We start from the raw sequence: 72,089 nt of genomic DNA on the forward strand, positions 1-72,089 counted from the left end.
CTCAACAATACATGATCAGCTTAAGTTTTTTTTTTTGTTCATCTAGTGGACGCAGTGCGAGGGTCTAGATCATTATGCATTTCTAAAAATTTGTTCATACCCATCAAGATCATCTCAGAACATTGGTTGAAATATACATTCTTATGATCTACCGGGCTTCAAGATTTGAGCTATCACATTTGAATTTTGGACATGAGCAAGCAATATGAAAATACCACCTGCTTTATCCGCATTCAGCATACCTTATTTATATATTCGTCTACTTCATGCTCATCCACTTATGTTGTCTATATATCATATGTAATGTATACATATATATATATATATATATATATATATATATATATATATATATATATATATATATACATATATATGTGTATATATTTTAAGTACACATATGCCACTTCTCATATTATGAATCATAAAATTCATGGCATAGAAGCATCTCAATTTTGCATCTTCGAAATCAAGATAGGTATATAAGTGTTCCATAATTCATATCTTTGAAATCAACAGGATATATGCAAATTCTCCCATGTTTGTTTGTGCTAACTATGTGTTTTGTAGGGAATATGTGAAAAATATCCCTACTCAGAGTTGTAAAAATTTTTGTTTTCATGTATTGTAATAGTTAGATTCTAAATGAGAATTTACATTTCCTGTTTTAGGTAGAATGAATGAGCATTGTAAACATCATGAATCACTTGTTCTCATATTTTCTCCTTTATTTTCAAAAATTCACAATGGTAAAACACGAATGACACGTGCACCATCTCGTAAGAGGTAAATTAATCCTAAGTTGATGATCCACATCAATGGCCATAGTCAGGGTGTGGACAAAACTTAGTATTTTTATCTTTTACGAAATAACACTGGATCCACACTGGATCCGTTTTTCAAAATTCATCATATTTCCTTAAATATTTTCCTCTTTTATCAGAATTTAATTTAAAATTAATTCAAAATATATACCAATGGCCATAGTCAGGGTATATTGAGAGTTAATTTCATTTTAAATTCTATAAAAGCACCAAATGTGTTTCATTCTTCGTCTGAATTTAAATATAGATTATTATATAATACATTCAATGACCATAGTCAAGGATGTATTGTATCTTCAATCTTATTTTAATTCATTTAAAGAATGAAATAGCTTTTCAAATCCAATTTCAAATTCTTTAAATTCATTCATCATTTAGGATAGAACTGCATCATATTTTCAAAAATTCATTTTTCAAAAACTCCAAGTAAATATCTTTCTTCAAATCTATCTTCAATCCTTATCAAGTCCAATTCATTCTTTCAATTTTCAAAATTCTATTTCATTTTAAATCTCAAAATTCAATCTAACTCTGAGATTTCAAATTCATTTTATATTCAAATCAGATTTCAAAGTTCAAATTTGACATTGAAATTCCAAATTCATTTATATTCAAATACTTCAAATCAAATCCAAAGTTCAATTTAACTTTGAGATTCTCTTCCTCTTCTAAATTTCAAAAATTCAAACTTCAAATTCAAGGTCTAAATTGACTTTGAAATTCATTTGTATATTCAAGATTCAATTCCTGAATTTCATTTTCCAAATTCAAATTCAATATTGGAAATATGGATTCATCTTCTAAATTCCAGATTCAAGCTTCGAAGTCCAATTTGACTTTGGAATTCATTTGCATATTCAAAATTCAAATTCTCAAATCAATTTTGGAAATTCCAAATCCGAAATTGGATCAACTTGGGTCCAGTTTTCTAAAAACATTTCTACATTGGATCTCCGACTTCAGATCCAATTCCTCTTTAGGATCCAGAGTCCAATTCCACTTTTGGATCTCAGACTTCAGATCCAATTCTCCTTTAGGATCCAGACTCCAATTTCACTTTGGATCTCAGAACACAGATCCAAATCCATGTTAGGATCCAAAATCCAATTCTATATTTGGATCTCAGACTTCAGATCCAAATCCATCTTAGGATCCGGAACCCAATTCTACTTCGGTTCTTAGACTTCAGATCCAGTTTCAGGATCCAGAATTCAATCACATGTTGGATCTTAGACTTTTGATCCAAATCCATCTTAGGATCCGGAACCCAATTCTACTTCGGATCTTAGACTTCAGATCCAGTTCCAGGATCTAGAATTCAATCACATGTTGGATCTTAGACTTTTGATCCAAATCCATCTTAGGATCCAGAACCCAATTTTATCTCAGATCTCAGATCTCAGATCTTAAATCCATCTTAGGTCCAATTCCCTTTCATTTTCAGATTTCAAATCTAAATCCACTTACAGATCATATCTGGAATTCATTCCTACACCATTTAGATTTCTCAGATCCATTCTAAATTTAAGATTTCCAATTTCAAAATCTAGATTCAATTCCATCTCAATTATTCATTTACTTTCCTAAATTCCGAGTTCAAATTCAAAGTCCATTTCTGACTTTGAAACTTCATTTCCTTTCATTTTTCAAAGCTTCAAGTCATTCTTTCTCATTTATTCTCCTAACTCTGATTTACTTCAAAGACTTAGAACTTCTCTGATTTATCTCAAGTTCTAAGTTAGATTCAAACATTTCTTCAATCCCTTACCAAATTCATCTCAGACATACTTGGAAATTTCTAAATCAATTTTCAAAAGAGCATACATCTTTGCATTGCACAAGCATGATTCTTTGTGCATTTAGATCTTTTAGGATAAATTTTTAGATTATATTTAGGCAAAGCAAAAGGCATAGATTCGATCCTTGGTTCGATTACCCCTGGTAAAGGCGCCAGGAACGGTCGAACCTCGTACCGACGAGCGAATCCCGTCTCCCCTTTTCCCGCAAATATTCTCAAAACGGAGGCGAGTTAAATTTCTAAATTCTTTTCAAATCAAGGTCAAGTGAAAGCCGCGCAAAATAGTTCATCTTCTCTCTTTCTTTCCTTCTTTTCTCTTCTCTCCTTTCTGTCTTTTATTCTTCTCCCTTCAAAAAGGAGGAAAATAGAGGTTGGAAAGGGAAAAGAGAAGAAAGAGAGAGAAACCAATGAGAGAATAGGAAAAATTTTGCGATGATCACAGTTTTGGCGACCGAGATGGGACACGTCTTCGTCCGGTTGAATTTATGCCTTTGCTTTGCTTTTATATAATCTAAGTCTTTATTCTAACATATGTCAGCTACATTTCCATGCAAACCTTAGGAGCCTAAATTTTATCCTAAGCTGACATCATTGCATATATGATCTAAGTATGGTTTGGTAGGACCATATTGAGGAGATTATATCCATGTTCACATTAGACTTAGGTCTTAAATACAACTCTCCTCAATTTTAGGGATTGAATGCAAAACAATGTATGCAAGTGTATGCTTCTCTTTATTTAAATCTATCTCTTTAGGACTTGCATTAGAGCCTTCTGATTTTATTGCATGTTGATCATATTTTGAAAACATCCCTACCTACATTGTCCCGGTCTTCACGTTGCTGGGCTGTCTCACTGAACCATAGTTCGGGAGAGAGCCTCACAACTGGACCACTTATTTGGGTTCGCGCCCCCTACCACGTACCTAAGGGCCATAGTCCGAGGTATATCGGTAGGTGCTCAAGGATGTTGGGAAGCCCTTACCTTAGAACCGGAGAAATATCTTCTATGCCACATACTTCGAGCTTCGGCTTGAGTATATCAGCATACCTTGATTGAAATCAGATGATCTGAACCATAGAGTTAGGATTAAGGTCCTACAAGCTATTTCAAATATTGCATATAGAGTCAGCCTTTAGGGAGTGCTGTGTGCACACCTTTGTTTGTGCAGCTATGATTATGCGATGTTTTCCTTGTGTTCTCCTATATATATCAACCTCTTTTAAAACCCTGGGTGTACTCTTCAAAACTTCCTCTATTTTCAAAAACCCCGGGTGTATGTTTTCTCCTTTACCTACGTCCTTCTCTCTTTTGTTGTCAATCTTTCTTTAAAAAACCCTGGAAATTCTTTCTTTAAAAAGTCCCTTGATTTTTTACAAAATTTCCAGGAAATTATGTTTGTTCCTCCTCTCATCAAAGGTCTATCCGTAAGTCCTGCATTCTATCTGACTCTTTCCTCTTTTTGCCTCAGTATCACTCCAATGGCATCCGAATCTCCCGATGTTATCTTTCCTTGGGATCATGTCTTCTATCAAATAAGGGATGGAACCCCAGATCATCGGGTCATCCAGTCTCGTACCTTCTTCCCTCGGTGGTACTATTCTTGGTTCACCGCCTTCTCGCGTATGTTTCCAGACCACTTGGATGATTGTGGATTGGAGATGGCATCGGCAGTTGGCAAGCAAACCATCAACGGCAGTCTGATTCAAGCTATGGCAGAGTGTTGGAATCCGTGTACCTGCACGTTTTGGTTTCCGTGGGGAGAGATGACTTTGCTAATGGATGAGTTCAGTGATATCATGGGATTGCCAGAACCAGCTGGTCAGCCAGATGATCCAGTCGAGCAGCAATTCTTGATCAATGTCAAAGAGGTAGATGTTCGAGAAGCATTGGCCAGAGCTACAGGGAGCAGATCCTGGCCTCTCACAGAGATCAACAGAAGTCAGTACATCGATCTGTTCGAACTCTACAACAAGTATGGAGCCTATGAAGAAGTCAATACCTTGTCTCGAGCAGCGAAAGAAAGAATTCAGCATGCCATGGTCCTATGCACAGTAGGATTAGCATTCTTTCAGGATGGTCAGAATTTTGTCGATATCAGAGTCGCCCAACTTTTTCGAAGATGGGGAAGCAAGCAGACCCGTCAGCTTTCAGTATCCATGGCAGCTCTAGCCTTTCTCTACAGAGGTTTAGCTCGCTTCGCCCTCGGAGAAACCATTTTGGTAGAAGGATGCACGTATGCCTTGCAGTCATGGTTCCTGCGACATGTACCGTCAAAAGCCAGTTCTTTCAGATTCAGCAACAAACAGCCGAAGTCAGCCATTCAGTGCCGAACTTTGATCGAGAAGCTGCATCAGGAGGAAATCGTTTGGGATTTCTTCGACAGAAGAGAGACCATTCCTCGGTACACCTATGCTCGTGACAAGCGCTACAAACTGCTCAGCCCTTTCTTCTGCGTAGACTATCAGCCAGAGAGGTGTCTTCGACAGTTTTCGCAGCGGCAGGTTCGTGTCAACACTCGCTTCCCAACGAGCCGTATGCCAGAGTTCGATCTACGATCGGATCAGTGGTCTGGAGCATACCATGTCGCCAAATACACTTGGGACTCTTTCATTCCTTTGTCTATATTTCCCGGTCCTAATGTATCATCAGAGTATCGAGCATGGTGGCAAACTATCTGCCCACCTCCCCTTTGTATTTAAATTTCGTCATTAATAAAAATGCAAACTTTTATTCTGATAAAAAGTTTTTGTGGCCAAAAATCTTATTTTGTTTCATATAGTTACGAATTCATCCTCAGTGATGAGACCCATTTTTTTGTATATTCTTTCTTCGATTATCTCTCGTCATGATAGACGACCTCACCTAGGTCATAAGGCGCATTTTGTTGCCACAAAAGGTGACACAATCATTGCAAAAATTTGTGGTAACCCAATCCCTGGTGATGGGATAACTTATCTAAATTGTCTATCAATTCCTTCTTTCATGTCTTTTCCTAAAAAAATCGCATTTTCAAAAATTTTCTTCAAACCCTAACCATTCCTTTCGCCTTCACAGGAAATCACTGGCATTGGCAATATGGTTGTAACAAGGGCAGGAAAAGAAACAGTTCCTCAACACGGCGACAGTGAGGCCGAAGGGATGGATTCCCCCAAATCAGTCAGGGGACCGAATCAAGCAGATGATATAGATCCTGTCATGTATAACATGTTCAAAAGAATGATGACCAAAATGATGTCCGAGCAGGCCAAGGCCAGTCAGAAAGAAGTTGCTCCAAAAAGCAAGCCAAAGAAAAAGGCTGTAAAGAAACCAGTCAGGATTGTTAGAAAGAAAGTACAGCCTGACACCACTTCTGAAGAAACAGAATCAGCTGAAGAATCGGAAGAGGAAGAGCAGTATGTTTATCATCAGAATCCTCCACCACAGTTGGTAAAAACCACTGCAGAGCCCGAATCAATCAACAAGCCCGTTCCGACTAATGACCCAATGCAAGAGCAGATGAAAGAAATGAATCGGGCCATCAAGGATATCCAGGCCAAGAGCAAGGGAAAACAAACCTATTCTGGTGAAGATTTTTATAATGGCCTGGACGGGGATGACAATCTCGAGAATCTCCCTCGGAAGTTCCTTAAATTTGATAGAACCAGCAACCCCAAGGCTCATTTGGCCACCTTTTATGCCGAATGTGGCCGTTTCAGGAAAGACAATCGGGCGTTGTTCATATGCTTTCCTCGCAGCCTAGAAGGGGTAGCGGCCAGGTGGTATGCAGACCACATTAATCCTATCGAACTACGAGAGTTCGATAAGGTCGTGAACTTGTTCATTGAGCGCTTCATGTTTAATGTCGAAGCCTCACCAACCCTCAATCATCTGTACAATCTTAAACAGATGGAGAGTGAGAAAGCCTGCGAATTTATCCACAGGTGGAGAAGCACCTGTAACAGAATGAAAGTTCCCATACCAGAGGAGCACGCCCTGCAGATTATTCTGAACAACTTTGCCCAGCCTCTAAGGAACCTCATTTCTACTTCGCCAGCCAAATCATTCATCAAACTGATTGAGAGAGCCGAGTGGCTCGAGACCGGCCTGGATAATGGCCTATATGAGGGTTACCCTTTCGTCCGAGGAAACCCTGAGCAGAAGAAAAAGGCTCATGCTGCTTATTCCACGGATTTTTCAAACAACAGCGGTAGTTCTGGCAAAAAGAAAAGCAAGAAGAATCGCAGCAAGAACTCAGGGCATCCCAGGGCCGAAAGGACAAACTCGGCAGCCCAGAAAGGGAAATTTGTTAAGCCACAGCCTGTTCAGTCAACGCCTCAGCCTGAAGCAAAGCAGTCAGAGAAACCGAAGCACGAAGGGTGGAGTTATGATCGGGAGTTTTCAGCTTTAGAGCAGTCCCGCGAAGACATCTTGGAATATATGATGTCGAAAGGAATGATCAAACTTCCCAAGGTAGCAGATCCTCCCGTTGCTATGGGAAAATGGACTGACAAGTTCTGCAAGTTTCACCGGACTGTGGGACATGACACCGAGCATTGCTTTGTTCTTAAGAACATCATCCAGGATTGCATTGACAAGAACCTGTTGAATGAGGATGAAGAAGAACAACCGGAAATTCTATCCAAGCCATTTCCCAAGCACTCAGCTTCGGTCATCACGGAGCAGGCATTTTCTCTGCAAAGTAGCATTCGACCATGTTCCGGACAGGACATTCAGGATCAACATCAGGTCCTAGTCCTTCGCCAAGCACAGTCTTCCGCCAAGAGGGCAGATGCCACTGCATCTTCCAGCAAACCAACAAAGGCAACGATGGAAATTGCCAAGATGGTCCCCAGAATCCCGAAGCGCTTTATCAAGGCAGCTTCAAAGAAAGAAGAAGCCTCCGAGTCAGTTCAGAAGCCGATTACTGCTTTATCCAACATCTCTATCTTGGACCTGACCCACGCTTCATCTGAGCACCAGCAAGTGCTAGAAGATCTTCTCAGAAAGATCAAGGTCAAGCCTAGCACCACTCCGCAAGACATGGCTCAAATCGTCAATCAGGCCATGACGAATGCGCCAATCACCTTTTCGGATGAGGATCTGCCAAAACCTCATTCTTTTCATAACAACTCACTTTACATAGTGGTGCGAACCAAGGGCATGACAGTCCCTCATGTGCTCGTTGATGGAGGCAGCAGCCTCAATATCTGTCCTGAGATGACGGCCAAGGCATTGGGCCTAAAAGAAGAGGAATATACCCCAGATCCGATCACGATCTATGGTTTTGACAACCATGGGCAGACAGCCAAGGGGAAGATATTTCTCGAGATCTTCATCAATTATTCGGTGCATACTGTACTCTTCCATGTGGTCAATGTACCGCCAACATACAATCTGTTGCTGGGGCGCACCTGGATCCACAACGCCAATGTTGTCCCATCAACTTTGCACCAGTGTATCAAGTGGTCGAAGGGAGGCATGATCACTACGGTCCTAGGAGAGGATCCGGAAGAACGACTCTCGCAGCCGATGATTCCCCGTCCCACTTTCACTGCCGACATCCCGAGCATCCGGGAAGCCGAAGAAATTGATCTAAGTGAAAGTCTGGATATGCTAAATTTGAAAGAAATCCAGCCAACAGAAAATGTCACCGCAGTTGTTCAGTGGCAGGGACCTCGCTTCTTCAAGCTAGGAGGACGCCTCAATTGCATTTCATTTGAAGATCACCCTCTGTTTCCTCAATTCTCCAAAGCTAAGAAAGGGTTTGATCTTCTAATGAAGCACGGTTATCAGCCCTTCAGGGGCCTGGGCAAAGATGAAGACGGCATTCTGGAGCCGATCGTCCCCAATCAACATGTCACCGGTGCAGGCTTGGGTTTCACAGGTCAGTCATTCGGCAAAAAGACCACCTTCGTCAAGGGAGCCTAGTAAAGAAGACAATGCCAGTGTTTTCTGTCTTCTTTCCCTTCTGTCATCTTGTAAGGGCAAGATCCGCCCCAGTCTCTTTTTTTTCTTCTTCTTCAACAATCGTTTGTAAATATCAAAGTTTATTCAATCAATGAAAAGTTTATTTGCTCTATTCATCTTGGTGTACACGAATTCTTTGCTTATATTCTTGTCTATGTTGTCATTCTCCGTTTATGTACAAAAGGCTATTTTTCGAACATTTTACCCTTTTCTCAAAAGGCCTTCTTTTCACTGACAGGATTGTGTTATCGTCGCAAAATTTTTCCCATCTTCCCTTCCTTGCGGAAGAGAGAGGGAAATGCTTTCGCGATTCAAACTTGACTGGATTTTGGAAATTGTTTTGAAATACTCGCCTCCATTTTGAAAATTGCGGGAAAATCCATGGGATGGGGCTCGACCTGTCGGTACGAGGTTCGACCATTCCTGCCGCCTTTAACAGGGGTAATCGAACCAAGGACCAAAATTGTGCTTGACTTAGTGAGATTACCGAAATCGTGTTCTATCCTAAATGCACATAGAATTCAGGCATGTGCTATGAGAATTTTGGAAAATGTAATTTGGAAAATATGATGTATGATTAGAAACATTTGAAGTTGAAAAGCATTTCTCAGGAAAAGATGGAAATCAATTTCTCAGAAAAACTCAGACGAAGAAGGTTTGAAATCTCAAGAAAGTTTATAAAGATTTGGAAAATCTTGAAGAAGGGAGAATCTCGAGAAAATCTTGAGAAAGTTTATAAAGTCTTTGGAAAACCATGAAGAAATGAGAATCTTAAGAAAATTTTGAGAAAGTTTAGAAAGACTTGGAAAACCATGAGGAAATAAGAATCTCAGGAAAATCTTAAGAAAGCTTAGAAAGACTTGAAAAACCATGAGGAAATAAGAATCTCAGGAAAATCTTAAGAAAGCTTAGAAAGACTTGAAAAACCGTGAGGAAATAAGAATCTCAGAAAAATTTTGAGAAAGCTTAGAAAGACTTGAAAAACCATGAGGAAATAAGAATCTCAGGAAAATTTTAAGAAAGCTTAGAAAGACTTGAAAAACCGTGAGGAAATAAGAATCTCAGGAAAATTTTGAGAAAGTTTATAAAACTTAGAAAACCCTGAAGAAGTGAGAATCTCAGGAAAAATGGAAGGAATTCTTGAGAAAGGATGAATATTTGAAAAGGAAAGCACTTGTCAGGAAAAACTCGGATTTTGAGAGTTTTCTTAGGAAAATGATAGAAAATTTTGTAGGAAAACTCATTGGAGAAGGAAATTCAAAATTCAGGAAATTGAATTCCTGAGAATCTGGTTTTTTGAAATATCTGAAAATCAACTTGGATTCTTGAGAAAATGAGAAATTCCTTTTGAAAAGAATCTTAAGGAAATAACTTTTTAAGGAAAATCACAGGAAAACATTTGATTTGGGAAATCCAACTCCGAATATCATCATAGTTTCTTGAGAAAATCGATTCCATGAAGTGAAAATCTTTTGAGAAAATCATGAGAAAAACAAATGATGCAGATGATGTGAATGAATGAATGCACTTTTGAAAAGATTTCTGAAAATTTTATTGGAAAATTGTGGATTAAGCCAAAGTAAATCCTTCATATATTCTGACTGTGGCCATGAATATATTCAGGGTTTATTTGAGTTAATTCACAATATTTTGAAAACATTGGAAATATGAGGTGCATTTTCAAGATAGGCTAAGAGTGTAGGCTCAATGTGACTGGTAGAGAGATGATGGATCTGGGTCTCGTCCATATTCCGACTAGGGCCGTAAATATGGACTCAACCGAGTTCATCAACTCTCTAAGAGTTGGTGCACGTGCCATTCGTATTCATCCACGGTGAATTTGGAAAATTGAGATATATGCATCATATAATCAGGATATTACTGAAATCAAACTATATGAGATGCAACCTAATCTAAGCAGTAAAAGTAAATCTTATTCCAAAGTTTACATTGGATTGTTACATTGCATAACATAAAGTAAAAGAAAATTGAAATGGAGCTAAGGAATCAGCCTCTTCTAGATTTTCCTGCAAAATGAGAGTTAGTACAAAATAAACAAGGAAATGGACATATATATATATATAATATATACAACGAAGAGACATATATATATATATCAAAATGCTAGAATAGGTGCTAAATGTCATGTAACGATGGAGGTGTAACTATATGAGAAAATATATGGATGTTCATACATGGAAATAAGAGCACATGAAGATATATATATGTATATATATATAAGTACATATCTATGTATATATATATACATATATACATACATATATACATATACATATAGATAAATATATATAGATATACATATATATATAGATATATATATACATATAATGAGAAAATATGCACATACTAATGGAAATTACGTATAATAGGTAAAACCAGAAATTACAGGTATATACAGTTTCTGTAGGTGATTTCACACAACCATACTTCTCAAATTATGATGCAATTTCCAATGAAAATGGGTATGGAGCCTTCCTATATATCCATAATGAAGCACGCCAAAGATGGTTGGGAAATCACGATTGGATATAGAGATATCCGTTCATGAATATGGCCAAATATCAAGACTGCACACTTGCAGCAGAAAATGAATATGTGCAGGAAATGGGTTGTGGAAGCATCATGGGCTATTTCAAGGATATCATGAAAAGGATATGAAAAGCTTGGTAAATAGGTGAAAATGTCGTGGAAAATGATGAAATAATATGTATAATTGGTGCTGTAAATGGGGTGATATAGCAAACAAGAATTTAGCACTAAGCTAAGCAAAATTTCATAAAACCAAGGGTGATGTTCCAGCCATAGCTTCATAAAACAGGGATTTTAACAGTAAGCTAGACAAAATCTCCTAAATCCAATGATGGTATTCCCAACATAACTTCATAAAACAGGAATTTGCATATCAATCTCATAAATCAAATGATGAAGTTTCAGTCATAACTTCATAAAACAGGAATTTGCATATCAAGCTCATGAATCAAATGATGATATTCCAGCCCATAGCTTCATAAAACAGAAATTGTAGCATCAAATGATGAAGTTCCAGCCATAACTTCATAAAACCAGAATTTTAAACATCAAGCTAAACAAAATTTTCATGAATCAAATGATGATGTATTTACAAGAGTAAGAGAAAAGAAAAATACATGTAATAGCAAATACTCATGAAGGGATATATATATATAAGTATATCTATACATATATATACATATATGTATCCATATATACATATACACGTATTCATATAGGTAGATATACAATAGATATACATATACATAGATATATATATACATATAATGAGAATATATATATGTTTAATGGAAATTCCATATAATGGGTAAAACCAGAAAATATATGTATATACAGTTTCTGTAAGGGATTTTACACAGTCATATTTCCCAAATTACAACATATTTTTCAACAAATTCGGGTATAGAGCTTCTCTATATATCAATAAAGAAGCGTGCAAAATATGGTTTATAGACAATGAATGGATATAAAAATATCCATCCGCGAACATGACCGATTATCAAGACTGCACATCTGCAGAAAAGTGAATGGGTAAATGCATAACATGCAAAATGTGCAGGAAATATGCTGCAATCACCCTTGATCCTTCTTCATGTTGCCTCAATATCCATTGGTACAGTTTCTCCTGATGAATATTTAACAAACATAAGCACAAAGATAAATGAAAATAATAACAAAAAAACAACCACATAATAGTGATGTCTCCCCATCGCAGAAATCAACCGACTTAAAAAGCATTTGTTGCATTCCTCAACTATTGTTCCACTCGCATGGGAAGATGAAGCCTCTTGCCATGAGACAATGTTCTTCTCTACATATGTTCCTCAGTGAAAAAGAATCAGATTTCTTTGTTTACTCGATAACATATACTCCAGCATGCCTAGTTTGTTGAAAACATAGGTCTGTAAATAAATTTTGCTTCCTGAAACTCCTATCTTTTTCTAAATATTATACAGATTGGTGATGGCAACCAAAGCATCGACTGGATACAGATAAACTAGGCTACATAATCCAGCTTTGCTAGTGTTTAGCTCTAGGGCCCTCGACTTTGATCCTTGAACAACTTAAGCTAAGTCGTCTAAGGCTACGCAACACACAAGATTACCATTGATTCCCTTTAAACATACACTCTGAACATAGCAATCAACATCTAAAATTCAGTTTATAGAAGAGACCCCAATTAAACAAATGATAGTACAGCCATCTCCATTGGCTTCTATCATCAGCACACAAAAGACTTAGAAGAAACCAATCCACACTCTGGAACTCCAAACTACACAGCTCGAGATAAACATAAATCGGGAATTTAAAATGCCCACAATCTACAAACAATAAATCTAGCACAAAACCCAAAAGAATAAGAACACATCCAGACAAACAAGCAAAACAACGTATAATCTCTTCAATAAATAAAAAAAAAAACGCAGAATATTGCTGTACCAAATGATGGGTAGATAGCAGTAAAAGAGTGATTCTTTGTTGCTGGGTTAAATGAAAATGGAGAAAGGAATCGGCTGGATCTCCTGTAACCAGCGATGAAGAGGTCTAATCCTCTTCTACTGGGCTGAAGGGAATGAGCAGCCGCCTGTTGGATCCTCTGCACCCTGCAGCATGCCACCCAACCCACCAAGAGTTTGAAGGATTGGAAACTTCTTTTTGCTGGATGGAGGAGACCTGCGATGGGCACCTTGTAGATCCCCTGTTCCAAAACCTGCAGAAGGCATATGAGGGTCGATTTTATATTGTTGGGCTGAAGGAAGATGGGCAGTTGTTGGAGGTCCTGCGGCTGAAGTGAGGATGGCAATCGGCTGGAGGTGTTTGATGGCTGGGCTGAAGGCAAAAGGGGCAGCAACCGTTGGGCTGTGGCTGAATGAAAGTGGAAAGCAACTAATGGAGTTCACGCTGGATGCAGGAATCGCCGGCTGGAGGTGTTTGATGGTTGGGCTGAAGGCAAAAGGGGCAGCAACCGTTGGGCTGTGGCTGAATGAAAGTGGAAAGCAACTGATGGAGTTCACGCTGGATGCAGGAATCGCCGGCTGGAGGTGTTTGATGGCTGGGCTGAAGGCAAAAGGGGCAGCAACCATTGGGCTGTGGCTGAATGAAAGTGGAAAGCAACTGATGGAGTTCACGCTGGATGCAGGAATCGCCGGCTGGAGGTGTTTGATGGTTGGGCTGAAGGCAAAAGGGGCAGCAATCGTTGGGCTGTGGCTGAATGAAAGTGGAAAGCAACTGATGGAGTTCACGCTGGATGCAGGAATCGCCGGCTGGAGGTGTTTGATGGCTGGGCTGAAGGCAAAAGGGGCAGCAACCGTGGGCCTCCTGTTGTGGCTGCTGCTTCCTTTGCTGCTGGAAAGAAATCTCCTGCCAAAACCCAACAAAACCCAAAAAAAATCACAAATTTTTCCTCCCCCTTCATCGGCCAGGCTCCCCCCCTTTAAAGATGTTCAGCCTCTTCCTTTTTTTCAAAAGATCGCAGCTTCCCTTTTTTGAAAATCCGTTACCTTCGTTGAAGATTTTGAAACTGAAACATTAAAGTAGCCGTTTTTCAAAAGGGCGCTGCTGTATTTTTTTCAAAAATGTGTTTCATTTACCTAAGTTTTGGGTAAAATGAAATTTTTTTGAAAATATGGCTGTGGCGCCGTTTGGGCCGTTTCCTTTTAAGATTTTAGGTAAGCAAATTAATGAAAAGAAGTAAAAGAAATAAAAATAAATAAATAAATAAATAAATAATGAATAATGACATAAATGAGAGGCTTTTATGGAAATGCCATCTCATTCTACTTTTAAAATCCTTTTGAAAATAAAGTTTTTGTTTTGTTTTTGCAAGTTTTTTTTTTATTTTCAATTGGTGTGCCACATGTGTGTGGGCCCACTAGCTAAAAATAAATAAATAAATATTGAGAAATGAAGAAAAATTTGCAAATTGGTATGAACTTCGGGTGGGTCCCGCTTGAGAATAAGAAGCTTACCTGGGAGTCTGAGTATGATGCTAGTTCAAAGGCGGGTTCCACTCCATTTATTTGAAAATACGAGATAAAACATTATTTATTTTCAAGAATTTGGAAAAATTGGGTTTTCAGGGCAAAAAATATGGATAAATGTAAAAAAAATTATAAAGAGATTTAAAATCTTTTGCAAAAAGCTTTGAGATAAAATCTTTAAAATCAATATCCAAATATCCAGATCGTTTTTCTTGAGAAAAATTTTGTAATTCAAAGTCCTGGGGGTAAAATGGGAAAGATTGGTAATTTTGAAATCCCAGGTTTTTTTTTTAAAAATCAATTTGAAAAAGTTTAAAAAATCAAATCTGGATGGACAATTTTGAAAATCAGGAGTTCTGGATCTCAAAATGACATGTTGTGCAGTGAAATGACGCAATGCTATGCAAAGACATGTTCTATGAAATGTCACTCCGAGCTCGGACTTGGAAATTTTAGCTTTTTGTCCAGAAAAAGGATTTTGAACCATTTGAAGATGTCTCTAAACCTAAATATAGAAATTTTGAGGCTCAAGAATGAAATTTTGGACTTTCTGCAAGGTTTAATCTCGGAAAATGACCATTGTGCCCTTCATTGCTTCCGGAGAACTGAAATGTGCCGATTGAGGGCGATGTCAAGAAGGTGAGTGAAAATTTGGGGTGTTTACAGATTGCCAGAATCATGGCTCCTAAATTGTTCAAAAGGCTCGTTATCAATACCAACCTTTTTCAAAATAAACCGGCCAGAGCATGCAAGGCGAAGGCAGGAACAGAAGTCAGCAAAGTGACAGGGCAGGTCAGAGAAATAGCAGAGTTCGATCCAGCAATTCAAGAATTGCCAGAATTTACCAGTGTTTAGAGGCAGGATGAACCATCGCCGATGGTTCGGGATCCGACAGAGGATGTCAATATTGGTTCGGAAGACGATCCAAGAATCCTCAAAATTGGTTTCAGTCTAAGTTTAGATGAGAAGGAAAGGCTCATCTACTTCCTCAAACAACATCAGGAAGTCTTTGCTTGGACTTATGAGGATATGCCAGGCTTAGACTCCAAATTAGTTGAACATCGCCTTGCGTTGAAGCCAGATTGCAAACCAATCAAGCAGAAACTAAGAAAAATGGATCCTCGGATGGCACCGCAAGTCAAAGAAGGACTTGAAGAATTGTTAAAGGCAGGATTCATTCGGACTATTGAGTACCCAGATTGGTTGGCGAACATCGTGGCGGTTCCCAAAAAGAATGGCAAAGTTCGAATCTGCATCGATTTCAGAGATCTGAACAAAGCAACCCCGAAAGATGATTATCCACTCCCCAACATCGATCTTCTGATCGATAGCACGGCAGGCCACGCCATGTTCTCCTTTATGGATGGATACTCAGGTTATAATCAGATCAAGTTGGCCACTCGTGACCAATCCAAAACTTCTTTTACTACACCTTGGGGGACATTTTGCTATACAGTCATGCCGTTTGGACTCAAGAATGCCGGGGCGACCTATCAGAGGGCTATGGCAGTGATCTTTCATGATCAGATGTACAAGAACATGGATGCCTATGTGTATGACATCCTGGTGTAAACACCCCAAATTTTCCTCCTCATTCAGTATTCATCGATTTCATGTGTCATTGCTTATCATTGCATGAATTCAGCATATCATTGCATGTCATTGCATAGCATTGCATGACATTGCATCTCATTTTCGAGATCCAGCACTCCTATTTCAAAACATTCAATCCAGATTTGAATTTTAAAGCTTTTATCAATTTCAAAACCTGGGTTTTTATTCAATACTCTGTCATTTTCCAACCCCAGAACTTTATATTTCGAAATATTTTCTCAAGGAAACAATCTGGATTCATTTCAAATTCAAATTTTAATCGATTTCAATTCACAGATGAGACCCATTGAGGTGGTGTCGCTTCTGAATTCCTCTATTCATCAAATTTCTCAAAATTTTGAAAGTTTCAGTCCGATCAGGACTCTGTCTCAGAGACCTGATCCGGTCAGGAGTCTGTTTTGAAGTCTGTTTTACTTCCATTTTTAATCTTTTTCGTTTGTTTTCGAAATTTAGGTCATTTTACAGAGTCCAGTTAGTTCAGGATTCTATTTTAGAGTTCGGTCGAGTTGAGAGTCTAACCCTGACTGTGTTTTCTGACTTATTTCATCATTTCTTGATAAAATCTTTTGAAAATTCTTTCATTTGGCTTTTAAAATCTAAAATCTCAGAGTCCTAAGGGTTCAGGACTCTAACCCGGAGTTCCAGTTCGCTTGAGACCCTATTTTCAAAGATCTTGAATTTCAAATGTCAATTTTAACCCTTTTTTAAAGCCATTTTCAGTGTTTATTTCAAAAATGTTCAAATCTCGATGTGGGCCCACTCAGTTGGCACCATATCCAGAGGAATTCTAACTCAGTTAGGACCTTATGCCATTTCAAAAATCCTAATTTTAAGTTTACTTTTGAAAATCTTTTGAAAACTCCTTCAATTTCAAGTTTTAAAATCACTTTTTGAAAAACTCAAGTAGGGCCCACTCGGGGTGGCGCCATATTCGAGTAAGTCAGGGCTAGACTAGGGTTAGTTGATGTCTTGGTTAGTGTTAGAGGTTTAGAAGAGTCAAAACCATTTTGAAAACTCATTTTGAAAATTAGTTTTTAAAACTAGTGTTTTTAAATGTTTTTAAAGGTGTTTTAAAAACCCAAATGTGAAAGATGCCAAGTGGCATCACATTTGGGGGTTTTCTAGGTTTAGTTAGGGGCTAATTAGGGATTAATTAGAGTCCCACCTAGGTTAGAAAACCACAAAAAATCGTTGCCTTTAGTGGATTTATTAGAAAGAGTCCTAAAAAATGAAAAACCTCTTAATTAACCCTAATTAAGTGACTTTTTGAAAAACTATAAAAAGGGACCTAAGGGGGGCCAAAAGGAGGGCTCTTTTCTCTCAAATTTTCGTGGCCTCTCTCTCCTCTTCAGCACCTTCACCTTCCTCCATTGCAGCTGCAAGCACCAAGGTAATATTTTTAATATTTTTTAGTTTTATTTAATACTTTTTCATGTTTTAAATCAATTTTAGCCATTGGTGTCATCCCCTTCATGGATTAAACCATGGATTCAACCTCAAGAACCATCAAGAATCAGCAAGAACACTCCAAGAAGGTGATCTAACCCTGTTTTGGATGATTTACAGAGATTTTAATCCATTAGATATGATTTTAACATGATTCTTTGCATTATTAACCAATAAAATATATGATTTACCCTTTTTAATGGGTTAAATCTATGTTTTAAAGGTGATATCAAATTCCAGCCATTGATTCCCTGTTTTTAATTTATTTTCATGGTTTATTCATGTTTGTTTTACGTTTTATAGCATAGAAATAAGTTTTATTTACTGTTTTATGGTTTATTTTATTTATTTACATTAGTTAATGCATGGTTTTTCAAGTTTCTTAAATTTCTGTGTGTTCTAGGTTTAGAACAGTAAAGATGATGTTATTTTGGATTGAATCACTCGTTGTTTATTTCTGATTTTTTTATATGTGATGCATGCATGAGTTATTGAGTTACTGTAGAAAAATCAGAGGTTTTGGATCTCGGGAACCCTGTCAAAAAAATCAGACATCAAATCGGGTTTTTAAAGCTTTAAAATCGTGGTTAAAATGAAGAAGGTAACTTGCTGTTATGATATTTCTCTCATCTTATATCCGATTTTAAATCTGTAAAGTGCTATGGATTCACATTGAGTAGATATGTCTTCTGTGAAATTTTCGGATTTTTTTATCATTGTTTAGTATTTTTCCCCTTTTAGAGAATCTGTTTTTAAATTTAAAGCTCGTTAGGGTTTACCAAAACCCTAATCAGACTTGTATTAGTCATAAATCCCAAACCAGAGATCCAATTTTAGATCTGTAAAAAGTGAGTATTGTTATTTTTATGTCTGCTGTTCACCACTAAAATTTCAAAAATTTTTGTTTAGGATTTCTATTTATTCCTGTATTTTCAATCTGTAATAGCTGTTTTAATCCCTGTTAAAAGTGATATATTTTAGCTCAGATTGCCGGAAGGGTTTCTCCCTAACCGGAGATGATTTTTCCGATCTGTAAATTGGGAAATCTTTGTTTTTCTTCCTAGTTAGTCTCTGTAAAATTTCATAAATTTTCATGGAGATTTGACCCCTGATTCAGGTCTTGGATTGAAACTGGTTGGTGAATTAGGTCAAAAATAGCATATTTTTAGGGTTTAATGCAATTTTCGGATTAATTTAATGTCAAAAAATTATTTTTATAATTCCAATTCGACATTAGGGTTATAAAAAGTGCAGGTACCAATTTTTATGGATTTTGGAATCCATTTGATGGCTGAATCACGCAAATTGCAAAACCGGGTTCCTGAAAGATCCAAAAACACTGCTAAAATCACAGTTTTTGTGATATTATTGGATTTTCGTGCATAAGCATATATTTTCAGGGTTTTATTATGTTCATAAGCATATTAGGATACTTTAGGTTTAATTTTGTGCTCATTTGATTTCATTTAGTGCATAAAACCTAAGTTTTTACCAAAATCTCTTTTTAAAAACCCTGATTTCAAGGCCATAGTCTTGCTATCGGGGGCAATTTGATCATTTGACCTAAATTTCGAAATCCCTAACCCTAATTTCATATTTTTAATCATGTCATAGCATATTTGGTTTGGGTTTATTCCATTCAAATTTCAAAATTTGCATTTTATCAAAATATCTTTCTAAAAACCCTAATTTCAAGGCCATAGTCTTGTTATTAGGGGTATTTTGGTCATTTTGACCCCAATTTCGAAATTCCATATCTTCTCTTTCATATTTATTCAATTTTATTTCATACTTTATCATTTTTATTTAAGAGAATCAAGGAAGAGGCTTATATCTAGCAAAATCCAACAATTTCCTGATATTGTTGGATAAATCTAGAAAAGCCAACATATATTCATTAACCAAGTTTTCTAGTTTTGCAGGTACATTGAAGACTTTATTTTTCATGTATTTAAATTTCAATAGTGATGTAATTTGTAATTAAACTTTGGAATAAGAATTTACATTTCCTGTTTAGCTTAGGTTGCATTGCATATAGTTTATTTTCTTTTGTAATGTTAATGTGTGCTGGATGATGATTCATGCATATTCAAACTCACTATGGTCTACACGAATGGCACATGCACTAGCTTCTATGAAGTTTATAAACTTGGTGGAATTCGTATTTATGGCCATAGTCAGAATATGAATGATACTCAGATTTATGATCTTCACATTAGCCACATTCAGCCTACACTCTTAGGCTAACTTCATAAATGCACTGCATTTCTCAAAAATACAAAAAGTATTTCTCAATTCCTCAAAATCATATTCATTCATTTCATGCATTTGCCAATTCCAATTCCAATCTTAATTCAAAGAAGTTCATTTTCTCAAAATCTCCTAAGTCTTATAGCAAAATCGATTTTCCCAAAGACATTGAATTTCAAAGGATATTTCAAGTATTTCCCAAGTTCCAAATTCAAATTTTCTAAGTTAGAATTTCAATTTCCAAGTTTGAATTAAGAGAAACCAAGTCTCTCAGAATCGATTTTCACCAAATGTCAAGGATTCCTCAAAATCGATTTTTATTTCTCTCAGAAGTATATTTCAAATCCCATTTCACGATTTCTCATGTGATATCATTTCCAAGATTTACATTTTCTAAATATTTCAATCATTCAAAGCAAACATCATGTTTTCAAATGTGCATTTTCTGAAAATTCATAGCACATGCCTAATTCTTTGTGCATTTAGAAATTAGAATATGATTTAGACAAGCTGAATAGAGTAGAGCATAACATTGATCCTTGGTTCAATTACCCCTGTTAAAGGTGGCAGGAACGGTTGAACCTCGTACCGACAGGCGAGTCCCATTCTACGGAATTTTCCTGCATTTTAAAACGGAGGCGAGTTATTTTCAAAAACTTTTTCAAAGGTCAGTTTGATTCGCAAAAGTAAAAATTTTGCGATTATAACAGGTTTGGCGACCGTGATGGGACCTGTCTTTGCCTGATCAATCTAATGCTCTACTTAGTTCAAATTGTCAAAATCGATTTCCATGGAATGTCAACTTTGCTTTATGATATCATGTGAACCTAGGAGCCTAGACTTGAACCCAGCTGACATGGAATGCATATAGACTAGGTATGGTTTGGTAGGACCATATTGAGGAGAATTATTCATGCTCACATAGACTTAGGTCTAATACAACACTCCTCAATTTAGGAATTGTATGAAAACAATGTTTGCTTTTTCAAATATTTCAAAATTCTATCTCTTTAGGACTTAGAGCCTTATGTTTGATTGCATGTGCTCATGTTTTTCAAAAACCACCCCCACCTATATTGTCCCGGTCTTCACGTTGCTGGGCTCTCTTCCAGAACCATAGTTCGGGACAGAGCCTCACAACTGGACCACCTATTTGGGTGAAAACCCCCCTGCCACATACCAAGGGCCATAGTCCAACGTATATCGGCAGGTGCTCAAGGATGTTGGAAAACTTGAACCTAGAACCGGAGAAATTGATTTTATGCTACGTACATTGAGCCTTGGCTTGAGTATATAGGCATAACTGGATTGGATACAGTTGATCTGAACCTTAGAGTTAGGATTAAGGTCCTACAGCCATTTCAAAATTTGTGCATCTAGAGTCAGCTTTTAGGGAATGCTGTATGTGCATGCTTGTTTATGCAGATTTTGATTGAATATGTTATTTCCTTTTATTTTCTATATTTTCCTCAATTTTCTAAAATACTGGACGATTTTCTCAAAATTCCCCAATCTATGTCCATGTACTGTCCATGTTTTAAACCTTGACGATTTTTCAAATACTTCATTTTCTATTTATTTCTTCATATTTCATCAAATCCTGGACGATTTTCCAAATTTCCCTTAATTTCCTTCAAAACTCCAGGTGATTTCCCATCTTTCCTGTCTTCTGGATCTCGAATTTCCTACTTTATTTTTATCCTGCCTGCATTTTCCTCAAATTTCCTGTATTTCCCCAAGTCTTATTCCAATCTTCCATGTTTTCCAGGCTGATGGCATCCAGTCAGCTTGATTCAGTCTTCCCTGAGGGTCACATCTCCTACGAGGTGCGACAACGTCTTCCCGAACATCGAGTCCTCAGCACCGGATCCTTCTTTCCCCGGTGGTATTATTCATGGTTCAAAAACTTCTCTCGTATGTTTCCGGACCATCTGGATGAGTGTGGATTGGAACTGGCGTCCGCAGTGGGAAAGCAGACAGTCAACGGCAGCTTGATCCATGCACTAGCAGAGCGGTGGAATCCGAGCACTTCTACCTTCTGGTTCCCGTGGGGCGAGATGACAGTACTGATGGATGAATTTTCAGAGATTATGGGATTGCCTGAGCCAGCCGGTCAGCCTGGAGATCCATTGGAGAAACAGTTTCTGATTAATGTTAAGGGTCTGGACCCTAAGGATGCATTAGCTCGCATGACAGGACGCAAGTCTTGGCCTCTGATTGAAGAAGATGGAAATGAATATGTGGATCTGCTCGAAATCTACAGACAGCATGGGGCATTTGTGGAAATCAGCTCGTTGTCCAGGACAGCTTGAGAGAGAATTCAGCACGCGATGGTTCTGTGCACTGTGGGATTGGCTTTCTTTCCCGACGGACGAAATTACATGGATATCAGAATAGTTCAGCTTCTAAGGAGATGGGGAAGTCGACAGACCAGCCGCCTCTCAATAGCCATGGCCGCACTCACCTTTCTATACCGAGGGTTGACTCATTTCGCACTCGGAGAATCCATTCTAGTCGAAGGGTGCACCTATGCCTTGCAGTCTTGGTTCCTCCGACATGTGCCAGTCCGAGCCAGTTCCTTCAGATACAATGGAGAGAAGCTTCTTCCAGTTGCGCGATACCGGTTCTTGATCGACAACCTTCAGGAGGAAGAAGTCGTATGGGACTACTTTGATCGTCAGGAATCACCTCCCAGATACACTTATACTTATGGCAAGCGATTCAGACTACTTGGCCCGTTCTTCTGCGCATACTATCATCCAGAGCGGTGTGTCAGGCAGTTCTCTCAGAGGCAGAAACGCGTAGAGATTCGTCCACTAGCCGGGGTTCTGCCAGAATTCGATCTCGCATCAGATCAGTGGTCCGGAGCATACCATTCTGCCAGACATGGCTGAGATTCCTTTGTCAGTCTTATTATTTTTCCTGGTCCTCGTGTGTCTTCTGATTTTGTAGAGTGGTGGAAAATTGTTCGCCCCCCTCCCCTCTGTCAAGTGTATTATTGATAAAATTATGTTTTTCCCCTCAATAAAATTCTTTTACATTTCACTTTGGTTTGACGACCTCGCCTAGGTAACAAGGCCTATTTTCAGTTGTTTATCTTGCAAAGAATAGCAACGCAATTATCGTAATCCCAGCGACGACTCAATCCCTAGTAATGGGATATTATTTCAATTGTCTACCAAAATTCTCAACAAATATTTTCCTCCAAACCAAATTTCCTTCAGAAGCCTAACCATCAGTTCTGCCCTGCAGAGAGCATCAGTAGATATCCAAGAGAACATTTGCAATACCCGATGGTCAATACAAGATCCAGAAAGAAAACCACATCAGTTGAAGGTGTCGCATATTCAGTAGCTTCAGAAGAAGAGATGGACTCACCTCGATCAATCCAGAGTCAGGGTCAGCAGGCGGATGATGGCATCGATCCCCAAATGTACGTCATGTTCAAAAAGATGATGACCAAGATGCTGGCAGAAAAAGCTGAAGCCAGTGCTGAACAGACTCAGACTAAACAGAAAGATAAGGGTCATGCCGTCAAGAATGTGAAGATCAGTAAAAGGCAGAATCGTCATGAGGAGATGTCTGATGAGTCAGAATCAGCAGATGATACTGACAAAGAGTATGAAAACAAGCAAGAATTCAAAAGGTCGACTCAGGGGCAGGGGTCGGCCTACAAATCCAAGAATCAGTCTGTTGACGACCCTATGCAGTCACAACTCAAAGATGTGATGAAAATAGTTAAGGATCTTCAAACTCGTGACAAGGGCAAAAGAGTCTTTACAAGTGAAGACTTCTATGATGGACTGGATGGGGATGATGATCTTGATAATCTCCCCAAGAAATTTACTAAGTTTGATGGTTCGGGTGACCCAAAAGCACATCTCGCCCTATTCTTCGCAGAATGTTCCAGGTTCAAGAGGAACAATCGTGCCTTATTTCTCTGCTTCCCTCGCAGCTTGGAGGGTATTGCGGCAAAGTGGTATTCAGAGCATATCAACCCGATAGAGCTGAAAGAGTTCGATAAAGTGGTCAATTTATTTATTGAGCGCTTTCTATTCAATGCTGAAGCACTCCCGACTCTCAGTCATCTTTGCGGCCTCAAGCAGAAAGAAAACGAGAAGGCCCGAGATTTTATCCGCCGATGGAGGTCAGCTTGCAATAAGATGAGAGACCCGATATCAGAAGGGCATGCATTGTCACTAATCTTGAATAATTTTTCACAACCCTTGAAAGGTCTCATTTCCACTGCACCGTCAAAAACCTTCATCGAACTGACAGAACGAGCCGAGTGGCTCGAGCTAAGCATGGAAAATGGAGTTTATGAAGGCTTCATCTTTACACAAGGTAACAATCAGAGTGAGCAGAAGAAGAAGGCTCACTTCACTCTTTCTGCCAATGATAGCAAAAGCAACAAGAAAAATTATGATCACTATTCAGAGGGATCCAAGGGCCAAAAAGGAAAGTTCTCCAACAATGATAGGCCTCTTCAATCTAGTCCTCAGCATAAAGAGAAAGATCAAGAAAAGCCAAAGCGCAAGGATTGGAGTACGGATCGAAAGTTCACCCCTCTGGACCAAACACTAGAGAGTGTTCTGGAATACATGCTTGCAAAAGATATGATCCGTTTACCTAAAGCAGCTGATCCCGCAACAATCATGGGTAGATTCAAAGAAAGATTTTGCAAATTTCATCGGGCAGTAGGGCATGACACTGAGAATTGTTTCGTCCTGAAAAATATCATTCAAGATTGCATCGACAAAAATATCCTTATTGAAAATGAGGAAAACACCAGTCGACCATCCTGAGCAAGTTTTCTAAAAATTGATAATGTCGAGACTATGTCACTTTCATCATTTTGTCATTTTGAAGCAACAATGTAGTCTCAGTTCTTCTATCAATTTGTTATTTCCTTCTTCAATGCATTAATAAATTTGTCAATCTTCTTTATGGCCTGGCGTCATCTTTTATATTCTTCATTTGCAAATGTTTAAATGTCTTCTTATAAGGGGTAACCTTTTTCAAAGTGCCTCTCTGATCAACCAAGAAGCTCATTGTCAGTTTTACCTCGTTATCCTCAGAGAATTCTCATCAAATATCAATTACTTATCCTTTCTTATTCCCCCATTACACTGAGGCATTACTTTGGAAATTGTCTTCAAAACATCCTGTATGCAGGCAGGATCAAACAAATCTCTCATTTTGCACGCATGTGCACCCATTTATATCATTTTACATACATTTGCATTCATTTGCATTTGCAGGCATTCATTCGCATTCATCTGCATTTGCATCAAGCTTCCTCGCTCAGGAGAAGGGGTTAATCCTGAAAACAGGCTTTGAAAAGCTAACTATGATGGTCCATTCAAATCATGAACCAAGAATTTTTATTTTCCAAATTCAAAACCCATAAGTTGAACACTTCCTTCTTAAATTGTGATCCTTAGGTTAAATCCCTATGGAATTGATAGTTCGTAGGTCGAACCCCTGCAGAGTCAATGTGATTTGTAGGTTGAACGCCTGTCAAACCAATACGGCTCATAGGTTGAACCCCTTTCGAACCAATCTCGTTCTCAAAAATTTCGATCTGTAGGTTGAAGTCCTCCTGATCCAATATTCTTTACAGTGCTTAGGTCGAACTCCTTTTGGATTGGTATTTTTTAGATATATGATTTGTAGGTTGAAATCCTCCTGATCCACGTTCTTAGGCTGAATCCCTATTGAACCCATGTCGTTCCCAGTGAACCAATGTCGTTCTCAATTGAACCAATGTCGTTCTTAGGCTGAATCCCTACAGAACCCATGTCGTTCCCAGTGAACCAATGTCGTTCTCAATTGAACCAATGTCGTTCTTAGGCTGAATCCCTACAGAACCCATGTCGTTCCCAGTGAACCAATGTCGTTCCCAGTGAACCAATGTCGTTCTTAGGCTGAATTCCTACAGAACCCATGTTGTTCCCAGTGAACCAATGTCGTTCTCAATTGAACCAATGTCGTTCTTAGGCTGAATCCCTACAGAACCCATGTCGTTCCCAGTGAACCAATGTCATTCTCAATTGAACCAATGTCGTTCTTAGGCTGAATACCTATCGAACTCATGTTGTTCACAGTGAACCAATGTCATTCTCAATTGAACCAATGTCATTCTTAGGATGAATCCCTACAGAACCCATGTCGCTTCCAGTAGACCAAATCACAATTTTGATCTCCAGGTCATCCAATATCCTATTTCCAATTTCTGAGTCTCTCCTTTGGGGAAAGGAGAGGAGAATCTAGCCACGGATGTGTCATTTAGATCTCAAGTGATTTTTTTCACCAAGGATTTCAGGAATATTTTGCCAATTTGTCATGAAAAATAGTTGTTGATCTCAAAATCTTTACTGCATAAAAATTGTACCTCAGAATACCTTCAGTATTACTTTCGAAGTGACAACGCTTTTACGAAAAAGGATTCAAAATTCAAAATCTTTCTATTGGCCAACCAAAAGGATGAAGAATAAATCCGCGATATGGCCAGCAAAGAAAATTCAATGTTGTTGCAAAGCCATGAGTGATTGATATTGATCGCAGTCAATGGCACATTTTTAAAGACCATTCTTGAAAAATAAAGCAGTCGAAATATCCTGGGTGATACAGAAAAATCCATACCATCTCTACATCTCCTCCATCACCTAAGCTGCAATTAAATATCTGCAAAAGGGATCTCTCAACTGTCGTCAAGATGAAGGCGAATTAGACGAGTCGACCCCCGGGGCCAAAGAAGATTTGGATCATCTCCAAGATGACGGAGTTTGTGACGGATCCTTCCAGAGAAAGTTCAGATCACCGTCGAGATGAAGGCGAGTGTGATGAGCCTACCGACAAACCCTAAAAGATATTTGATTCCAGCTATCATCAAGAGATTCCCAACCAATGAGCCAATAACTATCAAGATAATCCCTGAGAGAAAAGAAGGATCGGAACATCTCTGAGATGAAAGAGTTTGTGACGTACCCTTCCTAAGAAAAAAAGAGAGAAAAGTCAGGACATCTCCAGAATGAAGGGTGATGTAATTCCCGAAAAATCCAAGAGAGCTCCAATTCTGTCAAAAAAAAGAGTGCAGAAAGATCATCATGAGAAAAGAATCCCAGGATATCAGACTGCCGAATCTATCATGAATTTTCTTTAATTTTGTGAAATTCTTTTATCAATATCCTTTCGCTAATAGCTCTCGCAATATCAAGAATACATTCTTTTCCGTCCATATCAATGAAATTGATAGCCTCCTTGAACGAAAGTCAATTGCAAGTAATTTGAATTCGAATCTTGATTCTACGGAGTTAAGCCCAGTCGGAAGTAATACTTCAGGTAGAAAAGAGGGAATACTTTCAAAACAATGCGCATCACTTTCAATTATTTTGAATCAACAATAATTTTCAACATTTTGACAATATTTTCTAGCTATTCTGGCGTGAAGCGAGAGCTTGAGGTTCATCTTTGGCGCATCCTGACATCAGTTGTTATCCCTTTTAGGACTTGATAACGGGAGTTTTCAAGATTTCTTCCCTTCTTTGGTATAATCTGAGCGCATGGGCTCTCAGATTCGCACACTTCCCTGTGTCCCCACTGTCCCACCATAGACAGTCCAATTTCGGCTTGAGGTTAAGCCACCAATTTCAGCAAAAGGCAATTTCAAAAGTTAATTAGTCTCAGCAATGAGGCGCCCAAAATCAATCCCTTTTCAAACTTTAGGGACCCCAATTTCCTTCCTTTTGCAAAACCCCTATCAGATTCATTGTGCGGAAATCCGAAGGTTTCATCACGGCCTCCTTTGATGAGGTATTCCATTTCTGCCCAATCAGGTTAACGGTACAAACCTGAGCCTCCTTTGATGAGGTATTTCATTTTCTGCCCGATCAGGTTAAGGGTACAAACCTGAGCCCCCGTCGAAGAGGTATTTCATTTTCCACCCAATCAGGTTAAGGGTATAAACCTGAGCCTCCTTTGATGAGGTATTTCATTTTCAACCCGATCAGGTTAAGGGTATAAACCTGAGCCTCATTTGATGAGGTATTTCATTTTCAACCCGATCAGGTTAAGGGTATAAACCTGAGCCTCCTTTGATGAGGTATTTCATTTTCTGCCCGATCAGGTTAAGGGTACAAACCTGAGCCTCCTTTGATGAGGTATTTCATTTTCTGCCCGATCAGGATAAGGGTATAAACCTGAGCCTCCTTTGATGAGGTATTTCATTTTCTGCCCGATCAGGTTAAGGGTACAAACCTGAGCCTCATTTGATGATGTATTTCATTTTCTACCCGATCAGGTTAAGGGTACAAACCTGAGCCTCCTTTGATGAGGTATTTCATTTTCAACCCGATCAGGTTAAGGGTACTAACCTGAGCCTCCTTTGATGAGGTATTCCATTTTCATTTCCCAGTCAGGTTAAGGGTCAAACCTGAGCTTCGTTTCTACACGAGGTATTTTATGTCCCATCCAGGTTAAGGGCAAAACCTGAATCTCACTTCTTTTGAAATAAAATTCTTCATTTCATATCTACCATCATCATTTGAATTAATCCATTCATACCCAGTCAGATTTATCTAACTGGGGCATTTTTATATAACAAATTTGGTGTGTTTTCTTTGCCACTAAGCTCGGCTTTCAACCGGCTTAGCAGCAAAGAGGGGCATCTGTAAACACCCCAAATTTTCCTCCTCATTCAGTATTCATCGATTTCATGTGTCATTGCTTATCATTGCATGAATTCAGCATATCATTGCATGTCATTGCATAGCATTGCATGACATTGCATCTCATTTTCGAGATCCAACACTCCTATTTCAAAACATTCAATCCAGATTTGAATTTTAAAGCTTTTATCAATTTCAAAACCTGGGTTTTTATTCAATACTCTGTCATTTTCCAACCCCAGGACTTTATATTTCGAAATATTTTCTCAAGGAAACAATCTGGATTCATTTCAAATTCAAATTTTAATCGATTTCAATTCACAGATGAGACCCATTGAGGTGGTGTCGCTTCTGAATTCCTCTATTCATCAAATTTCTCAAAATTTTGAAAGTTTCAGTCCGATCAGGACTCTGTCTCAGAGACCTGATCCGGTCAGGAGTCTGTTTTGAAGTTTGTTTTACTTCCATTTTTAATCTTTTTCATTTGTTTTCGAAATTTAGGTCATTTTACAGAGTCCAGTTAGTTCAGGATTCTATTTTAGAGTTCGGTCGAGTTGAGAGTCTAACCCTGACTGTGTTTTCTGACTTATTTCATCATTTCTTGATAAAATCTTTTGAAAATTCTTTAATTTGGCTTTTAAAATCTAAAATCTCAGAGTCCTAAGGGTTCAAGACTCTAACCCGGAGTTCCAGTTCGCTTGAGACCCTATTTTCAAAGATCTTGAATTTCAAATGTCATTTTTAACCCTTTTTTAAAGCCATTTTCAGTGTTTATTTCAAAAATGTTCAAAATTCGATGTGGGCCCACTCAGTTGGCACCATATCCAGAGGAATTCTAACTCAGTTAGGACCTTATGCCATTTCAAAAATCCTAATTTTAAGTTTACTTTTGAAAATCTTTTGAAAACTCCTTCAATTTCAAGTTTTAAAATCACTTTTTGAAAAACTCAAGTAGGGCCCACTCGGGGTGGCGCCATATTCGAGTAAGTCAGGGCTAGACTAGGGTTAGTTGATGTCTTGGTTAGTGTTAGAGGTTTAGAAGAGTCAAAACCATTTTGAAAACTCATTTTGAAAATTAGTTTTTAAAACTAGTGTTTTTAAATGTTTTTAAAGGTGTTTTAAAAACCCAAATGTGAAAGATGCCAAGTGGCATCACATTTGGGGGTTTTCTAGGTTTAGTTAGGGGCTAATTAGGGATTAATTAGAGTCCCACCTAGGTTAGAAAACCACAAAAAATCGTTGCCTTTAGTGGATTTATTAGAAAGAGTCCTAAAAAATGAAAAACCTCTTAATTAACCCTAATTAAGTGACTTTTTGAAAAACTATAAAAAGGGACCTAAGGGGGGCCAAAAGGAGGGCTCTTTTCTCTCAAATTTTCGTGGCCTCTCTCTCCTCTCCAGCACCTCCACCTTCCTCCATTGCAGCTGCAAGCACCAAGGTAATATTTTTAATATTTTTTAGTTTTATTTAATACTTTTTCATGTTTTAAATCAATTTTAGCCATTGGTGTCATCCCCTTCATGGATTAAACCATGGATTCAACCTCAAGAACCATCAAGAATCAGCAAGAACACTCCAAGAAGGTGATCTAACCCTGTTTTGGATAATTTACAGAGATTTTAATCCATTAGATATGATTTTAACATGATTCTTTGCATTATTAACCAATAAAATATATGATTTACCCTTTTTAATGGGTTAAATCTATGTTTTAAAGGTGATATCAAATTCCAGCCATTGATTCCCTGTTTTTAATTTATTTTCATGGTTTATTCATGTTTGTTTTACGTTTTATAGCATAGAAATAAGTTTTATTTACTGTTTTATGGTTTATTTTATTTATTTACATTAGTTAATGCATGGTTTTTCAAGTTTCTTAAATTTCTGTGTGTTCTAGGTTTAGAACAGTAAAGATGATGTTATTTTGGATTGAATCACTCGTTGTTTATTTCTGATTTTTTTATATGTGATGCATGCATGAGTTATTGAGTTACTGTAGAAAAATCAGAGGTTTTGGATCTCGGGAACCCTGTCAAAACAATCAGACATCAAATTGGGTTTTTAAAGCTTTAAAATCGTGGTTAAAATGAAGAATGTAACTTGCTGTTATGATATTTATCTCATCTTATATTTGATTTTAGATCTGTAAAGTGCTATGGATTCACATTGAGTAGATCTGTCTTCTGTGAAATTTTCGGATTTTTGGATCATTGTTTAGTATTTTTCCCTTTTTAGAGAATCGGTTTTTAAATTTAAAGCTCGTTAGGGTTTACCAAAACCCTAATCAGACTTGTGTTAGTCATAAATCCCAAACCACAGATCCGATTTTAGATCTGTAAAAAGTGAGTATTGTTATTTTTATGTCTACTATTCACCACTAAAATTTCAGAAATTTTTGTTTAGGATTGCTATTTATTCCTGTATTTTCAATCTGTAATAGCTGTTTTAATCCCTGTTAAAAGTGATATATTTTAGCTCAGATTGCCGGAAAGGTTTCTCCCTAACCGGAGATGATTTTTCCGATCTGTAAATTGGAAAATCTCTGTTTTTTTTCCTAGTTAGTCTCTGTAAAATTTCATAAATTTCCATGGAGATTTGACCCCTGATTCAGGTCATGGATTGAAACTGGTTGGTGAATTAGGTCAAAAATAGCATATTTTTAGGGTTTAATGCAATTTTCGGATTAATTTAATGTCAAAAAATTATTTTTGTAATTCCAATTCGACATTAGGGTTATAACAAGTGCAGGTACCAATTTTTATGGATTTTGGAATCCATTTGATGGCTGAATCAAGCAAATTGCAAAACCGGGTTCCTAAAAGATCCAAAAACACTGCTAAAATCACAGTTTTTGTGATATTATTGGATTTTCGTGCATAAGCATATATTTTTAGGGTTTTATTATGTTCATAAGCATATTAGGATACTTTAGGTTTAATTTTGTTCTCATTTGATTTCATTTAGTGCATAAAACCTAAGTTTTTACCAAAATCTCTTTTTAAAAACCCTGATTTCAAGGCTATAGTCTTGCTATCGGGGGCAATTTGGTCATTTGACCTAAATTTCGAAATCCCTAACCCTAATTTCATATTTTTAATCATGTCATAGCATATTTGGTTTGGGTTTATTCCATTCAAATTTCAAAATTTGCATTTTATCAAAATATCTTTCTAAAAACCCTAATTTCAAGGCCATAGTCTTGTTATTAGGGGTATTTTGGTCATTTTGACCCCAATTTCGAAATTCCATATCTTCTCTTTCATATTTATTCAATTTTATTTCATACTTTATCATTTTTATTTAAGGGAATCAAGGAAGAGGCTTATATCTAGCAAAATCCAATAATTTCCTGATATTGTTGGATAAATCTAGAAAATCCAACATATATTCATTAACCAAGTTTTCTAGTTTTGCAGGTACATTGAAGACTTTATTTTTCATGTATTTAAATTTCAATAGTGATGTAATTTGTAATTAAACTTTGGAATAAGAATTTACATTTCCTGTTTAGCTTAGGTTGCATTGCATATAGTTTATTTTCTTTTGTAATGTTAATGTGTGCTGGATGATGATTCATGCATATTCAAACTCACTATGGTCTACACGAATGGCACATGCACTAGCTTCTATGAAGTTTATAAACTTGGTGGAATTCGTATTTATGGCCATAGTCAGAATATGAATGATACTCAGATTTATGATCTTCACATTAGCCACATTCAGCCTACACTCTTAGGCTAACTTCAAAAATGCACTGCATTTCTCAAAAATACAAAAAGTATTTCTCAATTCCTCAAAATCATATTCATTCATTTCATGCATTTGCCAATTCCAATTCCAATCTTAATTCAAAGAAGTTCATTTTCTCAAAATCTCCTAAGTCTTATAGCAAAATCGATTTTCCCAAAGACATTGAATTTCAAAGGATATTTCAAGTATTTCCCAAGTTCCAAATTCAAATTTTCTAAGTTAGAATTTCAATTTCCAAGTTTGAATTAAGAGAAACCAAGTCTCTCAGAATCGATTTTCACCAAATGTCAAGGATTCCTCAAAATCGATTTTTATTTCTCTCAGAAGTATATTTCAAATCCCATTTCACGATTTCTCATGTGATATCATTTCCAAGATTTACATTTTCTAAATATTTCAATCATTCAAAGCAAACATCATGTTTTCAAATGTGCATTTTCTGAAAATTCATAGCACATGCCTGATTCTTTGTGCATTTAGAAATTAGAATATGATTTAGACAAGCTGAATAGAGTAGAGCATAAGATTGATCCTTGGTTCAATTACCCCTGTTAAAGGTGGCAGGAACGATTGAACCTCGTACCGACAGGCGAGTCCCATTCTACGGAATTTTCCTGCATTTTAAAACGGAGGCGAGTTATTTTCAAAAACTTTTTCAAAGGTCAGTTTGATTCGCAAAAGTAAAAATTTTGCGATGATAACACCTGGTCAAATCAAAAGAAGGAGAAGATCATCTTGATGCTCTCGGCCAAGTCTTTGAAAGACTTATCCTCTACAAGCTGAGGCTCAATCCACAGAAATGCGTCTTCGGAGTAGAGTCAGGCAAGCTGCTTGGCTACATGATCAGCAAGAAAGGCATAGAGGTGGATCCTGCCAAGGCAAAGGCGATCATTGATATGCCGCCTCCCACCAATCTTAAAGAGCTGCGAAGCCTTCAAGGTCGCATTCAGTCTATTCGGCGCTTCATCTCCAATTTGGCCATGAGATGCGAGCCCTTCAATCACTTGCTAAGAAAAGAAGTGAAATTTGAATGGGGACCAGAATGTCAGCTCTCATTTGAGCGCATCAAGCAATACCTTCTCAATCCATCAGTTCTAAAGCCACCCGAACTTGGAAAGCCGCTGCTCTTGTATATTTCTGTCAACCACAATGCTTGTGGCGGATTTCTTGCGCAGTATGAGGAAGGCAGCCGGATAAAGCATGTCATCTACTATATTAGCAAGACTTTCATCGATTACGAGAAGAGATATTCTCAGATGGAAAAGACATGCCTAGCCTTAGTGTGGATGTGTCAGAAGCTGAGACATTATCTGATGGCCTCAGAGATCAAAATTCTGTCAAGACTTAACCCTCTCAAATACATCCTTGAATAGCCTTTCCTTACTGGACGGATTGCGAAATGGCAAGTCCTCCTGATGCAGTATGACTTGGAATATGTTTCTCAGAAGTCAGTCAAGGGTCAGTCCATCGCAGATCAGTTGGCAGATTTCCCGTTAACAGAAGAGATCAAAGCAGAAGACGATTTTCCTGATGACCGCATCTGCAGTATTCAGGAATCTCCAGTCTGGACTCTATTCTTTGACGGAGCCAGAAATATGTCCGGTATAGGGATTGGGATCTTGTTGATCACTCCCGAAAAGAAGATGCTCCCTTATTCCCTCAAACTCAATTTCCAATGTACTCATAACATGGCCGAGTATGAAGGACTAATACAAGGCCTCAAAATTTTGCAAAGCTTTGATGTCAAAAGAGTACACGTCTTCGGCGACTCATTACTTGTTGTCAGCCAAGTTAATGCCGAATGGCAAGTTAAGGATTCAAAGGTAATCCCTTATCAGAAGATTGCCTTAGCTCTTATAGGCAACCTTGAAGAATTTCAACTCAACCATGTCAAGAGAGAATATAATCACATAGCCGATGGTTTAGCCTGCTTAGGTTCTATTTTGTCTTTTAAAGACAGTGAATCCTGTCGTTCCTTCGAGATCGGCAGACTTGATCAACCTGCCTACATTCCAGTCGAGCAAGTGAACCAAGCCACTCAGAAAGAAAAGCCTTGGTACCAAGATATCAAAAGCTTTATCGAAACTGGTAAATTCCCAGCAGAAATGCCAAGAAAGGAGCAACACACGATTCAGCGTATGTCAACCCGTTATTTCCTCGTGGTCGATACTCTCTATCGCCGTGGGTTCAGTTCTGAGTACGCTAGATGCTTAGATAAAGACGAAGCTAGGGAAGTTGTCTGTTATCATCGCAAAATTTTTCCCCTCCCTTGCGAGAAAGAAACGAATTTCGCGAGTCAAACTCGACCAAAGTTTTGAAAATGATTTTGAAAATTTACTCGCCTCCGTTTTTAAAATTTGCGGGAAAATTCCGTGGAATGGGATCCGCCTGTCGGTACGAGGTTCAACCGTTCCTGGCGCCTTTACCAGGGGTAATTGAACCAAGGACCAATTATGTGCTTTAACTCGACTCAAATATCTAAATTATGCTCTATTTTTCCTAGAATGCACAAAGAATCAGGCTTGTGCTATGAAATTTTGAAAATAATGCAAGTTTGAGAAACATGATGTTTGCTTTGGAAAATTGAAATATGCTGGAAAAATGATTGGAAAAGTACTTGAAATTGGGATTCCTGGGAAAATCATTGAAGTTCATTGAAAATCAGAAATTTGCATTGGAAAGTGATTTCTCAGGAAAGCTTAAAAATCTGAGAAAATTGGTTTTGAGATTGGAAAGTTGGAATTGATTTTATGAGAAAATGGATTTGAGAAATGCTGGGAAAATCAGGAAATTCATTGGAAAAGGATTTCTGAAAAGGAGAATGAATTCTCAGGAAAACTGGGTTCTCAGGAAAATAGGAAATCTGAGAAAATCGATTTTTGAAAACTTGGGATTTTGAAATTTGAGAATTTTAAAACATTGGAAAATCTTGGTGTGAACTTGGGAAATGCTTTGAAATCTCTTTTGAAAACTCAGGATTTTGAGAAAATCAGATCCTGAGAAAGACTTGGGAATTCTTGAGAAAGCTGAATTTTCTGAAATTGAAATTGGAAAATGAATTTGAGAATAATGCAATTTGAATGATATGAATGAATGAATATGAATTTGAAAAGGGAATTTCATTGAGGAATTGGGAAATCCTTTTAAAACTTTAAAAAATGCAGTGCATTTTGAAGTTAGCCTAAGTGTGTAGGCTGAATGTGGCTAATACGAAGATCATAAATCTTGGTTTTCTTCGTATTCTGACTATGGCCATAAATACGAATCCCACCAAGTTTATAAACTCCATAAAAGCTTGTGCACGTGCCATTCGTGTAAACCATAGTGAATTTGAAATAATGTGCATGAATCATATATCACATATTAAAATTTTGCAGAAATTAAACTATATGCAATGCAACCCTATTCTAAGCAGAAATGTAACTCTTATTCCAAATATTACATTGATTTTTTACATTGAATTGAAATAAAAAAATAAAATCTAAGTCTTCTTCTTGAATGTTCCTGCAAAACTAGAAAACAAGGTTAGCACAAAAATGTAGGTTTTTCTGAATTTATCCGAAAATATGGAAAATTATCGGATATTATTCAGATATAAACCCAGAATCATACCCCCTTTGATATAAACATGAAAAATAATGAATAAATTTTGAAAATAAACTTGAAAATTCGAAATTGGGGTCAAAATAACCAAAATACCCCTGATGACCTTGAAATCAGGGTTTTATGAAAGAATTTTTTTATAAATTTTGGAATTTTGAAAATCAAATGAAATAAATCAAACATAATATGATAAAATATGATGATATGCATGAAATTTTGGAGAATTAGAAATTGAAATTTCGAAATTTAGGTCAAAATGACCAAAATACCCCTGATAACAAGACTATGGCCTTGAAACCAGGGTTTTCTGAAATAAATTTTGCAAAATTGAAAAATATGAAATGCAAATGAGATTAAAATTAACCCTAATATGATTCTACATGCTCATGTACATGATAAAAACCCTAAAATGGCGAAAATATCATAAAATATCAAATTTAACTTGATTTTCGCCTGATTTTCGCTTCTGAATTTAAAGATAAACTAACACATGGAGCAAATGAACTTGGAATTAAACCAAATTTGGCATGGACACCTAAAATAACCCTAGAAACATAATGGAGCTCGAAAATCTATTTTTTGTATTTTTAAATATGGAAATTCAAATAAAAACCCTAAATTTTGTGATTTTTGCCTAAAATGATGATTCTAAAGGGGATTTAGGATATCAAATTTCCATAAAAATTTCCCAAATTTCATGGGGTGACAGAGGACAGTAAGGCAAGGATTTGTTTTATTAACACTTTCTGGTTTTGACCTACGGTCGGAGCTGTACCAGTCCGGCAAGTCGGATCGGAATCCGGCGACTCTAGGATTTAGGGGAAACAGACAGGTTTCGGTAGAAAACATGAGAAAAATGGTAGACCGATGGGAAAAAGACTGAAATTGTGGGAAAATGTCCCTGAAAAACAGAAGAAGATTTCCTATTTTTACAAAATTGGGATTCGGGTTACGGTTTGGAAAGGGGCATGCTGTTATCAGAGACCCGAATCTCTGGAATTTCGGGATATTGAAATCTGTCAGACAGAAATGCAAATTTCGGGAAAAATAATGAAACAGTTCAACAAATTCTTAAATTTTGGGAAATGACAAAACACTATGTTAGGAACAACTTTCATGTTGAAAGTTTTTGCAGACGAGCTATGGATTGAACGGATTTGGTGAATTAAGTTCTGTCTATACCCTGACGAAAGAAAATCAAGATTTTCCCAGGGGTCTGGGAAATCCGATTTTTTTTAGAGAGTAAAACTAACTGAAAAAACTTCAAAATTTCCAGATCATCAGTAGATTAGATTATGAATCCACTGTGATTTTTGGAGGATGATCCGGATCTCCCACAAGGGTGGTGCCGGAGGTTCTTGTCTGCCAAAGCAGAATTTGGAATTTCCAGGGGGTTAAAAACCCAATGTCAATCTTTTATTTTTTTATGAAATTCCGAATTTCAAGCTAATCCAATTTTTTTAAAGAAGTTTAATGACACATAAATATAAAGATCATAAAATCTACAAAAATTATTGATAAATGAATCTACACAAAATAACATCTAGATCATACCTATAACCGAAAACTTATATATTCTAAACTAAATGTTAACAAAAACCACACAAAGTGAATAAAATGAATAATGAAAATGAATTAAATGCACTACATGAAATATGAGAATAAAATAAATTTGACAGGGTATGATCCATTTTAATGTTGGCTATTGGTGGTAGAGGGATCCGATCCATTTATCGGATGGATTACCTCATTTGCATAGCCTTGTCATAACAAAACCAATATTTCACGTTTTCAAATCCATAAAGCAAGGTCTCTTACCAACGTAAATCCAGTTTTAATTAGTTTCACATGGTATTCATAGCCTAACACAAAAAAAACTCATGTTAGCAAGAAAAATCCTCCAAATAATAAAAGGAATAGGCACTTTACCTTGAAAGCCTTGCTTATTTACATCAGTTGGAATGAATGCAAACGGAGGAGTCAGCTGCTTGGGCTGAAGCAACTTAGCCTTGTTGGAGGCTGCCAATGGTTGAAGATGAACTGCAACAAGTGAAGTGGTTGGAGGTACTGCTTCAATGGTGTTGTAGGCACCGGCTGGAGATACTTCAACGTTGGAAAAGGTGGAGCTGCAAGGTTGTTTGCTATGGAGGCTATTGGCTGGAACAATGGTTGATGGTTGTTGTGTTGGAGGTGAAGGCTGGACCGGTTGGGATGTAGCAATGGTGGAAAGGGCTGCTGGGCGTGAAAAGGAAGGCTGGATCTGTGTTAGAGGTGTTGCAGGGGAAGCCGGATGCTGCTGAAGGAGGGCTGTTGTTGGAGGCCTAGCTGCTGCTGTGGTGAAAGATGGGCTGCATCAAGTGTAGGTGGTGCTGTCAAGGAAGGAGAGGTGGAGAAGCTGCTGTGGATGTTGCAGCAATGGTGAGGAGCTGCTACAAGGAGGATGGCTGTTGTGGCTGCAACAGCCAAGAAAGAAGGAGAGAGCTCAAGGGAGAGAGAGAGAGAGAGAGAAAGAAAGAGACGTGAATTGAGCTTGGGAGGCCAGCCGTTCTTTTTTTTTCTTTTGTTTTTGATTGGTAACTTAGGAAAGATGATATCTTTCCCTAAGTTACCATTGATTAATGAAGAAGGCTGTGTAATGCCCAAGGCTACAGCCGTATGGCTTTGGAGGAAGAAAAGAGTAAGGAAGGGAAGAAGGAAAAGGAAAAGGAAAGAAGAGGGGAGAAAGAAAAGGAAAGAAAGGGAGGAAAAGGAGAGGGAAAGAGGAAGAGAAGGGGCTGGATAGGGTATACGTGAGTGGCTGAGAGAGGAAAGAAAGGAGGAAAGAAAGAAAGAAAGAAAGAAAGAAAAAGAAAGAAGAAAGAAAGAAAAGAAAGAAAAAAGCAAAGTAAAAAAAAAAATAAAAATAAAAATAAAAATAAAAAAGAAAATGGAGGAAGAAAGAAAGGAAATGGGCTAGGGTGGTCGACCCCCTTGTGGGTCCCACCTTAGGAAAATAAAATAATAAAAAAAATAAAACAAACAAAAAAAAATAAAGAAAAAGGTAAATTTTTTTTTCTTTTTTTATAAATTAAAACAGAAAATGCAAATGGATGGGCCATCTCAGAGTGGGTCCAAATTCCACTTTTGAAATTCATTTTGACGATTAAAGGGGTAAAATAGTCTTTTCAGAAACTTTCCAGATGAAACGAGCTATTTTTGGCAGTTTTTGAAACGAGCTCGGATTTTGAAGTTCAATACCTCGTTGCGAAGCAAATCCAATGTAGAATTTAAAAATGTAATTTTGAAAGAAATCCAGATTGTTTTTCTCGAGAAAATATTTCCAAACAAAATGAGCTATTTTTGGCAGTTTTTGAAACGAGCTCGGATTTTGAAGTTCAATAGCTCATTGCGAAGCAAATCCAGTGTAAAACTTGAAAATTTGATTTTGAAAGAAATCCAGATTATTTTTTTTGAGAAAATATTTCCAAATTTAGACTCCCGGGGTGAAAATGTCAATTTTGGAAACCCGAGGTTTGAAATTGATTTCTGAAAACTTTCAAAACTCAATCTGGATTGGAATTTATAAAGCTGGAGTTCTAGACTTCGAAAATGAAATGAAATGTGATGAAATGTTATGAAATGCTGAGAAATGATATGAAATGATGAGAAATAACATGAAATGCTATGCGAAATGCTAACCCTGAATGAAGAATTTTGGATGTTAGACCCCGATTGACACTTGTACCTGTTCAAAAAGTGTTAAAATTGACAAAATTTGCAAAAATGGTTGAAGAAATGATTTTCGAGCTCTGCCAAGCTAGAGTAACACTGAAAATTAGGGTTTGAGCTTGATTCAACTGAAATGAACTGGATTGAGCTGGGTTTTAGAGTTTCAGAACTCAAATGAACTCAACGGACACTGACTCAACTGACCTTTCCAACTGAATTTTCAAGAAAAGCTGCCATTTTTAGAGAAATGGTATGGAATGGTCATTGGAATGAAGTGAATTACGAACCTGAACTGGGTTTGAGCTAAAACAAAGGTCAGTAATACTGAGATGAACTAAAATCAAGTCTCAAACACTAACTCAACTGACTGAACTCGGCTTAATTTCAGCTGAAAGAGCTGAAATGGACTAAAATGGGCTCCTAAACACTTAGAAATGGTTTTGAACTGAAATTGGAGCACTTGAACTCCTCGTGAGCTCAAGTTAGACTCTGGGGAACATGACTGACTGGGAATGACTGACTTGGAGACAATTGGCTTGGATTCGAGTGAGAAATGAGCTCATTTTTGAAGAAATGATCCCATTTTGGCAGGAATGGTCAGAAATGAAAATGGTCTGTTCATTGTGAGCTCAGATGAGCTTGAGATGACTGATATTCTAACTGTCTTGAACTGACCAATGAGCTTGGTTGACTCCGACTGACTGGGGTCCGGGATGACCTAGGGGTAAAATGGTAATTTTCCTAATGAAAATGGGTAAAATGGTGCTTTTCTAAAACTGACTCAGGGTTTGACTCCTACACTGACCTAACAGAGTTGGCACTACACGAGGAGGGTTGTTTGAGAATGGATGAGGAAAATTTGGGGTGTTTACATTGTCCAAGAGGCACACGAGGGAATTTGTGGAGGTCACGTCAGCTACCAAACACTCGTCAAGCAGATTATTCGGGTAGGATACTACTGGAAAACCATGCAGCAGGATTGCCATCAATTTGTAAGGAAATGCGTCAAGTGTCAAATGCACGCACCTTCCATTCATGCGCCAGCCGCATACTTGCAATCCGTGGTCTCTCCTTGGCCCTTTTCAATGTGGGCCTTCGACGTAGTTGGTCCGATCACTCCTTCAACTTCTAATGGCCACAGATACTTTCTCGCAGCTACAGAATACTTCACCAAATGGGTTGAAGTTATCACTCTGCGAACGGTAGAAGGCCGACACGTGGTTTCGTTTATCCATAAGAATCTTCTTTGCCGCTTCGGCGCCCCACATGATATTGTGTCAGATAATGGCAGCCATTTCAAGAATGAAAAGATGAAGACTTTCTGCTCAAAATTCAGGATTCATCACCATTTCTCAGCTCCCTACTATCCTCAAGGGAACGGCCAAGCAGAGGCCACCAACAAGATTTTGATCCGCATTCTGGAAAGGACCGTAGAGACAGGCCGCGATTGGCACGAGAAGATGCACGATGCATTGTGGGCGTACCGAACTACCATTCAGACTCCAATCAATGCTACACCTTCAGAGCTTGTTTATGGGACAGAGGTAGTGTTACCTCTTCACGTTCAGAAGCCCGCACTCAAGTTTGCGTCGCTCATTGAACTTCCGCTTGATCAGTATCAGCAGCAGAAATTGGTACAGCTTGATCTATTAGACGAGAAAAGACTCAAGGTAGCAGAGCACGCTCAGGCCTATCGTCAGAGGATAGCTAGGCACTACGCCAAGTCAGTTATTGAGAGAAGGTTTCGAGTTAATGATCTTGTGCTCAGATCAACAGCTCATCTCAAGCATCGGCCGAAGGGAAAGTGGTCACCCAATTGGGAAGGCCCTTATGTGGTTAAAGAAGCGTTGCCTCGCACTTCCTATCGTCTGATCAACGCAAATGGGGCGGAACTGCCAGATCCTATTAATGCCCTACATTTGAAGAGATTTTACACTTAAATTCCTAGCCTCTTGTACTCTTCAAAAATCTCTCTCAATAAAGTGACGATTTTCTATTAAATTCTCACATCTTCTCCTTGATACTGGGGCATTTTATTTTGATCTATACATGTCTTCCTTCGTCATATGCAGGCAGGATTAGACAAACTCTTTTTCTGAAAAACTTATCAATTCTTCAGTTAATCTATTTTTATTTAAATTGCATCTATTTCATTTTCCGATTTAATTGAATTTTCATCGATTTGTTATCCATTCTTATCATTTTGTCAAGTTTTTATCAAACCTTTAAATTTTATCGATCTTTTATTTTACATCCCTTTCAGGTTGAGGGATAAAAAAAAACCTGAACTACTTCCCATAAACTCTTCAATTCATATCAACCTTTATTCATTCTTCTTCAGGATAAGAGAAAATCCTGAAGTAATCAAAGTTCAGACCGTCTTGGGTCAAGAATCTTGAATAAATCTTTGTAATCGTCGGAATCTATTCATGCATTTTGTCAATTCTTCTAAAAATCGACTCTTGGGTAGGAATTATCTCCTTCTCATCTGGGTTCCGACTCGGATTTTCCTTTTTTGTATATTCTCATTTCTGAAGTTTCAAGTTCCGACTTGAACTTCCTTTTGAATCCAATGCTCGTGTTGGACAAATTGTGGTGTTGAGAATGCGAGTTTCCAAACTCAATTCTCATTTATTTTCTTATATTTAAAAACCGAGTTCCGACTCGGATTTTCCTTTTTTGTATATTCTCATTTCTGAAGTTTCAAGTTCCGACTTGAACTTTCTTTTGAATCCAATGCTCGTGTTGGACAAATTGTTGTGTTGAGAATGCGAGTTTCCAAACTCAACTCTCATTCATTTTCTTATATTTAAAAAAAAAAAAAAACCGGGTTCCGACTCGGATTTTTCTTTTTGTATATTCTTATCTTTGAAGTCTCAAGTCCCGACTTGAACTTCCTTTTGAATCCGATGCTCGTGTTGAGAATTCGAGTTGTCAAACTCAATTCTCACTCATTTCTTATATTTGAAAAAACCGAGTTCCGACTAGGATTTTTCATTTTCCCTAAATTTTCATCAAATGTCTATTCTATCTCCCCTTCAGGATAAGGGATAATCCTGAAAACACCGGCAATCATTCTCGCTTAATTCTCAAGTATCTTCGAATGTCGGTCTCATTTTTCAAATTCTCCTGTTGAAGCATCCAGTGCTCGTGCTGGTGTGCATTTCGAAAACCTGGTGCTCGTACTGGTGTGCATTTCGAAAATCCAGTGCTCATACTAGTGTGCATTTTTCAAAACCCAGCGCTCGTACTGGGGCATTTTTCGAAATCCAGTACTCGTGCTGGTACATCTAGCGCTCGTGCTAGTGTTTGGCTGACTAATCAGTTAGCCCTCCAGGTTCACTCTTTGTACTAACCAAACATCATCATTCAAGTTCTAAATTATCAAATTTCAACCTTCGGGTTATCATTTTGTCAAAAATTCAAAAATCTTTTCTTGCGAAGGACCCTCTTTAGGGAGAGTTCGAGGGAGCTCGTTCCTTTCGCATGCAACCATCTTTTGTTCACAAGAACCCTCTTTCAGGGAGAGTTTGAAGGGACTCGTTTCTTCGCGAACAGTTTGCAAAACAACAACCAGCTTTACACAAAAGAACCCTTTTTGCTAGGGAGAGCTTCGACGAAAGCTCGTTTCTTTTTGTGGCCCCCATTTTTCTCATCTTTGGCCAACCCCTTCGCAGAGGACCCTCTTCTAGGGAGAGTATGATGGACTCGTTCCTCTGTGATACTTTCTCAACTTTGTTTTCGGCCGCCTTTCCATAAGAGAAGCCTAGAGATAGGGAGTTTTGACGAAAGTTTAATTTCTCTTCGAAAGTTCCGTTTTGCAAACACCTCCTCTTTCAGGGAAGAGAGGAGTATTTTCCCACTTCCCATTTAGGTAAGGGCTTAAGCCTGCGTCTCTCTTTTTGGGGAAAAAGAGAGGAGAATTTTGTCATGGACGTGTCGATTCGACATCAAGTAATTTCTTTCATCAAGGATTTCTAGAATACATTGCCAATTTGTTATCAAAAATCATTTGTTGGTCTCAAAGCTTTCATCGCACAAAGAATTATCTCAAACTACCTTCAGTATCATTTTCAAAAGAGCAAAACTCTTGCGAAATAAGAGCTAAATTCAAGCTTTTTCTGTTGATCAACCAAGAGGATTAAGAAAAATCTTCGATATGACCGGCAAAGGAAAATTCAATGATGTTGAAAAGCCATAAGTGAAATGATATTTATCATAGCAGTGGCGCATTCTTAAAGATTATTCTTTTGGCGGTAAGATAGTGGAAATATCCTGGGCAGTAAAAAGAACCTACCCAATCCATATCTCCTCAGTCATTTGAGCTGTAAATCAAATATCTGCAAAAGGGATCTCTCAATTGTCGTCAAGATGAAGGCAAACCAAGCGAGTAGACCCCCGGGGCCAAAGAAGATTTGAAACATCTCCAAGATGACGGAGTTTGAGACGGATCCTTTCAGGGAAAGTTCGGATCACCGTCGAGATGAAGGCGGATGCGATGAACCTACCGACAAACCCTAAAAGATAGTTGATTTCTGCTACCATTTAGAGATTTCAACCCAAGAACCAATGTCATAATCCTTGAGAAAGAAAAAGAAGGATCGGATCATCTCCAAGATGAAGGAGTTTGTGACGTACCCTTCCTCGAAAAAGAGAGAAAAGTCAGAACATCTCCAAAATGAAGGAGGATGTAAAAGAAACCAGAAAAGATCCACGGTTCAAAAGAGTGCAAACAGATCATCATGGGAAATGCCCGGGATATCAAACTGCCCGAAACTGTCAAGAATCATCCTTATCTATGTGAAATTCTTTATCAAATATCTTTTCACTTAATTGCTTTTATGAAGCTAAGAATGTTTCCTCTCTTTCGTATCAAGGAAATTGATATCTTCCTTGAAGAAACTCAACAACAACAAATTTGAATTTGATTCTTAAGTTCTACAGAGTTAGCCCATTTGAAGCTAATACTCTAGGTAGAAAGAGGTGATATTTTTCACACATGAGCACAATTCAATCATTCTGAATCAACTACAATTTTTGGCATCTTATTGGCAATATTTTCTAGTTATCCCAGCATGAAGTGTGAACTTGAAGATCGTTTTGACGTATCCTGACGTCATCCCTCCTTAGGATTGAAAAATCCTTTCCTTCCGTTTGATCTAAGCGCTCTCAGATCTGCACTCTCCACTGTTCCGCCATGGACAGTTCCTGCTCAGGATAAGGGTTAAACCTGAACTTTTTGCAAAAGATCTGTTATTGTCAAAAGCTATTTTCAGTCTCAGCAATGAGGCGCCCAAGAACAACCCCTTTTCAAGCTTTAGGGACCCCCATTTTCATTCTTTTGCAAAAACCCCTCGTGGACTTGTTGTGCAAAAGTCTAGAGGCCCATCGCAGTTTTCCTCGCTCCTCAAGGATTTTGTATCCATTCAGGCTAAGGATTAAACCTGTTACCTCGCTCCTTGAGGTACCACCCAAAACCTCTGCGAGAGGTATTCTGTTTTTAGAAAGCTGATTTTAGTCTCAGCAATGAGGCGCCCAAGATCATCCCTTTTCCAAGCTTTAGGGAATCCCTTGATTTTCTCTTCTCGCAAACCCCTTCTGGATTTGTTTGTCCAAATTCCGAAGGCCCCATCATGGTTTCTTCATCCGAGGATTTTGTATCATCGTCCCTTTCAGGTTAAGGGTTAAGCCTGAACCTCACTTCACGAGGTACCTTCCGTTCAGGTTAGGGTTAAACCTGAGTCCCGTTTCCGACTAGATGTCCTTTCTAGTTCCATCACGGTTTCTCCATTCGAAGATTCCGCATCATCTCCTACTCAGGTCAAGGGTTAAACCTGAATCTCGCTTCGGCGATGCATTTGTTGTCCCATCACGGTTTCTTCACTCAAAGATTTTGTATGGTCGTCCCTCTCAGGATAGGGGTGAAGCCTGAACCTCGCTCCGCGAGGTACCTTCCTTTCAGGTTTGGGTTAAACCTGAGCCTCGTTTAGACGAGGTAATCCTTCCAGTCCCATCATGGTTTTCCCCACAAAGGAATCCGTGCTCTTTGTGCGTCCATCCAGGAAAGGATCGTCCTTGAGCTCCATCTCATGAGGCATTTCTCCCAAAATGTCCCATCAAGGTCCGTTTATGTTTCCTTTCCCCATCCAAATTATCTTGATCTATCTTCGTCCCATCCATGTTAAGGGCTAAACCTGAGTCATTCCAAAGGGCTGATCTTGTCTCACCCATGAAACTTGATCAAAATTCTTATCTTTCATTATCCCTGGGATTTTCACCCAAAGTCCCACCACGATTTCCTCATTTCTATCATTCAGTTGTATCATTGTCGAGGATTTCATCCCCCCAGGACCATTAGGGATAAAGTTTTAAGCCTGAAAAGCCGTGTTTTTAAAATAAATTCTTCTACACCCAGCTCAGATCGGCTGACTGGGCATTTTTCAAAATTTGGAGTGTTTCTTTGCCACTAAGCTCGGCTTTCAACCGGCTTAGTAGCAAATGGGGGCATCTGTGAACACCCCAAATTTTTCAAAATGTTGTAAATATCCCCTTTTTGCCCCTTTTTCCCCATTCTTTGGGGAATTAAGTCGGTTTTAAATCTAAATTCCATTTTGTTTCTCAAATTTCGTTGAAATTAAATTCATTTTACATATTTGACTCAATTTCGGATCCGAATCTACATCAAAATCCAAATCTGAGCTTCATTATCCAATCAAATTCTCAAAATTATCAAAAATAATTTTCTGAAAAGCTCAGACACTTCGTCCGGTATCCGTTTGGATCCATCACGTTATATTTCTCAATTCAAGTATCAAAACTCGAATATTTTCTCAAAAACCTGGGTCCAAACCCTTTCTTCTGAAGAAATTCCCCCGAAATGGTCTCAAATTCTAAGAAAAATACTTTTGTAAATATTTCTCAGAAAAATATAAAAAAATTAGTGTTTAATCCTTGTTTTCATGTAAAAAACTTAGATTCTATTCCAAAAAAAAAAAAAAAAAACTACGTGGTTTTTGAAGATTTTTGCCGAAAAACTCACCTTTAACCATCTTTTTAGAAAAACTTGAAAAGGAGGCCTTTTTTTGGAAAAAACTAATTTTCAAGGTTTAAGGGTCGAGTTAGGGTTTTAGAAACCCTAACTCGCCTTCCTCCCTTAGCCGCCTCTCTCCCTCCATGGCCTCCATTGACCCCTCTTCGCAGAACCGCCTTCCTTATCCTCCACCCTTGATCACCATGGCCATTCGCCTCGACCCTTCATCTTCAACGGCCTCGCAGGCCTTCTTCTTCCACCCCCCCCCCCCCCCATGTGCGAACTCCTCTCGAGAGCCCTCCGATCAATGGCTCCGCCATCCCGGCCCTTGATCCCAAACCGCTTAACCCTCCCGATCTTTCTTCCCCTCTTATTTAACAAACTCTCCTTCTCTCCATGATGGGGGGGATTTTCGGCATTCTCTCACATCAGTTCCTCCTTCCAAATAGCCGAAGATAGGAAGCATCTGCAAATCCAGGAGATCGGCCCCTTTAGCATCACTTAGAAGCACCATTTCTGCCTCTTTAATCCTCAGAATCCCTACAAACTAAGGTAAAATATCACTATCGTTACATCCTCTCCGTGAATCTTTCTTTTTTTTTTAGATCTTCTTTCTCATTTGTTACTCCTCTTCTGCTGAAGCAATACACGCAATGACGATCCGCTTATAAGCGATATCGGCCTGCGTTCTGCAATAAAACTTTGGCCCTTCGCTTGCTACATTGGCTTTCGTATATCCGTTAGCTTGTGATTTTAATTTCTACGATTTCGCCATACATGGTAAGACGATCCCCTGTTTAGTTAAATTGTTTTGAGTTTTTTTTTTTTTGGTATTTTCTACTTCGCACTAAGTGTCTACTTTCTTTGATTTTCGGTGCGGATTGCGATTCTTTTGTGTATGCTGGAGAATCTCCTCTGACAACCTGTGTTGATTTTCTTACTTTTATTTTACATGTTTTTTTTACTCATGATAGCCGGTTTCGACTTCTAATAGATTGCTGATATTCTCTATCATGTTCCTTCCCTTCTGTATTCTGATAAGTTTGTCTGGGCAACTTATCGTTCATATACAAGTTTTCCCTGCAGTAGCATCCGATTGCGATGCTTTATTCTGGTTTCGCGATATATTCAACCTCTACCTAGGTTTCTTTTCCTGAACTCTGTGTTTCATTCAAATTTTCGATTGCATCATTTTTCTCTTTTCTCCTTTTATTTATTCTTTTCTCTCTCTCTTATTTTCTTTTATGGCATTGTTCCAGGTAAGTTTTAATTGCATAGGAGAACGAAGATTTATGTCTTTTCTCTTGATTTTCTCTGTCAGTAGCATAAAAAAAAACTGAGATATTAAAGGGGTTAGATTTTCTTTGTTTACCCCTACTCTTCATCTGATGGACAAAGAAGGGATGAGGTCTTTAAGCCAGTATCATAAATTTCCTTAATATTCGTTCCATTGATTTTATCTTGTTCACTGGGTTCACTAACTCACTTATTGTTTAAATGGCTCACTCACTGCTGAACCGTTCCATTGGTTATTCACTTGATCTCTTGTCGCACATTGTTATTGGAACAGTGAATTAACAATGTACAAATATCCTGTTATACTGCAAACATCAATTGCAGTAATGGTTGCTGATGGAGATCCATGATTTCAGCATTTCCCAATGCCTGATACAGTGATTGCAATTAACTGTGCTTGCAATTATATGTTTGGTTTCCTCATTCAGGTCGCTCTTTAGAGGAGACAAAATTTTCACCCGTATCGTTTTTTTTTTTTGTTAACTTTAGATTCATTTTGCATCTATAATCATGTTGATTTCTTTCTGTACATAGTCATTTAGAACATCTGTTTTGCATAAAAGTTTGTTTTCTTTTGCAGCAAAATCTATCAGATGTATGACAATCATGTATCTGTAATGTATTTCCCATTTATTTTGCTTAATATTCATGCCTTGGCCTTTATGATTATACTTCATGTATGTATGCCTCAACAAGAGTAATGATCACGTCATCCCACAGAAGATATTGTTCAGTACCTCTTCTGCGAATACCTTCAGCCTCATCCATCCATGACCCCGTGCATATGCTTCATGTTTCCCCACTACCTAACGCAGGTTTGCTCCCACAGCCAGCCTCACATAAAGCATACTGTCCAGTAGAGTTCAAAGTTGAACTAACTATCTCTGATCTAGATCTGATGACACTCAGAAAACTGAGTCGGGAGCCATAGCTCCTGATTATTTTCTCTTTCTTTATCTGGGCTGTGGATATCAAAGGTCGAAGTGAGTAAAATCAGCAAACCGCACTCTTTGTCTTAAGTTTGCTGAGCTGACATATTTGTTTGGCTTTTGGTAGGATTACAGTGCCAGCCAGAAGCTACATCTCTAAGAAGGGCCCAGGTATGTCCTCAAGATCAGCAGAACTCTACCAATGAAATTATCGTTTTTTTTTTTTTATTTAATATCGTTGCTATCCCTTATAATTACTTCTGAAAACGATATCTCGAAGCATGTTTATCCTTGTGATCTGTTAAGAATTAGCATGAAACCATATTCATCTGAATGTCAAATCTGGAATATACTCATTGTGTTTTCAACAAATCTGGGTTATCTGTACTCATTGCCTCATTGATTCTCACACTTTTTGCATCCTGCAAGTTTTGTTCCACTGAATTTTGTTTTCATGGCTAATCCATACTTCCCTCAGATCCATAGCAAGAGCAGAGATAGTCAAAATATATCAAAATATGTTGTTTCTTTGGGTTCACATATGATGAAATTAGTCAAAAAAAAATATGTTGTTGGCATACCAGCCAATTTCAGTGAGAAGACACTGGTTGATAGGATTAGCTGGGAGGATTAGGAAGGAAGTTAATTTTTATCATTCCAATGGATATGCTAAGTGGTCTGGAGGAAATGACCATCACGGTTGCACCTGGCTACGATTACAAGGACTCCAAACTCCACCAGCATTTCATAATTACTGTGTATACAAACCACACTAGCATCCCCAGTAGTATCTGTCATCTATGGCATTTGCCCAGCTCCAGAACCCATACCCAACCTGTACTTATTTTCAGTTTGATGCAGAAGCCAGGAAACATCTTTCACTGCATACATATAGTAAACACGACCATTGAGCCTGCCTCCAGTCCACTGTTTGCCCACTGCTACAGTGCTGCCTAGATCCACTCGGGTCCAACCTATTCCCCTGCTGCAGCTGTGCTATGGCACAGTCCCTTGTACCACCCAGGTGCATGATCCCCATCTCGTCCACTGCTCTCTCTACCACTGCAGTTTATGTATGGAGCCTCTTACTCCCATCGTTCCTTTAGTAGGAATGTCTGAATTTGGAGTATATCATATCCCTTCACTGCATCGATTTTACTATCCTGTCAACATATTTGGCATCTACATGGCTTAATTACCACAACCCATCATCATCCTGTTTCCCCACCTAAAGGAATTTGTTTCCTTGCTATCTCTACCTACACATGTATGTCATTAACCCCTCTTAATCCCCTCATATTCATTTCTAGTATGTATACCATCATACTGACATCTCAGGCTTGGTCTGTATATGGTATCTGCTTTACTTTACCTTGTGAATTACATGGCCATATTAAACTGTTGTCATAACTTAGCCGCTCCCCAACTGGGCAGCACTAGCTCCAAAGCACCTGTTAATTATCAATCACTTCCAGTATCAGGATCTGTTAGTGTCAAGGGTCTGAGCATACACTGCACATGCTATGGGTATATGTGCTAGAGTGTCCATTCTTTAAGCATCCCCGTTAGGTGCATGCATCATTTGCCTCAACAATACATGATCAGCTTAAGTTTTTTTTTTGTTTATCTAGTGGACGCAGTGGGAGGGTCTAGATCATTATGCATTTCTAAAAATTTGTTCATACCCATCAAGATCATCTCAGAACATTGGTTGAAATATACATTCTTATGATCTACCGGGCTTCAAGATTTGAGCTATCACATTTGAATTTTGGACATGAGCAAGCAATATGAAAATACCACCTGCTTTATCCGCATTCAGCATACCTTATTTATATATTCGTCTACTTCATGCTCATCCACTTATGTTGTCTATATATCATATGTAATGTATATATATATATATATACATATATACATATATATATATATATATATGTGTGTGTGTGTGTATATATTTTAAGTACACATATGCCACTTCTCATATTATAAATCATAAAATTCATGGCATAGAAGCATCTCAATTTTGCATCTTCGAAATCAAGATAGGTATATAAGTGTTCCATAATTCATATCTTTGAAAACAACAGGATATATGCAAATTCTCCCCTGTTTGTTTGTGCTAACTATGTGTTTTGTAGGGAATATGTGAAAAATATCCCTACTCAGAGTTGTAAAAAAAAAAAATTTCATGTATTGTAATAGTTAGATTCTAAATGAGAATTTACATTTCCTGTATTAGGTAGAATGAATGAGCATTGTAAACATCATGAATCACTTGTTCTCATATTTTCTTCTTTATTTTCAAAAATTCACAATGGTAAAACACGAATGGCACGTGCACCATCTCGTAAGAGGTAAATTAATCCTAAGTTGATGATCCACATCAATGGCCATAGTCAGAGTGTGGACAAAACTTAGTATTTTTATCTTTTACGAAATAACACTGGATCCACACTAGATCCGTTTTTCAAAATTCATCATATTTCCTTAAATATTTTCCTCTTTTATCAGAATTTAATTTAAAATTAATTCAAAATATATACCAATGACCATAGTCAGGGTCTATTGAGAGTTAATTTCATTTTAAATTCTATAAAAGCACCAAATGTGTTTTATTCTTCGTCTGAATTTAAATATAGATTATTATATAATACATTCAATGACCATAGTCAAGGATGTATTGTATCTTCAATCTTATTTTAATCCATTTAAAGAATGAAATAGCTTTTCAAATCCAATTTCAAATTCTTTAAATTCATTCATCATTTAGGATAGAACTGCATCATATTTTCAAAAATTCATTTTTCAAAAACTCCAAGTAAATATCTTTCTTCAAATCTATCTTCAATCCTTATCAAGTCCAATTCATTCTTTCAATTTTCAAAATTCTATTTTATTTTAAATCTCAAAATTCAATCTAACTCTGAGATTTCAAATTCATTTTATATTCAAATCAGATTTCAAAGTTCAATTTGACTTTGAGATTCCAAATTCATTTATATTCAAATACTTCAAATCAAATCCAAAGTTCAATTTAACTTTGAGATTCTCTTCCTCTTCTAAATTTCAAAAATTCAAACTTCAAATTCAAGGTCTAAATTGACTTTGAAATTCATTTGTATATTCAAGATTCAATTCCTGAATTTCATTTTCCAAATTCAAATTCAATATTGGAAATATGGATTCATCTTCTAAATTCCAGATTCAAGCTTCGAAGTCCAATTTGACTTTGGAATTCATTTGCATATTCAAAATTCAAATTCTCAAATCAATTTTGGAAATTCCAAATCCGAAATTGGATCAACTTGGGTCCAGTTTTCTAAAAACAATTCTACATTGGATCTCCGACTTCAGATCCAATTCCTCTTTAGGATTCAGAGACCAATTCCACTTTTGGATCTCAGACTTCAGATCCAATTCTCCTTTAGGATCCAAACTCCAATTTCACTTTGGATCTCAGAACACAGATCCAAATCCATGTTAGGATCCAGAATCCAATTCTACATTTGGATCTCAGACTTCAGATCCAAATCCATCTTAGGATCCGGAACCCAATTCTACTTCGGATCTTAGACTTCAGATCCAGAATTCAATCACATGTTGGATCTTAGACTTTTGATCCAAATCCATCTTAGGATCCGGAACCCAATTCTACTTCGGATCTTAGACTTCAGATGTAAGACCCGCGAATTTCTAAGTGCTTTATTGTGTGATTTGAGTTGGAATGTATGTTTGTGTGTACTTGTGAAGTAGCACGTGATTTGATGAAATTTGACTATGCTTTGTATTTCTGCCTTGTGTTCGCGACCTGAAAACCGCGTAAATATATTGTGAAAGTAAGAAGTGTCTAATTCTAGATGAATTAGCCTCTAAGAATTTAAGGGTTAAATTATATTATATTTTTATGGTTTGTCCCCGAATTTGGGACTTATACGACGTAAAAACCTCGTCAGTGCATGCGAATTACGAATTTTGACCCAAGTTTGAACCCGAATCATAATACGCTTAATTCTTGCAATCGGATGAGAATTTCCTTATAAGACTTCATGCATTTCGTAGTAATTGAGGTTATAAACAGAACTGAAAGATTTAATTGGATTTATTCAGTGTTTTAAGGCATTAAATAAGTATTGTTTTGACACTTATTAATTGGCAATTTTTGGATCTTGGATCCGGGTCACCTAGAAGACTCAAACCCTTTGTGCGCCCTTCTAAGAGGACGAGTTTAGACTTGGTTGACCAGTTGGTCAGGGGTTTGACCAGCTGGATGGCATACTTGTAAGATTTTGCATGGCTTTTGAAAAATAGGCCACGATTGGCCCTTTTCTTCTTTTGAAGCTCATGCTGAGCCTTGAAGCTCATTATGAAAAACAATTTTTTTAATAAGGAGATGTGAACACCCCAAATTTTTCAAAATCTTTTAAATATTCCCTTTCTGCCCCTAAATTCAATTTTTTTCTAAATTCCAGTTCATTTCTCAAGTTTTACTGAAATTAAATTCATTGTATATGTTTAAATTGATTTCGGACCTGGATCTATTGTCCAGATCCAAATCTGAGTCACATTGTCCAAATTTTAAATTAAAATTATAGAAAATACCAAAAATAATTTTTAAATAGCTCGGACAGTCCTTCCGACATCTGTTTGGATCCATCAAATCATATTTCTCGATTCGAGTGTCAAAACTTGAATATTTTTTCAAAACCGGGGTCCAAACCCTCTTTTTTGAAGAAATTTTCCCGAAATGGTCTGAAATTCTCAGAAAGATACTTTTGTAAATAGTCTTTTTAGAAAAATACAAAAAAATTAGGATTTAGTCTTTATTTTCTCAGGTTTTTATTCCAAAAATACAAAAAAATCAAAATACTCAGAAAAGAACAACAAAAAATAAAATAAAATAAAATACGAAAAAAAAAACCATTCTTTTGCAAAAACCTTTTGAAAAACACTCTTTTGAAAAATCGGGTTTTGAGAAAAACTTCTTTTGCAAAAAAGTTTTGTTAGGGAGCCCCTCTTTGCAAAAACTTAAAAATAAAGGGCCCCCTTTTGAACTCGTTTTTTTAGGGTTTTGGTAAAAACCCTTCGCAAGGGGTTGAATGGGAAGACCTTCTCCTTATCGCAGGTGATCCATGGCGCCTTTCCCCTCCATTCTCATCCATCAGCGCTCCATCAGCCTTCTGATCGGCTGGTTCTCCCTAAGCCCTTCATCTTTAACCGTTTTCCTCCTTCGCGAACCTCCTTCTCCCCTATAAAGGAACCACGCAGAAAACCCTAAAACGACCGCTTCTTCACCTCCCCATTTCTCCTTCACGGGCCGCGTTTCACCCCACCATCTTCTGATCTCTCTTTGCACGATCCGTTTTCACCCCACCATGACCCCGTTCTCCTTCAGGCATAGGCCGTCTTCTACCCCTCCATCTTCTCCTCCTTCAGGCATCGCCTCTTCACCCCAGCACCGGTGTTTCTCTTTCACGGACCCGTTATCATCTCTCCATAACGCTTCTTCTTCCTTTTCTTCTCAATTTTCCTGGTTCTCTCAATCTCTTCTCGTGGGTACCCCTTTTCCAAGCGGCTGTCATCGATCCATCTCCACGATACCTCTTCTACAGGTAAGCAACCATTGTCTTCTTGTTTCCTGTAAACATCTCTTTTATCCATCTCTTTTCTCTGATTACAAAGCAAAATGGGTGGAATTGACCTGTATATGACAGGATCGATCCACTCCCTGCTACAACGATGGAATCTCTTATTCCAATATTCATTTTATTTTCCTAAAAAAAAAAATTTCTTTAGTTTAAGGGACTTAATATTAGTTAATTAAATATTTCTCCGCATTCAAATTTCATTTCTCTTTCTCATTTTGATTTTGATTCCCATATTTATATCTGATTTTCTGTTTATATTTTTCTTTTTGTTATTGTTGATCTCCTGTTCTGTTTTGAATACTTATTGATTTCGATTATAATATGTGACCTGATCTCCTAAGTTCATCCTGGTTTCTGATTCACATCTACTCGCGTTTATTTATACTTTCATTCCTGGAATTATCATCATAGCGCACGGCCATGCCTTGCCGTAATATGAACAAGTGTTTCTCATTTCTTTGGGTTTTCAATTCGTTATTTACTTCTGAAAATCTCTTTTGGTTTGTTGTTAATTCTGTTTATCTTTGTTACTTACTAGGTTCTTTTTATCATAACGATCACAATAAACCCATTTTTTTTTTTTTGCCTTCATCCCTGCAATAAGACCAGATCTGACCCTGTATTAGGTTTGATCGATGGCACATACACGTGATCCTCTGTATTTGATAGAATCATGAATTTTGATTGATTCGTATCACTTGGTCTATATTATGCGAATGATTAGGCTGTGGCGAAATTGCTTTCCCCCATTAAATTGGGAGTTCTTTGATTAAGCCAATTGGACATTCTTTTAATCTCTTATACGATCGCACCTTCACACACACCCTCACTACAACAATTTCATCCCCTTTTCTGTAGCAGTTGCAGCAATAACTACAACTATGCACCCCTCCCATGTGGCAACAATTCCTATTGTAAATCAACAAAGCCCCTTGATATAAAACATAATACCCCCCCCAACTCTTAGGACCAGGTCCACCATATCCTCAAGATCATCAATTCCTGGAAATGTTGAAACCAGCTGACCGATGCCCCTAAGACCCGTCAGTGATATTATTAGAGCCCACTAATATATTCTGTAAAATCTACGTCATTGGTTATCACTAACTCTCTGCTATCAGAAAAAGAATCAATCGATCTGCGGCTTACAAACTTTTGATTTGCAGTGTAAAACTAAATGACTGGATATTTAATGGAGCATCAAGTGATCAGAACAAATTTAATTTGCATATGCTCAAACAGCTAAGATCATATTTTCTTTTATGTTACGATGTTTTTTTGGAAGTATTGTAGCAATTCCATCAGATTTCATAGCCATCTCTCAAAGAGGAAGCAGGAAATTTTTGTAGCAATGAAATAATCTGAAATTCAAGGAGGATGCATGTCATTGGTCGTATCCAGTCATCTCTCATCGTGAGTGTCATTTCACAGACCTTGTAATGTGGATAACATGTTTAACAGGAATTTCAGGAAGCCTTGGTTACTGAATGTACAACGAGTGCCATTGTGATATTAACAGGTGTGGGTTTTGCAGAAGCTGCATAACAGATAATTTGTGTGGAAGTCTAAAGCAGGAGATCCCTCTACACTGTCACTCCGCCACGGTGGTGATTTGATGAAAGCTACCCTGCAACCGATTGCGTGATAAATCTGTAATATCTCATCTTATGGTATCTTTTCCTTACAGAAGCTCAACATTTCAGTTGCATTTATGATCTCCCAGTGTGCTATACCAGTATAATCATTGTACCACTCATCATCTATTATGATCCATAAGGCAACGAAACATTATGAGATGTCTCCTTGCTAAGCTAACGTTGGGGCCAGGGGTAACCATGTTTGGACCCTAAAGTTTCACAGGTAAGAGTGTATGAAATTATTATATCAGTAGTTTGTGTTATTATCAATCCTGAAAAAAACTCTCAAGACAATGTTTCCAGTTCACTGTCAGCATTTCCAAGGCTCTTGCTTCAACACATATGTCACTGCCTATATTATTAATCTGAGATAAGGTATGTATTTAAATCCCTCATAAAATCTGCTTACTTCTAAATAATGCTCCCAGGTTTGATATGCCTACAGCCACCGTTAAGCTCTTATGTAACAAGGAGGATGGTCAATGGAAATTCCTTCCAAAGATCGAGAACTTTTAGCAAAGATCATTGACCCAATATTAAAGGTGAGGCAGTATTATGGTTATTTCAACAAGTTTTCTTTTTTTTTTTTTTTTTGCTACGTGCCTTGCGAAGAGAAAGTTGGAGATATCATCAGTAATATAAAGATGTTGAAAAGAGGCTTCAAACGAAAATGGTGAAGAAATCATGGCCATGTTTGATGTGCTCACTGCTAAAGAATTCAGAATAACATCCTAAATCAAAAAGGTACGCCTGATGCTTCTTCCCATTTTCAATTTATATCATCTGTATTTGCTCTAATTCCTTTTACCTATTTCTTGCATTTCTGAGAGCCCACTCCATCCATTTGTCGTGACTTGAACCTTATCTGTTGTTCTAGATATTGCTTGCATTTTCTTAGGTCAATCACTATATCACATCAACCTGCTGTGGGTTATTTGGCTAGGGTACTAGAAAATGAACAAGAAGTAATAAAAAGTGATGATCAGTGCAAATCGTTATCAGATTTGTTGTTGGCAGAATGCCAGTTGTGAAAGACTTAAGAACAAAAGGAGGTCCTGACCCTCCATCAAGTGAACTTCCCTGTGTGTCACCCTAGATAATGGAATTTCAGTCATATGGGCTGAGAATTCAGTAAGGGAATCTGCGTACATTCTGATAATATACAATGTTAGTGTATCGGATTCTTTTGTCTTTGAGTCCCTGTTTAGTGAGAACACAGAATTCAGAAGACAGGGAAGCTAGACCGGATCATATGTTATTCTTTTCACAGTATGGGGGCCCTTTTTGCTTCAAGCACACGCCACTTGCCTGCTGTAATAATACATTAATCACCCCTGTCTCTCACCATCGTCACTGCTACAGCAGAGCACTTGAGGTAAGTTTCCTGCAGAATGTATTTTGTTAAGTGTTTTTATGTTGCAAATGCATTTTTCAAGGCATACTTTGTCAGCGTTCACCTTCCTGCTGTAAATCCTGACACAACATCAACCACACCCTTGCAGCAGCATCATCCCCTTTCATTTTACTGTTTGATTTCTCTGCACCCATGCCATATCAGTCTACCCAATGTATATCCCAAATTCCTCCCATTGCAATATATCACTTCCAATGCAAAATCAAATGATGTATATCTATATGTATATATATATATATATATATATATATATATATATATATGCATGTATATATGTATATAGATACATATCAAGTTTCATCTTTCCATAATTTAGATCTTAAAAGCCTTGGTATGTGAGCATTTTTTTTGCCATTAATGTTCATGTGATATGTGCAAATTTTCTTCTATTTTTTTATACCAACCAAGTGTTTTGCAGGAAATATGTGGAATATATCATCATTAGGAGTTATAAATTCAATTTTGGTGTGTTGTAATAGTTAGAGCTTAATGAAAATTTATATTTCCAGTTTTAGCTAGAATGAATGAGCATTGTAGATATCATGAATTACTTGTTCTTCATGCATTTTCCTTTATTTCTCAAAATCTCACAATGGTGAAACACGAATGGCACGTGCACCATTTCGTAAGAGGTAAATTAATCCTAAGTTGATGATCCATATCAATGGCCATAGTCAGGGTATGGACAAAACTTAGGATTTTTAACTTTTACGAAATAACACTGGATCCACACTGGATCCGTCTTCCAAAAATCATCATATTTTCAAATATTTCCTTCTTTTATCAGAATTTAACTTAAAATTAATTCAAAATATATACCAATGGCCATAGTCAGGGTATATTGAGAGTTAATTTCATTTTAAATTCTATAAAAGCACCAAATGTGTTTCATTCTTCACCTGAATTTAAATATAGATTATTATATAATACATTCAATGACCATAGTCGGGGATGTATTATATCTTTAATCTTATTTTAATTCATTTAAAGAATGGAATAGCTTTTCAAAATCCAATTTCAAAGATTCTTTAAATTCATTCATCATATAGGATAGAATTGCATCATATTTTCAAAATTTCCTTTTTAAAATTCCAAGTGATTCTTCTCCTTCATTTCTCAGGTCAAATCTTATTCAAATCCAATTCTATCTCATTTCAAGATTCAAAATGTCAATTTCAAAGTCCAATTTGATTTTTGAAATTCCAAAATCATTTTTATATTCAAACTTCAAATTTCCAAATTCAAAACAGATTTCAAAGTCCAAATTGACTTTGAAATTCCAAATTCATTATATATTCAAATACTCCAATCAAAGTTTAATTTTACATTGAGATTCTTGATTCATCCTCTGAATTTAACTCCAAATCCATTTTAGGATCCAGAGTCTAACTCTACATTGGATCTTAGACTTCAGATCCAATTTCCTTAGAGGGTCCATAATCTAACTTTACATTGGATCTCAGACTTCAGATCCAAATCCATCTTAGGATCCAGAGTCCAACTCTACATTGGATCTCAGACTTCAGATCCAAAATCCATCTTAGGATCCAGAATCCAATTCCACTTCGGATCTTAGACTTCAGATCCAAAATCCATCTTAGGATCCAGAATCCAGTTTCACTTTTGGATCTCAGACTTCAGATCCAGTTCCATTTTAGGATCCAGAATTCAATCACATGTTGAATCTTAGACTTCTGATCCAAATCCATCTTAGGATCCAGAACCCAATTTTATCTCGGATCTCAGATCTTAAATCCATCTTTAGATCTAATTTCATTCCCAATTCTAGATTTCAAATCCAATTCCATTTTCAGATCTCATCTGAACTCCCTAAATCCATTTCCATTCTTAAATACCATTTGATTATCTCAGATCCATTCCAAACTTAAAAATCCAAATTCAATTCCATCTCAAGTATTCATTTCCTTTTCTAAATTCAAAATCCAAAATTCGAAGTCGATTTTGACTTTGAAACTTCATTTTCTTTCATTTCAAAACTTCAAGTCATTCTTTCTCATTTATTCTTCCAAATCTTGATTTACTTCAAAAACTTAGATCTTCTCTGATCTATCTCAAGCTCTAAGTTAAATTCAAATCATTTCTTCATTCCTTTACCAAGTTCATCTCAGAATACTTGGAAATTTTCAAAACCTTCTTTTCAAAAGAGCATAACATTCTTGCATTGCACAAGTATGATTCTTTGTGCATTTAGAGTTAGAATAAATTCTTAGATTATATTTAGGCAACGCAAAAGGCATAGATTCGATTCTTGGTTCGATTACCTCTGGTAAAGGCGCCAGGAACGGTCGAACCTCGTACCGACGAACAAATCCCATCTCTCCATTTTCCCGCAATATTTTCAAAACGGAAGCGAGTAATTTGCTAAATATTTTCAAATTAAGGTCAAGTGAGACCGCGCAAAATAGTTCCTCTTCTCTCTTTCTTTCTTTCTTTTCTCTTCTCTTTCTCTTTTCTTTCTTCTATTCTTCTCCCTTCAAAAAGGAGGAAAATAGAGGTTAGAAAAGGAAAAGAGAAGGAAGAGAGAGAAACCAACGAGAGAGGAAAAATTTTGCGATGATCACAGTTTTGGCGACTGTGATGGGACTCGTCTTTGTCCGGTTGAATCTATGCCTTTGCTTTGCTTTTATATAATCTAAGTCTTTATTCTAACATATGTCAGCTACATTTTCCATGCAAACCTGAGGAGCCTAGACTCTGTCCTAAGCTGACATCATTGCATATAGGATCTAAGTATGGTTTGGTAGGACTATATTGAGGAGATTACTTCATGTTCACATTAGACTTAGGTCTTAAATACAACTCTCCTCAATTTTAGGGATTGAATGCAAACAATGTATGCAAGTGTATGCTTCTCTTTATTTAAATCTATCTCTTTAGGACTTGCATTAGAGCCTTCTGATTTTATTGCATGTTGATCATATTTTGAAAACATCCCTACCTATATTGTCCCGGTCTTCACGTTGCTGGGCTGTCTCACTGAACCATGGTTCGGGAGAGAGCCTCACAACTGGACCACTTATTTGGGTTCGCGCCCCCCTACCACGTACCTAAGGGCCATAGTCCGAGGTATATCGGTAGGTGCTCAAGGATGTTGGGAAGCCATTACCTTAGAACCAAAGAGATATCTTATATGCCACGTACTTCGAGCTTCGGCTTGAGTATATTGGCGTACCTTGATTGGAATCAGATGATATAAATCTTAGAGTTAGGATTAAGGTCCTATCAGCCATTTCAAATATTGCATATAGAGTCAGCTTTAGGGAGTGTTGTTTGTACATCTTTCTGCTTGTATATCTATGATTAAATGATATTATACATGTATATACTTTCCTTATATTTTCCAAAACCCTGGGTATATATTATTCAAAATTTTCTCTTTTAAAACCCCAGGTGTATTACCTATTTCTTTCTGATTTCTTCAAAATCTTTTTGATCCTGCCTGCTAGTTTTCAAAATTTTTTAAATCCTTGTCGTCTATTTTCAAAAATTTGTTTTTCTCCATCATGAGAGAAATGATATTGCCTATGAGGATTTTCAAAATCATAAAATTTCTTCTAAAAAGTCTTCAAAAGGTTCAAATATTTTGATCTAAATCCCTTTTTAAATAAACTAATATGTTGATTTCCCTTTTCCAAATTAGGTTTTAAAAAAACATTTGTCTTCAAAATCATCACCTCATGTTTATTTTCCCTTTCAAAATTGGTTTTAAAAACCACTATCTTCGAAATCAAACCTCATGATGATCTCTCATGATGATTCCCTTTCTTAAAGGATCAGATCTCGCGCTGATCATTCTTCTTGCAGTGGATTTTCTTTCCAAAAATGATTTTTCATCTATCTTTTAAATAAACCTTTTTTTCCTTTCAAAGATCCCATATGCAGGCAGGATCAAAAAAATTCCTTTTTCTCTTAAAACTTATAAATTTTCAGTTAAATTTGATATTTATATCAATTTCATTCATTTTATTCATGTTTTTCTCAGGTTTATATCAATTTTATCAAGTTTTTATCAAGTTTTATCAAAATTCTCCTCAATTTTATTAAATTTTATCAATTCTTTTACCCTTTCAGGTTAAGGGATAAACCTGATGCCTCTTTCCCATGAGGTATTTCCTTTATTATTATTTTTCCCGCTCAGGTTAAGGGATAAACCTGACCCTCGTTGTCCGAGGTGTTCCCATTCAGGATAAGGGAAAATCCTGAGACCCCTTGTAGGAGCAACAAACGCTACCTATAAGGACTCTTTTGTAAATACAAGTTTTATTAATCTTTGTTGATTTTCTAGATTTATATCAATTTTCCTTCATTAAATCTCTTTAAATTCTATTCTTTTTCCCATTCAGGATAAGGGAAAATCCTGAGACCCCTCGTAGGAGCAATAACGCTACATATGAGGATTCTTTTGTAAATACAAGTTTTGTCAATCTTTATTGATTTTCTAGATTTATATCAATCCCCCTTCATTAAAACTCTTTAAATTCTATTCTTTTCCCATTCAGGATAAGGGAAAATCCTGAAACCCCTTGTAGGAGCAATAATGCTACCTACGAGAATTCTTTTGTAAATACAAGTTTTGTCAACCTTTATTGATTTTCTAAATTTATATCAATTTCTCTTCACCTTCTTAAATTCTATTCTTTTTCCCATTCAGGATAAGGGATAATCCTGAAACCCCTCATAGGAGCGATAACGCTACCTATGAGGATTCCTTTTGTAAATACAAGTTTTGTCAATTTTTAATCTTTAAATTCTATTCTTTTCCTCATTCAAGATAAGGGATAATCCTGAGATCACTCATAGGGGCAACCATGCTACCTGTGAGAATTCTTTTTACAAAAATAAATCAATTTCCTCAAATATTCTACATTTTTTTCAAAGTTCTATATCCTTTTGTCTTCCCAAAAGTTTATTCTTTTTATATCCCCCGTCACATACCTGGTCCATCTAAATCATAGATCATAAATTCTAAATCTTGTCATATCCCTTCTAAATTCAAATATCAGATTTACCTCTTAATAAAAACTTCCATTTTCCCCTTCAGGTTAAGGGATTTCCCTTTCAGGTTAAGGGATAAACCTGAATCATTTTTCCTAAATTCTCCTCAAATGTATATTCTTTTCCCTTTCAGGTTAAGGGATAAACCTGAATCATTCTTTTCCCAAATTTTCATCAAATGTATATTCCATTTTCCCCTTCAGGATAAGGGATAATCCTGAAACCCCGGTCATTCTTCTTGCTTCGATCTCTAAATATCTTAAATAGGCCGATCTCCTTCCCGACTCTCAGTTGGAAAACCTAGTGTTCACACTGGTTATTTTGCTAAGTTTTCAAATCTAAAGATCAAGTTCATCAGTCCTCGTTTGTCTCCCAGAAAGTCTCAAATCTTAGATCAAATCATTAAATCAAGGGTGATTAAATGAAATGTCCCAGCTACTTCGTTGGTCGTTAAATGATTAAATGAAATGTCCCAGCTACTTCGCTGGTCGTTAAATGAAATGTCCCAGCTACTTCGCTGGTCGCTAAATGAAATGTCCCAGCTACTTCGCTGGTCGATAAATGAAATGTCCCAGCTACTTCGCTGGTCGCTAAATGAAATGTCCCAGCTACTTCGCTGGTCGCTAAATGAAATGTTCCAGCTACTTCGCTGGTCGCTAAATGAAATGTTCCAGCTACTTTGCTGGTCGCTAAATGAAATGTCCCAGCTACTTCGCTGGTCGCTAAATGAAATGTTCCAGCTACTTCGCTGGTCACTAAATGAAATGTTCCAGCTACTTCGCTGGTCGCTAAATGAAATGTCCCAGCTACTTCGCTGGTCGTTAAATGAAATGTCCCAGCTACTTCGTTGGTCGTTAAATGAAAGGTTCCAGCTCCTTCGCTGGTTGCTAAATGAGAGGTCCCAGTTCACTGGTCAGAATGTCCAAAATCATAAATTACAACTAAAGGTCGCATCAAAATCTATATTGAGTAAATATTTCACATAGAAGTCATGAAAACTTTGCCAATTTGCTAAAAATATTTTGTTGATTTCAAATAAATCTTACTGCACAAAAGAATTACCTCAGATTACCTCTAGTATTTTCTTCATAAAAGGTGAAACTCTTTGTGAAGGAGAGGTAAAATTCAAATCTTTTTCCTGTTGATCAACCAAAAGGATGAAAGAAATATCCTCGGTATGATTAGTGAAATAAATATTCAATGACATTGAAAAGCCGGAAGCGAATTGATATTGATCGTAGTTATGACGCATGTTTTAAAATGAGTTCCTGGCAATTAGACAGTGGAAGTATCTTGAGCCATAAAAGAATCCATTTAATCCATATCCTCTCATTTTAAAGTTGCAATCAAATATTTGCAAAAGGGATCTCTCAATTGTCGTCAAGATGAAGGCGAATTAAGCGAGTAGACCCCCGGGGCCAAAGAAGATTTGAAACATCTCCAAGATGACGGAGTTTGTGACGGATCCTTCCAGGGAAAGTTCGGATCACTATCGAGATGAAGGCGGATGTGATGGACCTACCGACAAACCCTAAATGATATTTGATTTCAGCTATCATCTAAAGACCTTTGAGCCAATATCATATATAATCCCTGAGAAAATGAAGGATCAGAACATCTCCGAGATGAAGGAGTTTGTGACGTACCCTTCCCTGAAAAAGAGAGAAAAGTCAAGACACATCCAAATGAAGGATGATGTAAAAAACCCGAAAAAGCCCAATGACTCAAAAGGAGTGCAAAAAGATCATCATGGGAAAAATACCCAGATATCAAACTGCCTAAATTGCCATAAGTAGTCTTCTCTTATGCAAAATTCTTTTATCAATATCTTTTTACTACCGCCTTTTATGAAATTGAGAATATTTCTTCTCTTCTCATATCAAGGAAATGGATAACTTCCTTGAAGAAAATCATCAGCGCTAAAATTTTGAATGTGACTCTTAAGACCGAGAAGTTAACCTCGTTGGAGGAAATACTCTAGGTAAAAGAGGGAATATCTTTTGCACACATGTGCACATTTTCAAGCATTGAAGTCAACTATAAATTTATCTTATTGGCAAAATTTTCTAGATATTCTAAGAATGAAATAAATATTCAATATCCATTTTGGTGCAACCTAACGTTGTTTTCCAGAAGAGTTACCCCATTCAGTTGAAGTATCTCTCCTGTCCCATCACGGTTTCGAGAAATCCGTATGGTTGTTCCCACTCAGGTTAAGGGTCAAAACCTGTACTCCCTGCGAGAGGTCATTAAATTCAAAAGCAGATTTAGTCTCAGCAATAAGACGCCCAAGTTCATCCCTTTTTCGAGCTTTAGGGAACCCCATTTCCTTTCTCCTTACGCAAACCCCTTTCGGATTTGTTCATCCAAACTCCAAAGGTCCCATCATGGTCTCTTCACTCGAGGATTCCGTATGGTCATCCCTTTCAGGTTAAGGGTTAAGCCTGAACCTCGTGCCTCGAGGTATATTCCTTTTTCAGGTTTTGGTTAAACCTGAATCTCGTTTCAACGAGTCTCCCTCGTTTCGACGAGGTCTTTCCTTCTAAGTCCCATCATGGTTCTTCCCATCGAGGAATCCATGATTTGTATATCCATCCTAAATAAAATCCTACTTGAGTTTCATCTCATGAGGCATTTTTTTTTCAAAAATGTCCCATCAAGGTCATCATATATTCCTTTCCCCATTCAATTCACCTTGATATATCTTCGTCCCATCCAGGTTAAGGGCTAAACCTGAGTCATTCCAGAGGTAGATCTTGTCTCACCCATGAAACTTGATCAAATTTTTTATCTTTCACCATTTCGGGATCTTCGCCCAAAGTCCCATCACGATTTCCTCATCTCTATCACTCAGTCATATCATTGTCGAGGATTTCGTCCCCCCAAGCCATTCAGGACAAGGCTTTAAACCTGAAAAGCCAAAATTCTTCCACACCCAGTTTAGGCCGGCTAACTGGGGCATTTTTCAAAATTTGGAGTGTTTTCTTTGCCACTAAGCTCGGCTTTCAACCGGCTTAGTAGCAAAGAGGGGCATCTGTGAACACCCCAAATTTTTCAAAATCTTTTAAATATTCCCTTTCTGCCCCTAAATTCATTTTTTTTCTAAATTCCAGTTCATTTCTCAAGTTTTACTGAAATTAATTTCATTGTATATGTTTAAATTGATTTCGGACCTGGATCTGTTGTCCAGATCCAAATCTGAGTCACATTGTCCAAATTTTAAATTAAAATTATAGAAAATACCAAAAATAATTTTTAAATAGCTCGGACAGTCCTTCCGACATCTGTTTGGATCCATCAAATCATATTTCTCGATTCGAGTGTCAAAACTTGAATATTTTCTCAAAACCGGGGTCCAAACCCTCTTTTTTGAAGAAATTTTCCCGAAATGGTCTGAAATTCTTAGGAAGATACTTTTGTAAATAGTCTTTTTAGAAAAATACAAAAAAAATAGGATTTAGTCTTTATTTTCTCAGGTTTTTATTCCAAAAATACAAAAAAATCAAAATACTCAGAAAAGAACAACAAAAAATAAAATAAAATAAAATACGAAAAAAAAAACCATTCTTTTGCAAAAACCTTTTGAAAAACACTCTTTTGAAAAATCGGGTTTTGAGAAAAACTTCTTTTGCAAAAAAGTTTTGTTAGGGAGCCCCTCTTTGCAAAAACTATAAAATAAAGGGCCCCCCTTTTGAACTCATTTTTTTAGGGTTTTGGTAAAAACCCTTCGCAAGGGGTTGAATGGGAAGACCTTCTCCTTATCGCAGGTGATCCATGGCGCCTTTCCCCTCCATTCTCATCCATCAGCGCACCATCAGCCTTCTGATCGGCTGGTTCTCCCTAAGCCCTTCATCTTCAACCGTTTTCCTCCTTCGCGAACCTCCTTCTCCCCTATAAAGGAACCACGCAGAAAACCCTAAAACGACCGCTTCTTCACCTCCCCATTTCTCTTTCACGGGCCGCGTTTCATCCCACCATCTTCTGATCTCTCTTTGCACGATCTGTTTTCACCCCACCATGACCGCGTTCTCCTTCAGGCATAGGCCGTCTTCTACCCCTCCATCTTCTCCTCCTTCAGGCATCGCCTCTTCACCCCAGCACCGGTCTTTCTCTTTCACGGACCCGTTATCATCTCTCCATAACGCTTCTTCTTCCTTTTCTTCTCAATTTTCCTGGTTCTCTCAATCTCTTCTCGCGGGTACCCCTTTTCCAAGCGGCTGTCATCGATCCATCTCCACGATACCTCTTCTATAGGTAAGCAACCATTGTCTTCTTGTTTCCTGTAAACATCTCTTTTATCCATCTCTTTTCTCTGATTACAAAGCAAAATGGGTGGAATCGACCTGTATATGACAGGATCGATCCACTCCCTGCTACAACGATGGAATCTCTTATTCCAATACTCATTTTATTTTCCTAAAAAAAAAAAATTCTTTAGTTTAAGGGACTTAAATATTAGTTAATTAAATATTTTTCCGCATTCAAATTTCATTTCTCTTTCTCATTTTGATTTTGATTCCCATATTTATATCTGATTTTCTGTTTATATTTTTCTTTTTGTTATTGCTGATCTCCTGTTCTATTTTGAATACTTATTGATTTCGATTATAATATGTGACCTGATCTCCTAAGTTCATCCTGGTTTCTGATTCACATCTACTCACGTTTATTTATACTTTCATTCCTGGAATTATCATCATAGCGCACGGCCATGCCTTGCCGTAATATGAACAGGTGTTTCTCATTTCTTTGGGTTTTCAATTCGTTATTTACTTCTGAAAATCTCTTTTGGTTTGTTGTTAATTCTGTTTATCTTTGTTACTTACTAGGTTCTTTTTATCATAACGATCACAGTAAAACCCATTTTTTTTTTTTGCCTTCATCCCTGCAATAAGACCAGATCTGACCCTGTAATAGGTTTGATCGATGGCACATACACGTGATCCTCTGTATTTGATAGAATCATGAATTTTGATTGATCCGTATCACTTGGTCTATATTCTGCGAATGATTAGGCTGTGGCGAAATTGCTTTCCCCCATTAAATTGGGAGTTCTTTGATTAAGCCAATTGGACATTCTTTTAATCTCTTATACGATCGCACCTTCACACACACCCTCACTACAACAATTTCATCCCCTTTTCTGTAGCAGTTGCAGCAATAACTACAACTATGCACCCCTCCCATGTGGCAACAATTCCTATTGTAAATCAACAAAGCCCCTTGATATAAAACATGATACCCCCCCCAACTCTTAGGACCAGGTCCACCATATCCTCAAGATCATCAATTCCTGGAAATGTTGAAACCAGCTGACCGATGCCCCTAAGACCCCTCAGTGATATTATTAGAGCCCACTAATATATTCTGTAAAATCTACGTCATTGGTTATCACTAACTCTCTGCTATTAGAAAAAGAATCAATCGATCTGCGGCTTACAAACTTTTGATTTGCAGTGTAAAACTAAATGACTGGATATTTAATGGAGCATCAAGTGATCAGAACAAATTTAATTTGCATATGCTCAAACAGCTAAGATCATCTTTTCTTTTATGTTACGATGTTTTTTTGGAAGTATTGTAGCAATTCCATCAGATTTCATAGCCATCTCTCAAAGAGGAAGCAGGAAATTTTTGTAGCAATGAAATAATCTGAAATTCAAGGAGGATGCATGTCATTGGTCGTATCCAGTCATCTCTCATCGTGAGTGTCATTTCACAAACCTTGTAATGTGGATAACATGTTTAACAGGAATTTCAGCAAGCCTTGGTTACTGAATGTACAACGAGTGCCATTGTGATATTAATAGGTGTGGGTTTTACAGAAGCTGCATAACAGATAATTTGTGTGGAAGTCTAATGCAGGAGATCCCTCTACACTGTCACTCCGCCACGGTGGTGATTTGATGAAAGCTACCCTGCAACCGATTGCGTGATAAATCTGTAATATCTCATCTTATGGTATCTTTTCCTTACAGAAGCTCAACATTTCAGTTGCATTTATGATCTCCCAGTGTGCTATACCAGTATAATCATTGTACCACTCATCATCTATTATGATCCATAAGGCAACAAAACATTATGAGATGTCTCCTTGCTAAGCTAACGTTGGGGCCAGGGGTAACCATGTTTGGACCCTAAAGTTTCACATATAAGAGTGTATGAAATTATTATATCAGTAGTTTGTGTTATTATCAATCCTGAAAAAAACTCTCAAGACAATGTTTCCAGTTCACTGTCAGCATTTCCAAGGCTCTTGCTTCAACACATATGTCACTGCCTATATTATTAATCTGAGATAAGGTATGTATTTAAATCCCTCATAAAATCTGCTGACTTCTAAATAATGCTCCCAGGTTTGATATGCCTACAGCCACCGTTAAGCTCTTATGTAACAAGGAGGATGGTCAATGGAAATTCCTTCCAAACATCGAGAACTTTTAGCAAAGATCATTGACCCACTATTAAAGGTGAGGCAGTATTATGGTTATTTCAACAAGTTTTCTTTTTTTTTTTGCTACGTGCCTTGCGAAGAGAAAGTTGGAGATATCATCAGTAATATAAAAATGCTGAAAAGAGGCTTCAAACGAAAATGGTGAAGAAATCATGGCCATGTTTGATGTGCTCACTGCTAAAGAATTCAGAATAACATCCTAAATAAAAAAGGTACGCCTGATGCTTCTTCCCATTTTCAATTTATATCATCTGTATTTGCTCTAATTCCTTTTACCTATGTCTTGCATTTCTGAGAGCCCACTCCATCCATTTGTTGTGACTTGAACCTTATCTGTTGTTCTAGATATTGCTTGCATTTTCTTAGGTCAATCACTATATCACATCAACCTGCTGTGGGTTATTTGGCTAGGGTACTAGGAAATGAACAAGAAGTAATAAAAAGTGATGATCAGTGAAAATCATTATCAGATTTGTTGTTGGCAGAATGCCAGTTGTGAAAGACTTAAGAACAAAAGGAGGTCCTGACCCTCCATCAAGTGAACTTCCCTGTGTGTCACCCTAGATAATGGAATTTCAGTCATATGGGCTGAGAATTCAGTAAGGGAATCTGCGTACATTCTGATAATATACAATGTCAGTGCATCAGATTCTTTTGTCTTTGAGTCCCTATTTATTGAGAACACAGAATTCAGAAGACAGGGAAGCTAGACCGGATCATATGTTATTCTTTTCACAGTATGGGGGCCCTTTTTGCTTCAAGCACACGCCACTTGCCTGCTGTAATAATACATTAATCACCCCTGTCTCACACCATCGTCACTGCTACAACAGAGCACTTGAGGTAAGTTTCCTGCAGAATGTATTTTGTTAAGTGTTTTTATGTTGCAAATGCATTTTTCAAGGCATACTTTGTCAGCGTTCACCTTCCTGCTGTAAATCCTGACACAACATCAACCACACCCCTGCAGCATCATCATCCCCTTTCATTTTACTGTTTGATTTCTCTGCACCCATGCCATATCAGTCTACCCAATGTATACCCCAAATTCCTCCCATTGCAATATATCACTTCCAATGCAAAATCAAATGATGTATATCTATATGTATATAGATATATATATATATATATATGCATGTATATATGTATATAGATACATATCAAGTTTCATCTTTCCATAATTTAGATCTTAAAAGCCTTGGTATGTGAGTATTTTTTTTACCATTAATGTTCATGTGATATGTGCAAATTTTCTTCTATTTTTTTATACCAACCAAGTGTTTTGCAGGAAATATGTGGAATATATCATCATTAGGAGTTATAAATTCAATTTTGGTGTCTTGTAATAGTTAGAGCTTAATGAAAATTTATATTTCCAGTTTTAGCTAGAATGAATGAGCATTGTAGATATCATGAATTACTTGTTCTTCATGCATTTTTCCTTTATTTCTCAAAATCTCACAATGGTGAAACACGAATGGCACATGCACCATTTCGTAAGAGGTAAATTAATCCTAAGTTGATGATCCATATCAATGGCCATAGTCAGGGTATGGACAAAACTTAGGATTTTTAACTTTTACGAAATAACACTGGATCCACACTGGATCCGTCTTCCAAAAATCATCATATTTTCAAATATTTCCTTCTTTTATCAGAATTTAACTTAAAATTAATTCAAAATATATACCAATGGCCATAGTCAGGGTATATTGAGAGTTAATTTCATTTTAAATTCTATAAAAGCACCAAATGTGTTTCATTCTTCACCTGAATTTAAATATAGATTATTATATAATACATTCAATGACCATAGTCGGGGATGTATTATATCTTTAATCTTATTTTAATTCATTTAAAGAATGAAATAGCTTTTCAAAATCCAATTTCAAAGATTCTTTAAATTCATTCATTATATAGGATAGAATTGCATCATATTTTCAAAATTTCCTTTTTAAAATTCCAAGTGATTCTTCTCCTTCATTTCTCAGGTCAAATCTTATTCAAATCCAATTCTATCTCATTTCAAGATTCAAAATGTCAATTTCAAAGTCCAATTTGATTTTTGAAATTCCAAAATCATTTTTATATTCAAACTTCAAATTTCCAAATTCAAAACAGATTTCAAAGTCCAAATTGACTTTGAAATTCCAAATTCATTATATATTCAAATACTCCAATCAAAGTTTAATTTTACTTTGAGATTCTTGATTCATCCTCTGAATTTAACTCCAAATCCATTTTAGGATCCAGAGTCTAACTCTACATTGGATCTTAGAGTTCAGATCCAATTTCCTTAGAGGGTCCAGAATCTAACTTTACATTGGATCTCAGACTTCAGATCCAAATCCATCTTAGGATCCAGAGTCCAACTCTACATTGGATCTCAGACTTCAGATCCAAAATCCATCTTAGGATCCAGAATCCAATTCTACTTCGGATCTTAGACTTCAGATCCAAAATCCATCTTAGGATCCAGAATCCAGTTTCACTTTTGGATCTCAGACTTCAGATCCAGTTCCATTTTAGGATCCAGAATTCAATCACATGTTGGATCTTAGACTTCTGATCCAAATCCATCTTAGGATCCAGAACCCAATTTTATCTCGGATCTCAGATCTCAGATCTGAAATCCATCTTTAGATCTAATTTCATTCCCAATTCTAGATTTCAAATCCAATTCCATTTTCAGATCTCATCTGAACTCCCTAAATCCATTTCCATTCTTAAATACCATTTGATTATCTCAGATCCATTCCAAACTTAAAAATCCAAATTCAATTCCATCTCAAGTATTCATTTCCTTTTCTAAATTCAAAATCCAAAATTCGAAGTCGATTTTGACTTTGAAACTTCATTTCCTTTCATTTCAAAACTTCAAGTCATTCTTTCTCATTTATTCTTCCAAATCTTGATTTACTTCAAAAACTTAGAACTTCTCTGATCTATCTCAAGCTCTAAGTTAAATTCAAATCATTTCTTCATTCCTTTACTAAGTTCATCTCAGAATACTTGGAAATT

This window comes from Nuphar pumila, chromosome 2, assembly GCF_984573655.1.
Source record: "Nuphar pumila chromosome 2, dmNupPumi1.hap1.1, whole genome shotgun sequence".
NCBI classification, from domain to species: domain Eukaryota; kingdom Viridiplantae; phylum Streptophyta; class Magnoliopsida; order Nymphaeales; family Nymphaeaceae; genus Nuphar; species Nuphar pumila.